This window comes from Salmo salar, unplaced genomic scaffold, assembly GCF_965601325.2.
Source record: "Salmo salar unplaced genomic scaffold, fSalSal1 ptg000245l, whole genome shotgun sequence".
Taxonomy (NCBI): Eukaryota; Metazoa; Chordata; class Actinopteri; order Salmoniformes; family Salmonidae; genus Salmo; species Salmo salar.
The window spans coordinates 156,931-228,802 of record NW_027675337.1 but is presented as its reverse complement, the minus strand read 5'-3'; the positions used below and the strand labels follow the sequence as shown (position 1 = coordinate 228,802).

Below are 71,872 nucleotides of genomic sequence, written 5' to 3'. Positions count from 1 at the left end.
GGCAGGCCGGGGGCCTGGAGCTTGACCTCGGTGTTTCCTCCGACACATAACTTCCGGGTTAAAGTGGGCGGGTGTTAAGAAGCGGGTGACTCGACCTTTGCCTCTCGAGCCCGTTGGCGAGAAAAAGGGGATTAAAAAAAAAAAGTTTTACTGTCAAGTATGTCTAGGATTACAATACACTCGTTATTGTCAAGTATGTCTAGGATTACAACACACTTGTTATTGTCAAGTATGTCTAGGATTACAACACACTCGTTATTGTCAAGTATGTCTAGGATTACAACACACTCGTTATTGTCAAGTATGTCTAGGATTACAACACACTTGTTATTGTCAAGTATGTCTAGGATTACAATACACTCGTTATTGTCAAGTATGTCTAGGATTACAACACAGTTGTTATTGTCAAGTATGTCTAGGATTACAACACACTCGTTATTGTCAAGTATGTCTAGGATTACAACACACTTGTTATTGTCAAGTATGTCTAGGATTACAATACACTTGTTATTGTCAAGTATGTCTAGAATTACAACACAGTTGTTATTGTCAAGTATGTCTAGGATTACAACACACTCGTTATTGTCAAGTATGTCTAGGATTACAACACACTTGTTATTGTCAAGTATGTCTAGAATTACAACACAGTTGTCATGGACATTGCCTTAGTTTTCCGTATCTAAAGTCATAAACAATCTATTATCCAACTATGGATAGTGTTGTCAACAGTTAAACAACAATCCTTTATCAGTTCTGCCCGTCACTCAACTGTTCCTTAGCAACTAGCTGATGAAAACAGAGAGGGAGATATGAGACAAAGAGATGGCAACTAGCTGATGAAAACAGAGAGGGAGATATGAGACAAAGAGATGGAAATAGAGGCGGACTTTGGGTGCTTTATTGTTTATCTACTGTATTTGTGTAATTCAGACGTGCTGTCGGACAGGGACCGGGAAATGAGACGACCTGCAGACGGCGCGGCGAGTCCTGTGTTATTCTGACGTTGGTAGTGTGTTTTCAGAGGTCCCTGGTTAGAATCCTAATCCCTACGTGAGATCTTGTTCTCGTCCAGGATACATCTGAAGGTGTTTACCGGCTTCTGATGATGTTGTGGGCTTCATTTTTTGACGAGAGGATATTTTCATCTTATCTTACAGTTTGACAATGTGACTACGCAGCATCACAGCATCACAGGGTCACAGCGTCACAGCGTCACAGCATCACAGCCTCACAGCACTCACAGCATCACAGCGTCACAGCCTCACAGCATCACAGGGTCACAGCGTCACAGCGTCACAGCATCACAGCCTCACAGCGTCACAGCCTCACAGCATCACAGCATTACAGCATCACAGCGTCACAGCGTCACAGCGTCACAGCATCACAGCGTCACAGCCTCACAGCATCACAGGGTCACAGCATCACAGCCTCACAGCATCACAGGGTCACAGCATCACAGCATCACAGCATCACAGCATCACAGGGTCACAGCATCACAGCATCACAGCCTCACAGCATCACAGCATCACAGCATCACAGCATCACAGGGTCACAGCATCACAGCATCACAGGGTCACAGCATCACAGGGTCACAGCATCACAGCATCACAGCATCACAGCATCACAGCATCACAGCATCACAGCATCACAGGGTCACAGCATCACAGGGTCACAGCATCACAGCCTCACAGCCTCACAGCCTCACAGCATCACAGGGTCACAGCATCACAGCATCACAGCCTCACAGCATCACAGCCTCACAGCATCACAGGGTCACAGCATCACAGCATCACAGCCTCACAGCCTCACAGCGTCACAGCATCACAGCATCACAGCATCACAGCCTCACAGCATCACAGCATCACAGCGTCACAGCCTCACAGGGTCACAGCATCACAGCCTCACAGCATCACAGCCTCACAGCATCACAGCATCACAGCCTCACAGCATCACAGCCTCACAGCATCACAGCATCACAGCATCACAGCCTCACAGCATTACAGCATCACAGCATCACAGGGTCACAGCCTCACAGCATCACAGCATCACAGCATCACAGCATCACAGGGTCACAGCATCACAGCATCACAGCATTACAGCATCACAGCCTCACAGCATCACAGCATCACAGCCTCACAGCATCACAGCCTCACAGCCTCACAGCATCACAGCCTCACAGGGTCACAGCATCACAGCATTACAGCATCACAGCCTCACAGACTCACAGCATCACAGCCTCACAGCATCACAGGGTCACAGCATCACAGCCTCACAGCATCACAGCCTCACAGCATCACAGCCTCACAGCATGTATCAATGGTACATTAGGTAGTAGTCTCAGTAGGAGCATAGGCCTACCTACATGTAGCAGAGGCCTACTGAGATGTGATCAGTCCTCATATTGATGTAGCATAGGCCTACTGAGATGTGATCAGTCATATTGATGTAACATAGGCCTACTGAGATGTGATCAGTCCTCATATTGATGTAACATAGGCCTACTGAGATGTGATCAGTCCTCATATTGATGTAGCATAGGCCTACTGAGATGTGATCAGTCATATTGATGTAACATAGGCCTACTGAGATGTGATCAGTCATATTGATGTAGCATAGGCCTACTGAGATGTGATCAGTCATATTGATGTAACATAGGCCTACTGAGATGTGATCAGTCCTCATATTGATGTAACATAGTTCTACTGAGATGTGATCAGTCATATTGATGTAACATAGGCCTACTGAGATGTGATCAGTCCTCATATTGATGTAACATAGGCCTACTGAGATGTGATCAGTCCTCATATTGATGTAGCATAGGCCTACTGAGATGTGATCAGTCCTCATATTGATGTAGCATAGGCCTACTGAGATGTGATCAGTCCTCATATTGATGTAACATAGGCCTACTGAGATGTGATCAGTCCTCATATTGATGTAACATAGGCCTACTGAGATGTGATCAGTCCTCATATTGATGTAACATAGGCCTACTGAGATGTGATCAGTCCTCATATTGATGTAGCATAGGCCTACTGAGATGTGATCAGTCCTCATATTGATGTAACATAGGCCTACTGAGATGTGATCAGTCCTCATATTGATGTAGCATAGGCCTACTGAGATGTGATCAGTCCTCATATTGATGTAGCATAGGCCTACTGAGATGTGATCAGTCCTCATATTGATGTAACATAGGCCTACTGAGATGTGATCAGTCCTCATATTGATGTAACATAGGCCTACTGAGATGTGATCAGTCCTCATATTGATGTAACATAGGCCTACTGAGATGTGATCAGTCCTCATATTGATGTAACATAGGCCTACTGAGATGTGATCAGTCCTCATATTGATGTAGCATAGGCCTACTGAGATGTGATCAGTCCTCATATTGATGTAGCATAGGCCTACTGAGATGTGATCAGTCCTCATATTGATGTAGCATAGGCCTACTGAGATGCGCTGTCTGTCCCCAACCTGAGGATTGATGGTTGATCGTGAAGATAGCAGAGGCCATAGAGAAGCCAGATTCAGACATCACATATAATTTCATAAAGTCCCGTTTCACATCATGCTGTTGATATAAATAATTTATAAAACATTTATAGGTTTCTTGCAGTTATTTATCCCAGTGAAAAGGGACTGGGTTTAGGCAGGAAATCTCAGTTCCCATCTCTCCACTGGGATTCTCTGCCTCTAAACCTACTACTGAGTCACTGGCTTACTGGTGCTCTTCCATGCCGTCCCTAGGAGGGGTGCGTCACTTGAGTGGGTTGAGTCACTGTTCGTGGTCTTCCTGTCTGGGTTGGTGCCCCGCCCCCCCTGGGTTGTGGTCAAAACAGGATGGTCACCTTAACACACATGGTTCAACTTACTAGACTAGGATACAATGTGTATTAGCATCAACTTCAAATAGGGTTACCGGTAGCCAGTGGTAGAGTGGTAAAAACAAATAGGGTTACCGGTAGCCAGTGGTAGAGTGGTAAAAACAAATAGGGTTACCGGTAGCCAGTGGTAGAGTGGTAAAAACAAATAGGGTTACCGGTAGCCAGTGGTAGAGTGGTAAAAACAAATAGGGTTACCGGTAGCCGTGGTACAGTGGTAAAAACAAATAGGGTTACCGGTAGCCGGGGTGAACACACATAGGGTAACCGGTAGCCAGTGGAGAGTGGTAAAAACAAGTAGGGCTACCCTCGCACAGCCGAGGCAGTACTACACACATGGTAACGGTAGCCATGGTATAGAAAAACAATAGGGTAGCCTACCCTCGCACAGCCGAGGCAGTACTACACACATGAACACCAGTAGAACAGGTAGCCTACCCTCGCACAGGGTCGAGTGAAAACAAGTAGGGCTACACACATGAACACCAGTAGAACAGGTAGCCTACCCTCGCACAGCCGAGGCAGTACTACACACATGAACACCAGTAGAACAGGTAGCCTACCCTCGCACAGCCGAGGCAGTACTACACACATGAACACCAGTAGAACAGGTAGCCTACCCTCGCACAGCCGAGGCAGTACTACACACATGAACACCAGTAGAACAGGTAGCCTACCCTCGCACAGCCGAGGCAGTACTACACACATGAACACCAGTAGAACAGGTAGCCTACCCTCGCACAGCCGAGGCAGTACTACACACATGAACACCAGTAGAACAGGTAGCCTACCCTCGCACAGCCGAGGCAGTACTACACACATGAACACCAGTAGAACAGGTAGCCTACCCTCGCACAGCCGAGGCAGTACTACACACATGAACACCAGTAGAACAGGTAGCCTACCCGAGTTCATGAGCCATCCATAATTCACCAGCTTGGAGTCGTCGCAGATCATAACATTAAAAAAAAAAAAACTTTGCTGACATTAACGACATATATATATAACAGTGTTTTGTCATTATTAAGCATTTAACAGTTGAACTAAAAAAAAAAAAAAAAAAGCCTGTATGAATCCTGGATCTCAGAGATGTCAGGAAATGCCCTGTCAGTGTTACTATGGCTACGTAACATGTCATGATGTTTCTCCATTGAAAACAGTTCTCATGGGCACACAAACCCTCAATAACGTAGGCCAATGTCACCGCAAAATCTAATTCTGCTAAACAAGAGAGTCGACTTTTACGGCCCACTGTCATTGCATACGGCCCGCTGTCATTGCATACGGCCCGCTGTCATTGCATACGGCCCGCTGTCATTGCATACGGCCCGCTGTCATTGCATACGGCCCGCTGTCATTGCATACGGCCCGCTGTCATTGCATACGGCCCGCTGTCATTGCATACGGCCCGCTGTCATTACATACGGCCCGCTGTCATTGCATACGGCCCGCTGTCATTACATACGGCCCGCTGTCATTGCATACGGCCCGCTGTCATTGCATACGGCCCACTGTCATTCAGAGGACTGGAGCGGAGGGCGACAGGTCGACCAGTCATTCAGAGGACTGGAGCGGAGGGCGACAGGTCGACCAGTCATTCAGAGGACTGGAGCGGAGGGCGACAGGTCGACCAGTCATTCAGAGGACTGGAGCGGAGGGTGACAGGTCGACCAGTCATTCAGAGGACTGGAGCGGAGGGTGACAGGTCGACCAGTCATTCAGAGGACTGGAGCGGAGGGCGACAGGTCGACCAGTCATTCAGAGGACTGGAGCGGAGGGTGACAGGTCGACCAGTCATTCAGAGGACTGGAGGGAGGGTGACAGGTCGACCAGTCATTCAGAGGACTGGAGCGGAGGGTGACAGGTCGACCAGTCATTCAGAGGACTGGAGGGTGACAGGTCGACCAGTCATTCAGAGGACTGGAGGGTGACAGGTCGACCAGTCATTCAGAGGACTGGAGTGGAGGGTGACAGGTCGACCAGTCATTCAGAGGACTGGAGTGGAGGGTGACAGGTCGACCAGTCATTCAGAGGACTGGAGGGAGGGTGACAGGTCGACCAGTCATTCAGAGGACTGGAGGGTGACAGGTCGACCAGTCATTCAGAGGACTGGAGGGTGACAGGTCGACCAGTCATTCAGAGGACTGGAGCGGAGGGTGACAGGTCGACCAGTCATTCAGAGCCCTGGAGTGGAGGGTGACAGGTCGACCAGTCATTCAGAGGACTGGAGCGGAGGGTGACAGGTCGACCAGTCATTCAGAGGACTGGAGCGGAGGGTGACAGGTCGACCAGTCATTCAGAGGACTGGAGGGTGACAGGTCGACCAGTCATTCAGAGGACTGGAGCGGAGGGTGACAGGTCGACCAGTCATTCAGAGCCCTGGAGTGGAGGGTGACAGGTCGACCAGTCATTCAGAGGACTGGAGGGTGACAGGTCGACCAGTCATTCAGAGGACTGGAGCGGAGGGTGACAGGTCGACCAGTCATTCAGAGCCCTGGAGTGGAGGGTGACAGGTCGACCAGTCATTCAGAGGACTGGAGCGGAGGGTGACAGGTCGACCAGTCATTCAGAGGACTGGAGTGGAGGGTGACAGATGTAAGCTCACTGGCTGACCAGTCACACATCTGCCTTTAATATTGCTGGTCACCTCAGAAGAAAAAACTAATTCGTTTACAAAGAGAGATCATATTTGGGAAGTTTTAAGGCAACTGGTGATCAGCTGGAGCTGTAAAATCACACATTCACGAGTCCACTTCCATTATTTCTATAAACTACAGCGCCACCTAGTGGCAGACCACAGCTCCTGCCTCTCCATGCTAGTGCTCTGCAATACCTATCATCTCAAAAAGTACAGGTCAGTGTTTCCACTAGCGACTTACAGTGCACTAAAGTAGAAAAACAACTATTGCTCATTAGCCTTAATAAAATTCTGCCTTTTAGAATGACTATAATGTGAATGACATCTACAAAAGAGGTTAGATAAACCTCCGTGCACCAGGTCAAGGAAAAAAAGGCAGCCATTTTAAGTGTTTGATATCTTTATTAAGCAGTTTTCGATCCAAATGACTTTTCAAAGTACTCGGCTATCTCATCTCTGAACACAGGGTTCATATTCTGAGTACTGATACTGGAAGAGGAAATAAAACAATGGAATGTTTAAATTTTTTTTTTTTTTATGGTCACATTTGTCAAACATTTTTTTCAATAATTAGATAGTTTTGCTGTTTTTTTTTTTGTCCACTTTTGTACTTTTAATAACAAGGACTAGCTTAATCTTCTCTAGACCTGGCAGATTGTGTATTCATTTTTTGTAAAGAAATACTTTATTAATTTTGCGATGTTTTCAGAGTTTTCCGTTTTTCCCCCCCCCTTACGTTTACATTTTTTCCAACATTTTCTTCGGTGAAGCAAGTTAAAGATGACCGTCTCTGAAACAAAAACACACACGTTAACATTAGTAAGCATACTTAACATTGATGTAACACTTTAAAAAACAGCTTAAATAATACAACATTTACATTCTGGAAAAAAAAAAAATGGAGTTGTTACCGGGTTTTTAGCTGGGGACTCCAGCAGGGTTGGTGGGCTTCTGGGCGGACTCCTTGGCCTGGTGAGCCTGCAGCACGGCAACAGCTTCATCCACCTTGGAGCGGAGAGACTCGGGAGACTCCAGCATGTGGAGCAGCTCAGAGTTATCTATCTCCAACAGCATGCCAGTGATCTTTCCAGCCAGGCTGGGGTGCATGTTCTGGATGAGGGGGAATAGACGCTCACCTGGAGAATGAGGAGGAGGAGAGGAGAGGAGGGGAAAGGTCATCAGTTTGGCCAATAAATGCTCCTTCAGTGTTCATGATGGAAAAGTTGGGCTCTTGTCTCAGTAAAAAAATAAAAAAATAAGAATCACTGAAATTCATATGTTCAGACATTTGACTTAAAACATCATTGACAAAGAGCACATAAAAACGTTTGATCGTCTTTTAAAAAGCTGCAAACGATAACCAGACCAAATTCACATAGAAATGGGTGTTATAGATCTGTCATTCTCATCGAAAGCCAGTCTAAGAAGAGGTAGATATGTTCTATGTCGTTATTTCTATACTTCCTGTTCTTACGTTTTTTTTGTATTTTTTATTGTTGCTTATTTTACTTTCGGTTTTGTGCACAAGCTTCAAATAACTGAAAACGCAATATTTTGGGTTATTGAAAAGATATTTCACAGCGGTTTAAACGATACAATGATCCTCTACACGATGACTGCTTATTTAAAAATCACATAAATCGAAGTTTGTCAAACTATTTGAATTTTAACAACCAAGGAAATGGCAGGAGAACTCAACAGACGAATATCAGCCAAATCCACAACACTGCCTGGATAAGTAACATTGTAGAACACCATCATTCCACTATTACTACAGATATATTACGGACATTTTCCTGACATTACAATACAGAAAAAGCAACCTTTAACTGAAGGAGAACGGAGAACGGAAGGCCAGTAAAGAGAGAGAGAAGCGACCAGGAGAACGGAAGGCCAGTAAAGAGAGAGAGAAGCGACCAGGAGATGGAGAACGGAAGGCCAGTAAAGAGAGAGAGAAACGACCAGGAGAACGGAAGGCCAGTAAAGAGAGAGAGAGAAGCGACCAGGAGAACGGAGAACGGAAGGCCAGTAAAGAGAGAGAGAGAAGCGACCAGGAGAACGGAGAACGGAAGGCCAGTAAAGAGAGAGAGAGCGACCAGGAGAACGGAGAACGGAAGGCCAGTAAAGAGAGAGAGAAACGACCAGGAGAACGGAGAACGGAAGGCCAGTAAAGAGAGAGAGAAGCGACCAGGAGAACGGAAGGCCAGTAAAGAGAGAGAGAAACGACCAGGAGAACGGAAGGCCAGTAAAGAGAGAGAGAAGCGACCAGGAGAACGGAAGGCCAGTAAAGAGAGAGAGAAACGACCAGGAGACGGAGAACGGAAGGCCAGTAAAGAGAGAGAGAAACGACCAGGAGAACGGAAGGCCAGTAAAGAGAGAGAGAAGCGACCAGGAGAACGGAGAACGGAAGGCCAGTAAAGAGAGAGAGAAGCGACCAGGAGACGGAGAACGGAAGGCCAGTAAAGAGAGAGAGAAGCGACCAGGAGACGGAGAACGGAAGGCCAGTAAAGAGAGAGAGAAGCGACCAGGAGACAGAGAACGGAAGGCCAGTAAAGAGAGAGAGAAGCGACCAGGAGAACGGAAGGCCAGTAAAGAGAGAGAGAAGCGACCAGGAGAACGGAAGGCCAGTAAAGAGAGAGAGAAACGACCAGGAGACGGAGAACGGAAGGCCAGTAAAGAGAGAGAGAAGCGACCAGGAGAACGGAAGGCCAGTAAAGAGAGAGAGAAGCGACCAGGAGAACGGAAGGCCAGTAAAGAGAGAGAGAAGCGACCAGGAGACGGAGAACGGAAGGCCAGTAAAGAGAGAGAGAAGCGACCAGGAGACGGAGAACGGAAGGCCAGTAAAGAGAGAGAGAAACGACCAGGAGAACGGAAGGCCAGTAAAGAGAGAGAGAAACGACCAGGAGAACGGAAGGCCAGTAAAGAGAGAGAGAAGCGACCAGGAGAACGGAAGGCCAGTAAAGAGAGAGAGAAGCGACCAGGAGAACGGAAGGCCAGTAAAGAGAGAGAGAAGCGACCAGGAGAACGGAGAACGGAAGGCCAGTAAAGAGAGAGAGAAACGACCAGGAGACGGAGAACGGAAGGCCAGTAAAGAGAGAGAGAAGCGACCAGGAGAACGGAAGGCCAGTAAAGAGAGAGAGAAGCGACCAGGAGAACGGAAGGCCAGTAAAGAGAGAGAGAAGCGACCAGGAGAACGGAAGGCCAGTAAAGAGAGAGAGAAGCGACCAGGAGAACGGAAGGCCAGTAAAGAGAGAGAGAAGCGACCAGGAGAACGGAAGGCCAGTAAAGAGAGAGAGAAGCGACCAGGAGAACGGAAGGCCAGTAAAGAGAGAGAGAAGCGACCAGGAGAACGGAAGGCCAGTAAAGAGAGAGAGAAGCGACCAGGAGAACGGAAGGCCAGTAAAGAGAGAGAGAAGCGACCAGGAGAACGGAAGGCCAGTAAAGAGAGAGAGAAGCGACCAGGAGAACGGAAGGCCAGTAAAGAGAGAGAGAAGCGACCAGGAGAACGGAAGGCCAGTAAAGAGAGAGAGAAGCGACCAGGAGAACGGAAGGCCAGTAAAGAGAGAGAGAAGCGACCAGGAGAACGGAAGGCCAGTAAAGAGAGAGAGAAGCGACCAGGAGAACGGAGAACGGAAGGCCAGTAAAGAGAGAGAGAAGCGACCAGGAGAACGGAAGGCCAGTAAAGAGAGAGAGAAGCGACCAGGAGAACGGAAGGCCAGTAAAGAGAGAGAGAAGCGACCAGGAGACTCACCCAACATTTGCTTCTGTTCCTGAGGAGGAGCAGCCGCCAGCATGGAGGCCGTCAGAGGCTCCTGTCCCTGGACATGGACAGCAGGCTGCTGCATGGGCACCTGGGGCTGGCTAGCCATGTGCTGCTGGGGGTTCCTCACACCCGCTGCGTACTTGTACTGGGGCATCCTCACTGGGGCTGCAGCAGCCGCCGCTCCGGTAGGACGCTGGCCCAGGGCCTGGGTGGCTGGAGAGAGAGAGAGAGAGAAGAGAGAGAGAGAAGAGAGGAGAGAAAGAGAGCGAGAAAGAGAGGAGGAAGTCAGTCAACATCCAAGAGACAGATTCATTTATTTCGAGACATAGTGAGCGTACAAAACATTAAGAACACCTTCCTAATATTGAGTTGCCCCCCCCCCCCCCTCAATCCGTCAGGACGTGGACTTTATAAGGTGTAGAAAGCGTTCCACAGGACTCCAATGCTTCCCCACAGTTGTGTCAAGTCGGCTGGATGTCCTTTGGGTGGTGGAACATTCTTGATACACACAGGAAACGGTTGAGCGTGGAAAAACCCCAGCAGCGTTGCAGTTCTTGACACAAACCAGTGCCGCCTGGCACCTACTACCAAACCCCGTTTAAAGGCTCTTAAATCTTTAGTCTTGCTCCATTCACCCTCTGAATGGCAGACAAACACAATCCATGTCTCAAGGCTTAAATCCTTTTAACAGAACAGTATAAAAATCGGGTTAAATGGTAGCAAAATGAAAGGTGGTTGTGAAAATTAAATTAAATTAAAAAAAAAAAAAAAAAAAGGTATACGCAGGGCAGGGTGACCAGTTAAACTCACCCATTCTCTGGCCGGCCATCATCCGGGGCACCTGGGAGGACGAGGGCCTCATGGCACCAAAGGTCTGCGGCCTGGGGGCGGACGGACGCATGGCATTGGGCATGTTCTGGAAGTCTGAAAACAGAAGGGAACGATTAAAAACGTCAAACAACTTCCTGGATGGAGAATCGAGTGTTCTTCTCTAATCCGGAATGAAAATTGTTGACTAAATAAATTAAAAAAAAATTTTAAAAATGGTAGTTTATGTTATTATTTACGTTGTGGTCGGACACCCTGGGTGGCCCAGCGTGGGCCTGGTCTCAGCTGAGCCAGCTGATTGGTGGAGTAGTAGGCAGCGCGGTTCTGAGTCTGTGGGATGGCGGCCATGAAGTAACCAGAGGGAGGGGCAGGCTGGTAAGGGTTGAGGACTGGGTTGGGTACGGGCCGGACGGTGGCCATCCTCTGCATGTACTGGTTGGTGAGGTGAGCCTGCCGCTCCTCTTTCCTCTGAGCCAGCGCCACGTACAGCGGCTTGGTGGCCACGATACGGCCGTTCATCTCCGTCACGGCCTTGGTGGCCTCCTCCGGCGAGGAGAAGCACACGAAGCCGAACCCCTTGCTGCGACCGCCCTCCATCATCACCTAGAGAGAGAAGATTATGAACCACAAAAAAAAATGACATGGGGCTGTAGACACACTGAGACGGGGGCAACAAGCGAACCACCACCACGACTGTAATGGTTTCAATCAGAGGGTGGATGTCGACTTAGGAAGGTTCTAGAAGAAAAATGAAAAAAAAAAACTCACACCTATAAAAAAAAAAGGCGAGGTGCTGGCTAGCGGAGTAGAAAACGTGAAAATAAGGAAGAACCGCAAACCATCTCGGAGCTCAGATGCAAAAATGTAAATATCCAACGTTTCAACAGCCAAACTGTCTTCATCAGGATACCCTGTCGAAACATTGAATATTACATTTTTTGTTTGGCATCTGAGCTCCTAGATAGTGTGCGGTCCTTCCTTATTTTCGACTTCGGAAAGGTTACCTTGGCGCTGGTGATGGTACCGAAGGGAGAGAACTCCTTCCTCAGACGCTCATCGTCGAGGCCATCGTCCAGATTCTTGACGTACAGGTTGACCCCTTGGTACCGGGTCATACGATCCTGTTTCATCTGTTCGAATTTGCGTTTTAACTCCGTCTGGCGCTCTCCTTTCTTCTGGGCGCGGCCAACGTAGACCTGACGGCCGTTAAAATCCTTCCCGTTCATCTCATCTACAGCCTGGTGAAGATAGAGGTGGTCCCGTTGAGGTCATAATAAATAAATAAAAACGCTGTCTTCCAGGACACTTAGCTCTTATTTAACACCCAAATAGTGAGAATAAGGAAATGTACGGCCCAAACTCACCCTCTGAGCATCCTCGTGCCTCTCAAAGCTGACGAAGCCGAACCCTCTGGACTTCCCGCCGTCGTCCGTCATCACCCTGATGCTCAGGGCCGGTCCTGGAACAATAGAGTCCAACACAAAAAAACGACATCAAATTCTAATTCTACGGAAACCGACGTTTTACTACGAGACGAGAAACTAAATCGACAATCCTGGGCTAGATTCATTATAGTGCAGTGACAAAACATTTGTTATTAGGACATAAAAAAAATCAGGTAGGTTCCTCCCTGCTTGGTGCTGTTTGCTTCCTAATGAACACATCCCTGGAGGGGGGGGGGGGGGTGTGTAATACACAACAAAACGTGGTCGACACTTACCATATTTCCCAAACAGCTCCCTCAGCTTCTCATCATCCATATCCTCGCCAAAGTTCTTGATGTACACATTGGTGAACTCTCTGGCTCTGGCTCCAAGCTCAGCCTCACGTTCTTTGCGGGATTTGAAGCGTCCGACGAACCTATTTTTATGTTAATAAAAATAATATTGTTAGTTGAATAATGTGTTGAAAGGGATACCAGTTCTGTAAGGAGGGGGGGGGGGGGGACAGAAACATGAGCTTGGTAATGTTTGTTACCACCATTTTGACTAAAACCCCAGGGAAGAGTTTGATAAAACGGTGAGTAGAGAAGCACAAGGCTACAGAGCAACAGCTCTACATTAGTTCACACTTGAAGAAAAATAAAAACGGAGTTAGTAAGATTAAAGTTAGAACTCACACGAAAACAAATCCTGCTTTTTAAATTTAACCTTAAAACCAGTTGAAATTAAAAAAATAAAAACGTGTTCACATTTACAACTCAAGTTACATTTCCTGTACGGTTGAGTTAATGTTGCAATTTTAACGGTAATGGACAGCTGACTAGGTATCTCTCCCCCCTTCATCTATTATTGACTAGGACCGATCACACTTACACTTTTCTGTCATTGAGCAGCATGCCGTTCATTTTCTCAATGGCTCTTTCAGCAGCTTCCTGGGTCTCAAAGTGCACAAAGCCATACCCCTTTGAGCCATTCTCATCACAAACCACCTTGGAGAAAGGACATTGGAGAGCACAGGCAGTGGGTTTTTAAAATAAAAAACCCAACATCATGCATACCAAACAACAAACTCAAAATTCAACACACATTTCAATCAACACTGCTGCCATTTATTTTTTTTGGAAGGGGGGGGGGGGGGGGACATGCTGAACAACAGAGCATATGGCAGCAACACACAGCCAGAAGCGTCTCTCTCAGCGCTACCTTGCACGATAGGATGTTTCCGAAAGCTGAGAAGGTGTCGTAGAGGGCCTTGTTGTCAATAGACTTGTCCAAGTTCTTGATGAAAATGTTGCCCACTCCGCTCTTCCTCAGCGAAGGGTCACGCTGAGACCACATGATACGCAGAGGTCTCCCTTTGATGACGTCGAAGTTCATGGTGTCCAGGGCACGTTCAGCTAGAAACATATCAGATTAAAATGTTGTTTTAGGAAACTGCTACATTGTATGTGTGGTGTGGGAGAGAATAAGATATATTTTAGCGGTGATGCGGCCGATACTCCCCAAATTAAATTATTGAACCCAACACTACAGCAAATTAGGCCACTGAAAAGAGACTCGTTGGCCTACGTAGCTTTGCTAAACTGAAACCAGGTCTATGAAATGGAAACGCATGAATAAGTACTAGACTAGATGTTATTCATCACCCCGGCTTGACATTTTTAATTATTTTTTTGGTGCAACGTGAACGTGCGAGCCACGATATATATATATATATATATATATGTTTTACTATTGCATCCATATCATTACGATTAAAAACGACTTCTTATATATCAAAATAAATCGATCAATAGTTACCATCGGCTGGTTGTTGGAAATTAACGTAGGCATATCCTAGAGATCGACGTGTGATCATGTCCCTGCAGACCCGAATGGAGAGGATAGGCCCGGCGGGGCTGAACTTCTCGTACAGCATGGCCTCGGTGATGTCCTGGTGCAGGTCGCCGACGTACAGGGAAGCCATCGGGTAACTCGGTGCGCTTGGATTCATATCTACTACTTTTGGACCGTGTTGTTTTTTTTAAATGTTTTTAAAAAAATACGGGAGGGTTAATTAAAATACGTTACGTTGTCAGGTTAACGTCTACGATATGGTGTCTTATGACACCGAAGATTTGTTATTTGTTAAACAACAACAAAAAAAAATGTTTTTTTGGAGGGACGTTAACTACTTCGCACTTAGGCCCCGAAAAAAGCAATGCGGGCCGGCTAGCTAATTCTGCTACCTAGTTACTAGCAAGCTAACGTTAGCTTCTGAGGAAATTATTTTCGAACAAAGTTGCTATTAGCTACAATATTCTTAAAACGACCGACTAGTTAACGTTACAATAACAACAGATTGCGATATCGACCCAGAAAAAAAGAACCCTGCTTTTTAAAAAAATACAAATAATAATAATTCTCAAGTTAGCTAGCTAGCTAATCAGTATGAAATCACCCACGCCTTCAACAATGTTATCAAAGGGGAGCAACAAAAAAAAGGCCTTCTCTTCGAAATCTCGTCCTAATTTTCGACGGGTTACTTTGTTAGTCCTGCTTCACCGAGATGTATTTTTTTTATTTTCTTACAAAAATATTCTTCCCTGTGTGTGGTTTTTAATTTTTTTATATTTTTTTTGTTTTTTGATAATAAAATGTGTGCCGAGGCAAGCTCCGGTACACACTCTAGCGTAGCTACGCAGAAGGGAATGAAAAGGTGGTCATGTGGTGCGGAAACCCCCCTTAAAAACACAAAATCTCGCCTGTCCTCTCGTTGGTTGCGTCATCTGATCCAATCAACACGAGATCTTGTGAAATCAATACCTCTTATGATCAATACACTGTTTTTTTTTTTTTTTTTTTACATTTAAATATTATTTTTTTAATTCAATTCTACCAAAATACTATTCCTTGATTTTATTGCTCTTAATTGCTGCTCTCAAATTTCTGCTATCAGCAAATGCAACACAGCTATTGGGTCTTTTGAGGTTATACAAGCTCACCCTACGGTTTTTTATATCTATAACAAAGGGGGAAATAACAGGGGGAAAAGCAGCATTCACAGGTTCCTGTCTTCAGGTTCAAGATAGATACGTGGTTATCACAGATAGTAGTAACTCATGAGCAAGGTGGCTGGGCTGGGTGAATACCCACATTTTCTTCCCGATAATAATGAAGATAATACATAGAAAACGCATACACATGTAATGTAAAAACACACAAAATACATTGTTTTGCATGTAGGCTTTGGATTGAACTGAGTGACAAACCCGCCAATTTGGCTGGTAATAACAGACATTATATCAGCCAAACTCTACCAGCATTCGGCTGGTGTTAATTTCCCTCCCTGCTGATGAGGGCGTCAGTCTGGTTAAACGTGCAGATGCTGTAGGTTTGAGTCATAAAGACATTTGCAGTATGCATGCAGTAGCTGTTTTAGATCATATGTTTTATATAACTAACCCAGGACAGATCAAATCTTGTCCAAATGGGAGCAAATTAATCATAGAGGGGCAGAGAGGAGGTGGGCAGAGAGGAGGTGGGCAGAGAGGAGGTGGGCAGAGAGGAGGGCAGAGAGGAGGTGGGCAGAGAGGTGGGCAGAGAGGAGGGCAGAGAGGAGGTGGGCAGAGAGGAGGGCAGAGAGGAGGTGGGCAGAGAGGAGGGCAGAGAGGAGGTGGGCAGAGAGGAGGGCAGAGAGGAGGTGGGCAGAGAGGAGGTGGGCAAAGCCAAGCAAGAGCTATTGAGATTCTATTGGTGCGTTCAAGCATTTATTTGCATATTTCCGTTAGGGAACGCCTACTCTGTGAAGTGCCCATGTGTAAGAAAAAAACAAATTTCTCGTTTGCGCTTCTAAACAACACCATTCAACAACAACAACAACAACAACCTTTGGCTAAAGGTTAAAGTCTACAAAACGCAGTGCACTTTGTTATTGATTCTAGTTTTGGAAACAGAAAACTATATGGAGTTCAAATGTTTCATAGATGAGAAAATGAGCAGAATGTCGGCATAAATTCATTTCGTTCCATGTTCTCCCACTGCCGGCCACTGGACTTCCTCTCATTACCATATTTGGTAGTGAGTGGAAACGCCAACCAGATGCTTCACATTTATACTTCCGGCAAAATATATGGCTCATTGTTCCGTGGTTTTAGTTGTTTTAGTGTTGTAATGTTGTTTTAATGTTGTTTTAATGTTGTAATGTTTTTTAAATGTTGTTTTAATGTTGTTTTAATGTTGTAATGTTTTTTTAATGTTTTAATGTTGTTTTAGTGTTGTAATGTTGTTTTAATGTTGTTGTAATGTTGTTGTAATGTTGTTTTAGTGTTGTTTTAATGTTGTAATGTTGTTTTAATGTTGTTTTAATGTTTTAATGTTGTTTTAATGTTGTAATGTTGTTTTAGTGCTTTAATGTTGTTTTAATGTTGTTTTAGTGTTGTAATGTTGTTTTAATGTTGTTTTAATGTTGTAATGTTTTTTCTTCCCCACAGTAGAGTTGGATCTGTTCAAGGACACCGTCAGCCTGCTCCTTCCTCTCACAACCACCAGGGGGAGCAGTCAGTAGGAGAAAATAATAGAATCAATTACTAGCCATAGCTGTCTGAGCCCAAACCTGGACCTGCTTCAGTGTATTTCTGTGGTGGTTGAAAACTGTGATTTGGACCTCAAATGAGTACGTAGCCTGGTGTATTTGGGACAAAACTCTGTCTAAGAATACCTGTTTTTCACCCTAAATCCTCGTTCTGAATATACCAGACCACAAATCCAAGTGTGTTTGCTAACCACATGTACGACTCCTGCTGTGGTCCATTGGGGTCCCAATTGTTTTCAGTCTGTCAGGAGAGTTTTGGTTCCCGGGTGTGGAAAATGACTATTGTTTTACCCCAGTGGGAGGTGTGTTTGGGTTTAGGATCTATACATAAGGTTAATAAAACCCCAGGGGTTTTTCACACGTCTCCCCAGTGATCCAGTCTCACTGATGAGGGGTAGTTATGGCAACAATAGTCTGTTTCACTCTCAGAGACACTGAGGAGCCCATGGGGAGGGTTCTAATGAGATACTGAGGAACCCATGGGAGGGGGTTCTAATGAGACACTGAGGAACCCATGGGAGGGTTCTAATGAGATACTGAGGAACCCATGGGAGGGGGTTCTAATGAGACACTGAGGAACCCATGGGAGGGTTCTATTGAGACACTGAGGAACCCACGGGAGGGTTCTAATGAGATACTGAGGAACCCATGGGAGGGTTCTAATGAGACACTGAGGAATCTATGGGAGGGTTCTAATGAGACACTGAGGAACCCATGGGAGGGTTCTAATGAGACACTGAGGAACCCATGGGAGGGTTCTAATGAGATACTGAGGAACCCATGGGAGGGTTCTAATGAGATACTGAGGAACCCATGGGAGGGTTCTAATGAGACACTGAGGAACCCATGGGAGGGTTCTAATGAGACACTGAGGAACCCATGGGAGGGTTCTAATGAGACACTGAGGAGTCCATGGGAGGGTTCTAATGAGACACTGAGGAACCCATGGGAGGGGGTTCTAATGAGATACTGAGGAACCCATAGGAGGTTTCTAATGAGACACTGAGGAACCCACGGGAGGGTTCTAATGAGACACTGAGGAACCCATGGGAGGGTTCTAATGAGACACTGAGGAGCCCATGGGAAGGTTCTAATGAGACATTGAGGAACCCATGGGGGAGGGTTCTAATGAGACACTGAGGAACCCATGGGAGGGTTCTAATGAGACACTGAGGAGCCCATGGGAGGGTTCTAATGAGACACTGAGGAGCCCATGGGGGGGGGGGGGGGTTCTAATGAGACACTGAGGAGCCCATGGGAGGGTTCTAATGAGATACTGAGGAGCCCATGGGAGGGTTCTAATGAGACACTGAGGAGCCCATGGGAGGGTTCTAATGAGATACTGAGGAGTCCATGGGAGGGTTCTAATGAGACACTGAGGAGTCCATGGGAGGGTTCTAATGAGACACTGAGGAGCCCATGGGAGGGTTCTAATGAGACACTGAGGAACCCATGGGGGACGGTTCTAATGAGATACTGAGGAGCCCATGGGAGGGTTCTAATGAGATACTGAGGAGCCCATGGGAGGGTTCTAATGAGACACTGAGGAGTCCATGGGAGGGTTCTAATGAGATACTGAGGAACCCATGGGAGGGGGTTCTAATGAGATACTGAGGAACCCATGGGAGGGTTCTAATGAGATACTGAGGAACCCACGGGAGGGTTCTAATGAGACACTGAGGAGTCCATGGGAGGGTTCTAATGAGACACTGAGGAGTCCATGGGAGGGTTCTAATGAGATACTGAGGAACCCATGGGAGGGTTCTAATGAGATACTGAGGAGCCCATGGGAGGGGGGTTCTAATGAGACACTGAGGAACCCATGGGAGGGTTCTAATGAGACACTGAGGAACCCATGGGAGGGGACTAATGAGACACAGGAGTCCATGGGAGGGTTCTAATGAGACACTGAGGAACCCATGGGAGGGTTCTAATGAGACACTGAGGAACCCATGAGAGGGTTCTAATGAGACACTGAGGAGCCCATGGGAGGGTTCTAATGAGACACTGAGGAACCCACGGGAGGGTTCTAATGAGACACTGAGGAGCCCATGGGAGGGTTCTAATGAGACACTGAGGAGCCCATGGGAGGGTTCTAATGAGATACTGAGGAGCCCATGGGAGGGTTCTAATGAGATACTGAGGAACCCATGGGAGGGTTCTAATGAGACACTGAGGAGTCCATGGGAGGGTTCTAATGAGACACTGAGGAGTACATGGGAGGGTTCTAATGAGATACTGAGGAACCCATGGGAGTAATGGCCCTCAAGCTGTGGGTTTAATGACCAACACTGAGTAACGGCCCTCAAGCTGTGGGTTTAATGACCAACACTGAGTAATGGCCCTCAAGCTGTGGATTTAATGACCAACACTGAGTAATGGCCCTCAAGCTGTGGGTTTAATGACCAACACTGAGTAATGGCCCTCAAGCTGTGGGTTTAATGACCAACACTGAGTAATGGCCCTCAAGCTGTGGGTTTAATGACCAACACTGAGTAATGGCCCTCAAGTTGTGGATTTAATGACCAACACTGAGTAATGGCCCTCAAGCTGTGGGTTTAATGACCAACACTGAGTAATGGCCCTCAAGCTGTGGATTTAATGACCAACACTGAGTAATGGCCCTCAAGCTGTGGGTTTAATGACCAACACTGAGTAATGGCCCTCAAGCTGTGGGTTTAATGACCAACACTGAGTAATGGCCCTCAAGCTGTTGGTTTAATGACCAACACTGGTAGGCCCTCAAGCTGGGGCCCACTGGTGGCCCCAAGCTGTGGGTTTAATGACCAACACTGAGTAATGGCCCTCAAGCTGTGGAGCAGCTGGGGTTAATGACCAACACTGAGTAATGGCCCTCAAGCTGTGGGTTTAATGACCAACACTGAGTAATGGCCCTCAAGCTGTGGTTTAATGACCAACACTGAGTAATGGCCCTCAAGCTGTGGATGCCCCTGAGATGGCCCTCAAGCTGTGGGTTTAATGACCAACACTGAGTAATGGCCCTCAAGCTGTGGGTTTAATGACCAACACTGAGTAATGGCCCTCAAGCTGTTGGTTTAATGACCAACACTGGTAATGGCCCTCAAGCTGTGGGTTTAATGACCAACACTGAGTAATGGCCCTCAAGCTGTGGGTTTAATGACCAACACTGAGTAATGGCCCTCAAGCTGTGGGTTTAATGACCAACACTGAGTAATGGCCCTCAAGCTGTGGGTTTAATGACCAACACTGAGTAATGGCCCTCAAGCTGTTGGTTTAATGACCAACACTGAGTAATGGCCCTCAAGCTGTGGGTTTAATGACCAACACTGAGTAATGGCCCTCAAGCTGTTGGTTTAATGACCAACACTGAGTAATGGCCCTCAAGCTGTGGGTTTAATGACCAACACTGAGTAATGGCCCTCAAGCTGTGGGTTTAATGACCAACACTGAGTAATGGCCCTCAAGCTGTGGGTTTAATGACCAACACTGAGTAATGGCCCTCAAGCTGTGGTTTAATGACCAACACTGAGTAATGGCCCTCAAGCTGTGGATTTAATGACCAACACTGAGTAATGGCTCTCAAGCTGTGGATTTAATGACCAACACTGAGTAATGGCCCTCAAGCTGTTGGTTTAATGACCAACACTGAGTAATGGCCCTCAACCTGTGGGTTTAATGACCAACACTGAGTAATGGCCCTCAAGCTGTGGATTTAATGACCAACACTGAGTAATGGCCCTCAAGCTGTTGGTTTAATGACCAACACTGAGTAATGGCTCTCAAGCTGTGGATTTAATGACCAACACTGAGTAATGGCCCTCAAGCTGTGGGTTTAATGACCAACACTGAGTAATGGCCCTCAAGCTGTTGGTTTAATGACCAACACTGAGTAATGGCCCTCAAGCTGTGGGTTTAATGACCAACACTGAGTAATGGCCCTCAAGCTGTGGATTTAATGACCAACACTGAGTAATGGCCCTCAAGCTGTGGGTTTAATGACCAACACTGAGTAATGGCCCTCAAGCTGTGGGTTTAATGACCAACACTGAGTAATGGCCCTCAAGCTGTGGATTTAATGACCAACACTGAGTAATGTCCCTCAAGCTGTTGGTTTAATGACCAACACTGAGTAATGGCCCTCAACCTGTGGGTTTAATGACCAACACTGAGTAATGGCCCTCAAGCTGTGGGTTTAATGACCAACACTGAGTAATGGCCCTCAAGCTGTGGATTTAATGACCAACACTGAGTAATGTCCCTCAAGCTGCTCCTTTTATCCCCGGCCCTCGGGTCCCCAAGGGGTGAACGTTTTGTTGCCCTAAGACTACATAACTGATTCAAATGATAAAAGCTTGATGATTAGTTGATTATTTGAATCCGCTGTGTAGCGCTCGAGCAAAAACCAAAACGTGCCCCCCTCGTGGTCCCGAGGACCGAGTTTCGGAAACCCTGGATTATAGGCACATTTTGAGTGAATTCAAGGCCTTTGGATCTCAAGCCTTCACCTCCTGCTCTCTACTCTCTGCTCTCTCCTCTGCTCTCTACTCTCTGCTCTCTGCTCTCTACTCTCTACTCTCTGCTCTCTGCTCTCTGCTCTCTACTCTGCTCTCTGCTCCCTGCTCTCTGCTCTCTGCTCTCTACTCTCTGCTCTCTGCTCTGCACTCTCTACTCTCTGCTCTCTGCTCTACTCTCTGCTCTCTGCTCTCTACTCTCTACTCTCTGCTCTGCTCTCTGCTCTGCTCTCTGCTCTCTACTCTCTGCTCTCTGCTCTCTACTCTCTGCTCTCTGCTCTCTGCTCGAGGTAAGATGGCGTGAGCAGCCGCTCTAGTCTTCACTCTAGGTTCTTCTCTCCCACTCAGCTGTCGTTGCAGGAGTCCTATGGTTGTCTGCTGTGCCGTGATCAACTGTTGTAGTAGGGCGTTGTCCATCGTTCTTGAATGGTTCCTCTGTGTCTACTGGAAGAATCTTGATTTACTCACTTATCCTTGTGTCACTCGTCCACCTAGTGCCCGCATTCTCCACCAATGTGAACGGACCAAGTCATTTGGTGTCACTCTGAAGCAGAAAGGTGGAATAAACGAGTCAAGAGTCCCCCCCCCCCCTTCTTTGCTGGTTCCATCCTCTCTCTTGTAGGGGAAAGAGAATATCTCATTAGTACCGTCAGCTGTGCTTAATTACCTCTGGTTACCTTATCTCAGATGCCTTGTTGGGCTACTATCCGTGAGCCCAGCCTGCCCTCTGGTGGTACTTCCACACATACTTACTGTTCTAGAGTCAGATTGTATCAGTACGGTAGGGGTACAGCACTTAGAGAGATATTCAGACTTACTGTTCTAGAGTCAGATTGTATCGGTACGGTAGGGGTACAGCACTTAGAGAGATATTCAGACTTACTGTTCTAGAGTCAGATTGTATCGGTACGGTAGGGGTACAGCACTTAGAGAGATATTCATACTGTTCTAGAGTCAGATTGTATCAGTACGGTAGGGGTACAGCACTTAGAGAGATATTCATACTGTTCTAGAGTCAGATTGTATCGGTACGGTAGGGTTACAGCACTTAGAGAGATATTCAGACTTACTGTTCTAGAGTCAGATTGTATCAGTACGGTAGGGGTACAGCACTTAGAGAGATATTCAGACTTACCGTTCTAGAGTCAGATTGTATCAGTACGGTAGGGGTACAGCACTTAGAGAGATATTCAGACTTACTGTTCTAGAGTCAGATTGTATCAGTACGGTAGGGGTACAGCACTTAGAGAGATATTCAGACTTACTGTTCTAGAGTCAGATTGTATCAGTACGGTAGGGGTACAGCACTTAGAGAGATATTCATACTGTTCTAGAGTCAGATTGTATCAGTACGGTAGGGGGTACAGCACTTAGAGAGATATTCATACTGTTCTAGAGTCAGATTGTATCGGTACGGTAGGGGGTACAGCACTTAGAGAGATATTCAGACTTACTGTTCTAGAGTCAGATTGTATCAGTACGGTAGGGGTACAGCACTTAGAGAGATATTCAGACTTACTGTTCTAGAGTCAGATTGTATCGGTACGGTAGGGGTACAGCACTTAGAGAGATATTCAGACTTACTGTTCTAGAGTCAGATTGTATCAGTACGGTAGGGGTACAGCACTTAGAGAGATATTCAGACTTACTGTTCTAGAGTCAGATTGTATCAGTACGGTAGGGGTACAGCACTTAGAGAGATATTCAGACTTACTGTTCTAGAGTCAGATTGTATCAGTACGGTAGGGGTACAGCACTTAGAGAGATATTCATACTGTTCTAGAGTCAGATTGTATCAGTACGGTAGGGGTACAGCACTTAGAGAGATATTCAGACTTACTGTTCTAGAGTCAGATTGTATCAGTACGGTAGGGGTACAGCACTTAGAGAGATATTCAGACTTACTGTTCTAGAGTCAGATTGTATCAGTACGGTAGGGGTACAGCACTTAGAGAGATATTCAGACTTACTGTTCTAGAGTCAGATTGTATCAGTACGGTAGGGGTACAGCACTTAGAGAGATATTCAGACTTACTGTTCTAGAGTCAGATTGTATCAGTACGGTAGGGGTACAGCACTTAAGAGAGATATTCAGACTTACTGTCATGGGGGCTTTGTGCTTCTCATCAGGGTGCTGTAGGAGGAAAGAGTGTAGGACCTTGGGAGCTTCTGGATAGGGCTGAGTGACTGGACTGGATAGGGCTGAGTGAATGGACTGGATAGGGCTGAGTGACTGGACTGGATAGGGCTGAGTGACTGGACTGGATAGGGCTGAGTGACTGGACTGAGTGACTGGACTGGATAGGGCTGAGTGACTGGACTGGATAGGGCTGAGTGACTGGACTGAGTGACTGGACTGGATAGGGCTGAGTGACTGGACTGGATAGGGCTGAGTGACTGGACTGAGTGACTGGACTGGATAGGGCTGAGTGACTGGACTGGATAGGGCTGAGTGACTGGACTGGATAGGGCTGAGTGACTGGACTGGATAAGACTGAGTTACTGGACTGGATAGGGCTGAGTGACTGGACTAGATAGGGCTGAGTTACTGGACTGGATAGGGCTGAGTGACTGGACTGGATAGGGCTGAGTGACTGGACTGGGCGAATGGTCCTGTGAATTAGAGAGAGGGAGAGAGAGTGTGGGGGGAAATCAGTAATCAAGTCATGTTAGACATTCTCCGTATCATTGATCATCAGCCCCCGTGAAAGGTGGAAGGTACACATTCAAAAAAGTAGGCTAATGCCCATAACAATTCATGTAGTATCCTCACCATAATGCCCATAACAATTCATGTAGTATCCTCACCATAATGCCCATAACAATTCATGTAGTATCCTCACCATAATGCCCGTAGCAATTAATGTAGTATCCTCACCATAATGCCCATAACAATTAATGTAGTATCCTCACCATAATGCCCGTAGCAATTAATGTAGTATCCTCACCATAATGCCCATAACAATTCATGTAGTATCCTCACCATAATGCCTTTTCTAAATCTGCCTTTCAGGAAGCAGGAGAGGAGGTTTATGAATTATACCCACACTAATAAAAAAGGCTGATTTTAACTTACTGTATTGGCTGATATAACTCGCTGAAGTTCACGATTCACGCATACACACACACACACACACACACACACACACACACACACACAACATCAGCATTGACTGTATCTGAACTGTATATATTGTTGTATTGAATGTGTGAGAAATAGCTATGAAGAGGGACAGATAGGTAACCATTTACAATAACTGCAGTTCATTATCACCTTTCTGCAGGTACCTCCGGCCGGGCCCCTTCGTCTTGTAGCAGGTTGAGGGACTAACTTACTTCCACTAGCTAACTACTACTGCTAGCTGGTATGAGGGACTAACTTACTTCCACTAGCTGGTATGAGGGACTAACTTACTTCCACTAGCTAACTACTACTGCTAGCTGGTATGAGGGACTAACTTACTTCCACTAGCTAACTACTACTGCTAGCTGGTATGAGGGACTAACTTACTTCCACTAGCTAACTACTACTGCTAGCTGGTATGAGGGACTAACTTACTTCCACTAGCTAACTACTACTGCTAGCTGGTATGAGGGACTAACTTACTTCCACTAGCTAACTACTACTGCTAGCTGGTATGAGGGACTAACTTACTTCCACTAGCTAACTACTACTGCTAGCTGGTATGAGGGACTAACTTACTTCCACTAGCTAACTACTACTGCTAGCTGGTATGAGGGACTAACTTACTTCCACTAGCTAACTACTACTGCTAGCTGGTATGAGGGACTAACTTACTTCCACTAGCTGGTATGAGGGACTAACTTACTTCCACTAGCTAACTACTACTGCTAGCTGGTATGAGGGACTAACTTACTTCCACTAGCTGGTATGAGGGACTAACTTACTTCCACTAGCTAGCTAGCTACTACTGCTAGCTGGTATGAGGGACTAACTTAGTTCCACTAGCTAGCTAGCTACTACTGCTAGCTGGTATGAGGGACTAACTTACTTCCACTAGCTAGTATGAGGGACTAACTTACTTCCACTAGCTAACTACTACTGCTAGCTGGTATGAGGGACTAACTTACTTCCACTAGCTAGCTACTACTGCTAGCTGGTATGAGGGACTAACTTACTTCCACTAGCTGGTATGAGGGACTAACTTACTTCCACTAGCTAGCTACTACTGCTAGCTAGTATGAGGGACTAACTTACTTCCACTAGCTAACTACTACTGCTAGCTAGTATGAGGGACTAACTTACTTCCACTAGCTAGCATGACTATAGCCAGAAGCCAGGTAGGTCTAGCTAGCTAGCCAGCCTGCTAGCTAGTTAGCAGTAACGTTAGTTGACGAATGCTAGCTAGCCAGGAAGTACAAGCCAACTTTTTGTTGTTGAGTTCGCTCTATGGCATGCTAACTTCTTGACTCTGTGCTGCAGGTCAACCCCAGTGTGGAAACACACCCACAATGCACCATGCTAACTCCATGATAAGTTCAGCATCTTGACTCTGTGCTGCAGGTCAACCCCAGTGTGGAAACACACCCACAATGCACCATGCTAACTCCATGATAAGTTCAGCATCTTGACTCTGTGCTGCAGGTCAACCCCAGTGTGGAAACACACCTACAATGCACCATGCTAACTCCATGATAAGGTAAGCATCTTGACTCTGTGCTGCAGGTCAACCCCAGTGTGGAAACACACCCACAATGCACCATGCTAACTCCATGATAAGGTAAGCATCTTGACTCTGTACTGCAGGTCAACCCCAGTGTGGAAACACACCCACAATGCACCATGCTAACTCCATGATAAGGTAAGCATCTTGACTCTGTGCTGCAGGTCAACCCCAGTGTGGAAACACACCCACAATGCACCATGCTAACTCCATGATAAGGTAAGCATCTTGACTCTGTGCTGCAGGTCAACCCCAGTGTGGAAACACACCCACAATGCACCATGCTAACTCCATGATAAGGTAAGCATCTTGACTCGCGCGGCCCCGGGGCCCCCGCCCGCCCCAGGGGCCGCCGGCGCAGGCAACCCCGTGGGCACCCCACTGCCCTGCAACTCCATGATAAGGTCAGCATCTTGACTCTGTGCTGCAGGTCAACCCCAGTGTGGAAACACACCCACAATGCACCATGCTAACTCCATGATAAGGTAAGCATCTTGACTCTGTGCTGCAGGTCAACCCCAGTGTGGAAACACACCCACAATGCACCATGCTAACTCCATGATAAGGTAAGCATCTTGACTCTGTGCTGCAGGTCAACCCCAGTGTGGAAACACACCCACAATGCACCATGCTAACTCCATGATAAGGTAAGCATCTTGACTCTGTGCTGCAGGTCAACCCCAGTGTGGAAACACACCCACAATGCACCATGCTAACTCCATGATAAGGTAAGCATCTTGACTCTGTGCTGCAGGTCAACCCCAGTGTGGAAACACACCCACAATGCACCATGCTAACTCCATGATAAGGTAAGCATCTTGACTTCAGCCTGTGGATATAAACAGCCCCAGATCATTTCCTAGCCACACCTCATAGCCTGGTTCCTCTATAGGTTTCTTCCTAGGTTCTGGCCTTTCTAGGGAGTTTTTCCTAGCCACCCCTCATAGCCTGGTTCCTCTCTAGGTTTCTTCCTAGGTTCTGGCCTTTCTAGGGAGTTTTTCCTAGCCACCCCTCATAGCCTGGTTCCTCTCTAGGTTTCTTCCTAAGGTTCCTGGCCTTTCTAGGGAGTTTTTCCTAGCCAGATCAGTTGATTTGACCATACATGAGCTGTGTTCAGCCTTAATAATCTCCACCCGGCACAGCCAGAAGAGGACTGGCCACCCCTCGTAGCCTGGTTCCTCTCTAGGTTTCTTCCTAGGTTCTGGCCTTTCTAGGGAGTTTTTCCTAGCCACCCCTCATAGCCTGGTTCCTCTCTAGGTTTCTTCCTAGGTTCTGGCCTTTCTAGGGAGTTTTTCCTAGCCACCCCTCATAGCCTGGTTCCTCTCTAGGTTTCTTCCTAGGTTTTGGCCTTTCTAGGGAGTTTTTCCTAGCCACCCCTCATAGCCTGGTTCCTCTCTAGGTTTCTTCCTAGGTTTTGGCCTTTCTAGGAGTTTTTCCTAGCCACTGTGCTTCTACACCTGCATTACTTGCTGTTTGGGGGTTTTAGGCTGGGTTTCTGTACAGCAGTTTGAGATATCAGCTGATTGATTGATTGATTGATTGATTGGATATACAGCCCCAGGTCATGATCAGTTCTGCTAGAGAATATTTAAGCATCTACTTGATGAGGTCAGGAAACCCCAATCAATATCCTAACTGTTAAATGTGCCTGGCTTTATAAATAATCTATATATCTCCAGAAATAAGACAGATTGAGTGTTTTGTTTAATAGCCTACTGATTCCGTGAGCACCAAGCCTCACGCAACGGCTTGTTAAGGAAACAAGTCATAGCGAGTTTTATGCCGCCTTCAAAATAACTGGGAACTCGAAAATCTCCAACTTCAATGCATTCAAGATAACTGGGAACTCAGGGAGAAAAAAAAAATGGCCATTTTCAATGGTCATCCAACTTGGAATTCCCAAGTTGGAAACACTGGTATCTTTCCAGAGCTTTGACTTTTCCACCTGAAGATCACTGACATTGATTCGTTTTTGTTTGTTTGTTCCCAGTTGTCTTAAAAGCAGCATCCTTCCCTTTGATGATGCACGTTTTGACTTGTGAATGTGAATTTGCGCCGCCTCACTCATCCTCAGCCAATCAGAAAACCGGGCCGGCCCACCTTCGTAGGTCAGTCAAATGCTCAATACAGATTATTATGACAACTGAAAAATGGTGCAAAAGTCACTAATAAAACAGGCCAATGACACGATTATTATTATTATATATATATATATATATATATATATATATATATATTATTTATATATATATACACTGCTCAAAAAAATAAAGGGAACACTTGAACAACACAATGTAACTCCAAGTCAATCACACTTCTGTGAAATCAAACTGTCCACTTAGGAAGCAACACTGATTGACAATAAATTTCACATGCTGTTGTGCAACTGGAATAGACAACAGGTGGAAATTATAGGCAATTAGCAAGACACCCCCAATAAAGGAGTGGTTCTGCAGGTGGGGACCACAGACCACTTCTCAGTTCCTATGCTTCCTGGCTGATGTTTTGGTCACTTTTGAATGTTGGCGGTGCTTTCACTCTAGTGGTAGCATGAGACGGAGTCTACAACCAACACAAGTGGCTCAGGTAGTGCAGCTCATCCAGGATGGCACATCAATGCGAGCTGTGGCAAGAAGGTTTGCTGTGTCTGTCAGCGTAGTGTCCAGAGCATGGAGGCGCTACCAGGAGACAAGCCAGTACATCAGGAGACGTGGAGGAGGCCGTAGGAGGGCAACAACCCAGCAGCAGGACCGCTACCTCCGCCTTTGTGCAAGGAGGAGCAGGAGAAGCACTGCCAGAGCCCTGCAAAATGACCTCCAGCAGGCCACAAATGTGCATGTGTCTGCTCAAACGGTCAGAAACAGACTCCATGAGGGTGGTATGAGGGCCCGACGTCCACAGGTGGGGGTTGTGCTTACAGCCCAACACCGTGCAGGACGTTTGGCATTTGCTAGAGAACACCAAGATTGGCAAATTCGCCACTGGCGCCCTGTGCTCTTCACAGATGAAAGCAGGTTCACACTGAGCACGTGACAGACATGACAGAGTCTGGAGACGCCGTGGAGAACGTTCTGCTGCCTGCAACATCCTCCAGCATGACCGGTTTGGCGGTGGGTCAGTCATGGTGTGGGGTGGCATTTCTTTGGGTGGCCGCACAGCCCTCCATGTGCTCGCCAGAGGTAGCCTGACTGCCATTAGGTACCGAGATGAGATCCTCAGACCCCTTGTGTGACCATATGCTGGTGCGGTTGGCCCTGGGTTCCTCCTAATGCAAGACAATGCTAGACCTCATTTGGCTGGAGTGTGTCAGCAGTTCCTGCAAGAGGAAGGCATTGATGCTATGGACTGGCCCGCCCGTTCCCCAGACCTGAATCCAATTGAGCACATCTGGGACATCATGTCTCGCTCCATCCACCAACGCCACGTTGCACCACAGACTGTCCAGGAGTTGGCGGATGCTTTAGTCCAGGTCTGGGGAGACCATCCGCCACCTCATCAGGAGCATGCCCAGGCGTTGTAGGGAGGTCATACAGGCATGTGGAGGCCACACACACTACTGAGCCTCATTTTGACTTGTTTTAAGGACATTACATCAAAGTTGGATCAGCCTGTAGTGTGGTTTTCCACTTTCATTTTGAGTGTGACTCCAAATCCAGACCTCCATGGGTTGATAAATTGGATTTCCATTGATTATTTTTGTGTGATTTTGTTGTCAGCACATTCAACTATGTAAAGAAAAAAGTATTTAATAAGATTATTTCTTTCATTCAGATCTAGGATGTGTTGTTTAAGTGTTCCCTTTATTTTTTGAGCAGTATATATATATACACACACACACATACAATAAGCCACTCATGGTGGCCAATTTATTAGGTACTTGAAAATGGTTCGCTCCTTCAGACAGCGAGTCATGTGGCCATGGCTTGCTAAATAAAGCAGGCAGACAGGCATCGAGGCATTCAGTTACTGTTCTATTGAACGTTAGAATGGGCAACAACTCGTAGGTTCCTCGCCACGGATTGGCTATGGCAGCAGACGACCACACCGGGTTCCACTCCTATCAGAGAAAAACAGGAAGAGGCTCCAGTGGGCACGCGATCATCAACACTGGACAACTGAGGAGTGGAAAAACATTGCCTGCTCCAACGAATCCCGGGTTCCTGTTGTTGTCATGCTGATGACAGTCAGGATTTGGCGTAAGCAGCGTGAGGCCGTGGGCCCCATCCTACCTGGTGTCAACGGTAGAGGCTGGTGGTGGTGGAGTAATGGTGTGGGGAATGTTTTCCTGACACACATTAGGTCCCTTGATATCAATTCAGCAACATTTTCAAGACACAAAGAATTCAGGCTGTTCTGGAGTCAAAGGCAGGTCCGATTGGGTGCACCTAGTACACGGAGTATACAAAACAAAGAATACCTGTTCTCTTTCCATGACATAGACTGACCAGGTGAATCCAGGAGAAAGCTGTGATCCCTTAAATCCACTTCAATCAGTGTAGATCAGAGCTGACCAACCCTCTTCCTGGAGATCTACTGTTCTGTAGGGTTCATTCCAACCCTCTTCCTGGAGATCTACTGTTCTGTCGGGTTCATTCCAACCCTCTTCCTGGAGATCTACTGTTCTGTCGGGTTCATTCCAACCCTCATCCTGGAGATCTACTGTTCTGTCGGGTTCATTCCAACCCTCTTCCTGGAGATCTACTGTTCTGTAGGGTTCATTCCAACCCTCATCCTGGAGATCTACTGTTCTGACGGGTTCATTCCAACCCTCTTCCTGGAGATCTACTGTTCTGTCGGGTTCATTCCAACCCTCTTCCTGGAGATCTACTGTTCTGTAGGGTTCATTCCAACCCTCTTCCTGGAGATCTACTGTTCTGTCGGGTTCATTCCAACCCTCTTCCTGGAGATCTACTGTTCTGTAGGGTTCATTCCAACCCTCTACCTGGAGATCTACTGTTCTGTACGGGTTCATTCCAACCCTCTTCCTGGAGATCTACTGTTCTGTAGGGTTCATTCCAACCCTCTACCTGGAGATCTACTGTTCTGTAGGGTTCATTCCAACCCTCTTCCTGGAGATCTACTGTTCTGTCGGGTTCATTCCAACCCTCTTCCTGGAGATCTACTGTTCTGTCGGGTTCATTCCAACCCTCATCCTGGAGATCTACTGTTCTGTCGGGTTCATTCCAACCCTCTTCCTGGAGATCTACTGTTCTGTCGGGTTCATTCCAACCCTAATTTAGCGTATCTGATTCGGCTAGATAAGGTCTTGTTGAGCAGCTAATAAGTAGAATCAAGTGTGTTAAATTAGGGTCGGACTGAAAACCCACAGGACGGTAGATCTCCAGGAAGAAGGTAGATGAAGGGGTGGAGACCGGTTCAAGAATAATTTTTAAGCCTTGAGATAATTCAGACATGGATTGTGTGTGTGTGTGTGTGTGCCATTCAGAGGATTAATGGGCACGACAATTACTAAGTGCCTTTGAACAGGGTATTGTAGTAGGTGCCAGGCGCACCGGTTTGTGTCAAGAACTGCAACGCTGCTGGGGGTTTTCACACTTCAGTTTCCTGTGTGTATCAAGATTGGTCCACCACCCGAAGGACATCCGGCTAACTTGACACAATTGTGGGGAAGCATTTAAGTCAACATGTGGAATGCTGTCGACACCTTGTGTGAGTGTGTGTGTGTGAGGGGGAGGTTGTTGTTAATGTTTGGTATATTCAGTCTATAACAGGACGACTCCAGACGCGAGTGATTCAGAGAGAACAGTAGTTCCAACCAATAGCCTTGTTTCCTAAAGGAAATACAGTGTTTTGTTTGTGTGAACCAGCCAACCTGGACTGTTTGCAGTATGAAGACCCCCTTCATTACACACTCTGGATTAGTCACGGGACCGATAGATTGGGTCACGGAGTTGCCAGATTTGTGATTTCTTACCAAAAGGTGTGAGGAGGGAAAAAAAAAAAAAAAAAAAATGGAGAGCTAAAATAATTCAGATCGGACAACATAAAAAAAAAAATATACTTTTAAATTATCTTTTTAATTCCACATACATGAAATAACATTTCCCTCCAGATAAACAGTTATGCTTGGGTGTTTTGTATGAAAATTCCAAAAAGGACATGGACAAAGACAGACAGACAGCCAGCCAGACAGCCAGACAGACAGCCAGCCAGCCAGACAGACAGCCAGCCCAAAACCAACCACCTCCCCTTTCTCCCCGTTAACTAGTTCTTAACCACAAGTATCAAAATAAAACATTAAATGAAAATAAAAAAACCTTTTAACTGGAAGAGAGAAAAAGCCAAAAAACTAGATAAGTACATGGGGAAATTCTTCCTGCTCTGCTGGTTTAAAACAGTCCAAGTATTAGGAGTGTCCTTTGTTCTAGACTTCCCCCCCCCCCCATACCTCCTAATTGACACAGAAATACAAATGACGTTAGCAGGTCAGTCAAACTGAAGAATAAGAAGCTGGTGCAGTCTAGTGACAGTTTATGGAATGTAACATTTCTATCCAAGGTTTCCTCTCAAACAGAACCCTATCCCCCCCCCCCCTATATATAGTGCACAGGTGTTAGGCCACGGCCCATAGGGTCCTGGTCTAAAAGTAGTGTACTATATAGGGAATTAGGGTGCTATTTAGGGAGCAAACACAACAACCCCACCAAAAATCGATAAGACGCCTCAGGACGATCACCTAATGCTCCTGCCGCCAGTCGCCTGGCTACAGACTAAAACCGCTCGCTGCTGCCTCCTCCAATCAGGAGAGACTGATGTCGAACCACAAAATGAATCAAGCAATGTTGTCAAGCACAAGATCATTACCCTGAACACAGGTGGTGAGTCGACCAGGCCAATTCACTACCCTGAACACAGGTGGTGAGTCGACCAGGCCAATTCACTACCTGAACACAGGTGGTGAGTCGACCAGGCCAATTCACTACCTGAACACAGGTGGTGAGTCGACCAGGCCAATTCACTACCTGAACGACAGGTGGTGAGTCGACCAGGCCAATTCACTACCTGAACACAGGTGGTGAGTCGACCAGGCCAATTCACTACCTGAACACAGGTGGTGAGTCGACCAGGCCAATTCACTACCTGAACACAGGTGGTGAGTCGACCAGGCCAATTCACTACCTGAACACAGGTGGTGAGTCGACCAGGCCAATTCACTACCTGAACGACAGGTGGTGAGTCGACCAGGCCAATTCACTACCTGAACACAGGTGGTGAGTCGACCAGGCCAATTCACTACCTGAAGACAGGTGGTGAGTCGACCAGGCCAATTCACTACCTGAACACAGGTGGTGAGTCGACCAGGTTAATATTCCCAACCTGAACACAGGTGGTGAGTCGACCAGGTTAATTCACTACCTGAACACAGGTGGTGAGTCGACCAGGCCAATTCACTACCTGAACACAGGTGGTGAGTCGACCAGGTTAATTCACTACCTGAACACAGGTGGTGAGTCGACCAGGTTAATTCACTACCTGAACACAGGTGGTGAGTCGACCAGGTTAATATTCCCAACCTGAACACAGGTGGTGAGTCGACCAGGTTAATTCACTACCTGAACACAGGTGGTGAGTCGACCAGGTTAATATTCCCAACCTGAACACAGGTGGTGAGTCGACCAGGTTAATTCACTACCTGAACACAGGTGGTGAGTCGACCAGGTTAATTCACAACCTGAACTTGCCACATTGCCTGAGTTAAGAGCTTCCCCCCCCCCACCCTTCAACATGCATGTAAGACCCTATTCATCGCCCACAAATAATTATACACTCAGTAGACAAGTCCCTCACCTCAACCTACCATACTGTACGTCCCCACCAAACCCCTCCCACAACCCTCACCTCAACCTACCATACTGTACGTCCCCACCAAACCCCTCCCACAACCCTCACCTCAACCTACCATACTGTACGTCCCCACCAAACCCCTCCCACAACCCTCACCTCAACCTACCATACTGTACGTCCCCACCAAACCCCTCCCACAACCAAGTCCTGGAAAGCAGACCCCCACCCCAACAATGATTCCCGAGAGAAGAGTAAAGGTATGGAGGTGTGAGACGACGTGACAGACAGAACTAAAGAGAGGCGTTGGGCGGGATGAGGCGGTCAGTCCGTCTGTCTCAGCGTTGATAGGTAGAGGATGATGACAGTCAGTCAGACAGACAGACAGACCAGGGAACAGGGACCAGGTCAGTCTCGACCCTCCTCAGCATCCTCTCCATCTCCCTGGTTGTCTGAGGTCCACAGCTACAGGGACACAGAGATGAGCGAGTGGGGAGACAGAGATGAGCGAGTGGGGAGACAGAGATGAGCGAGTGGGGAGACAGAGATGAGCGAGTGGGGAGACAGAGATGAGCGAGTGGGGAGACAGAGATGAGCGAGTGGGGAGACAGAGATGAGAGAGGGGAGACAGAGATGAGAGAGGGGAGACAGAGATGAGAGAGGGGAGACAGAGATGAGAGAGGGGAGACAGAGATGAGAGAGGGGAGACAGAGATGAGAGAGGGGAGACAGAGATGAGAGAGGGGAGACAGAGATGAGAGAGGGGAGACAGAGATGAGAGAGGGGAGACAGGGATGAGAGAGGGGAGACAGGGATGAGAGAGGGGACAGGGATGAGAGAGGGGACAGGGATGAGAGAGGGGACAGGGATGAGAGAGAGGACAGAGGGGACAGGGATGAGAGAGAGGACAGAGGGGACAGGGATGAGCGAGGGGACAGGGGATGAGCGAGGGGACAGGGATGAGCGAGGGGACAGGGATGAGAGAGGGGACAGGGATGAGAGAGGGGACAGGGATGAGAGAGAGGACAGGGATGAGAGAGGGGACAGGGATGAGAGAGGGGACAGGGATGAGCGAGGGGACAGGGATGAGCGAGGGGACAGGGATGAGAGAGGGGACAGGGATGAGAGAGGGACAGAGGGGACAGGGATGAGAGAGGGGACAGGGATGAGCGAGAGGACAGGGATGAGAGAGAGGACAGGGATGAGAGAGAGGACAGGGATGAGAGAGAGGACAGGGATGAGAGAGGGGACAGGGATGAGAGAGAGGACAGGGATGAGAGAGGGGACAGGGATGAGAGAGGGGACAGGGATGAGAGAGGGGACAGGGATGAGAGAGGGGACAGGGATGAGAGAGGGGACAGGGATGAGAGAGGGGACAGGGATGACAGAGAGGACAGGGATGACAGAGAGGACAGGGATGACAGAGAGGACAGAGAGGACAGGGATGAGAGAGAGGACAGAGATGACAGGGATTAACAACATGTTCAAAAAGACACTGTAGGTCAACATTCACATTTAGCAGACTCTCTGATCCAGAGCCACTACAGTAGTGAGTCATTTAGTAGACTCTCTGATCCAGAGCCACTACAGTAGTGAGTCATTTAGCAGACTCTCTGATCCAGAACCACTACAGTAGTGAGTCATTTAGCAGACTCTCTGATCCAGAACCACTACAGTAGTGAGTCATTTAGCAGACTCTCTGATCCAGAGCCACTACAGTAGTGAGTCATTTAGCAGACTCTCTGATCCAGAACCACTACAGTAGTGAGTCATTTAGCAGACTCTCTGATCCAGAGCCACTACAGTAGTGAGTCATTTAGCAGAGCCACTTACAGTCAGTGAGTCATTTAGCAGAGCCACTTACTAGTCAGTGAGTCATTTAGCAGACTCTCTGATCCAGAGCCACTACAGTAGTGAGTCATTTAGCAGAGCCACTTACAGCAGTGAGTCATTTAGCAGAGCCACTACTGTAGTGAGTCATTTAGCAGAGCCACTTACAGCAGTGAGTCATTTAGCAGAGCCACTTACAGCAGTGAGTCATTTAGCAGACTCACTACTGTAGTGAGCAGAGTGCATACATTTTCATATTTGTTCCTACCGGGAACACAGGTTACATCGCTTCTCTACCTTTGTCTCAGGAATATGTGACCAAAAAGGGAGACACCAGTAACTCTCCTACATCATGAAGTCAACCCAGCGACAGCAGGGAAGTAGGATTTTAATAGATGACACTTACTGTCAAGTTATCTCTCAGTAGCTGCATGATCAAGGTGCTGTCTTTGTAAGAGTCTTCACTCAGAGAATCCAGCTCTGCAATAGCGTCATCGAAAGCCTGCAGGAGAACAGAAGTTAACATTAAAAAATATTTTTTTTAAATCACAGTGTTGTTGTTCATTTCATATTGATGACTGTACATTGTTGTTTGGGTTTGGAGTTGGCGAGGAAGGAATCTCTCGCTGTTACTTGGTCACGTGACGTTAAAACTTGGTAGGACAGAGGGAACACGCTAGCTAGAACCTTCTCCCCTCGCCTCTGATAGGCCAAAAAAAGCATTTCCCGATGTCCTTCATCAGGTTCGCCCGTAGGTAACGTGTGGACAAAAACCGGGTGCTTCACAAAGCACGATCAAATTAATTAGCCAGCTACAGTAATTTTGAGAAACATTAAGAAAGTTTGGTTAATTTGACCAACAAAAATTAATTAAAACAGACCAGTTATCTACCTTTGATAAGCAGCTAGTTAGCTCTCATACCAATGTCAAGTCTTTCTGAACTAATATCTGACTAACTCAGAAATATGAAGTTATTTCAGAATGAAAGTTAACTGGCTGATGCATCATGCTCTGACGTTACGCTAGCTAGCTATCCCCAGTTAGATAATGCTCTGTGACGTTACGCTAGCTAGCTATCCCCAGTTAGATAATGCTCTGTGACGTTACGCTAGCTAGCTATCCCCAGTTAGATAATGCTCTGTGACGTTACGCTAGCTAGCTATCCCCAGTTAGATAATGCTCTGTGACGTTACGCTAGCTAGCTATCCCCAGTTAGATAATGCTCTGTGACGTTACGCTAGCTAGCTATCCCCAGTTAGATAATGCTCTGTGACGTTACGCTAGCTAGCTATCCCCAGTTAGATAATGCTCTGTGACGTTACGCTAGCTAGCTATCCCCAGTTAGATAATGCTCTGACGTTACGCTAGCTAGCTATCCCCAGTTAGATAATGCTCTGTGACGTTACGCTAGCTAGCTATCCCCAGTTAGATAATGCTCTGTGACGTTACGCTAGCTAGCTATCCCCAGTTAGATAATGCTCTGTGACGTTACGCTAGCTAGCTATCCCCAGTTAGATAATGCTCTGTGACGTTACGCTAGCTAGCTATCCCCAGTTAGATAATGCTCTGTGACGTTACGCTAGCTAGCTATCCCCAGTTAGATAATGCTCTGTGACGTTACGCTAGCTAGCTATCCCCAGTTAGATAATGCTCTGTGACGTTACGCTAGCTAGCTATCCCCAGTTAGATAATGCTCTGTGACGTTACGCTAGCTAGCTATCCCCAGTTAGATAATGCTCTGTGACGTTACGCTAGCTAGCTATCCCCAGTTAGATAATGCTCTGTGACGTTACGCTAGCTAGCTATCCCCAGTTAGATAATGCTCTGTGACGTTACGCTAGCTAGCTATCCCCAGTTAGATAATGCTCTGTGACGTTACGCTAGCTAGCTATCCCCAGTTAGATAATGCTCTGTGACGTTACGCTAGCTAGCTATCCCCAGTTAGATAATGATCTGACGTTACGCTAGCTAGCTATCCCCAGTTAGATAATGATCTGACGTTACGCTAGCTAGCTATCCCCAGTTAGATAATGATCTGACGTTACGCTAGCTAGCTATCCCCAGTTAGATAATGATCTGACGTTACGCTAGCTAGCTATCCCCAGTTAGATAATGATCTGACGTTACGCTAGCTAGCTATCCCCAGTTAGATAATGATCTGACGTTACGCTAGCTAGCTATCCCCAGTTAGATAATGATCTGACGTTACGCTAGCTAGCTATCCCCAGTTAGATAATGATCTGACGTTATGCTAGCTAGCTATCCCCAGTTAGATAATGATCTGACGTTATGCTAGCTAGCTATCCCCAGTTAGATAATGATCTGACGTTATGCTAGCTAGCTATCCCCAGTTAGATAATGATCTGACGTTATGCTAGCTAGCTATCCCCAGTTAGATAATGATCTGACGTTATGCTAGCTAGCTATCCCCAGTTAGATAATGATCTGACGTTATGCTAGCTAGCTATCCCCAGTTAGATAATGATCTGACGTTATGCTAGCTAGCTATCCCCAGTTAGATAATGATCTGACGTTATGCTAGCTAGCTATCCCCAGTTAGATAATGATCTGACGTTATGCTAGCTAGCTATCCCCAGTTAGATAATGATCTGACGTTATGCTAGCTAGCTATCCCCAGTTAGATAATGATCTGACGTTATGCTAGCTAGCTATCCCCAGTTAGATAATGATCTGACATAATGCTAGCTAGCTATCCCCAGTTAGATAATGATCTGACGTTATGCTAGCTAGCTATCCCCAGTTAGATAATGCTCTGTTATGGTATGCTAGCTGTCCCCAGTTAGATAATGCTCTGTGACGTTACGTTAGCTAGCTAGCTAGCCCCAGTTAGATAATGCTCTGTGACGTTACGCTAGCTAGCTATCCCCAGTTAGATAATGCTCTGTGACGTTGTTAGCTAGCTATCCCCAGTTAGATAATGCTCTGTGACGTTGTTAGCTAGCTATCCCCAGTTAGATAACGCTCTTATGCTAGCTATCCCCAGTTAGATAATGCTCTGTTATGTTAGTTAGCTAGCTATCCCCAGTTAGATAATGCTCTGTGACGTTATGTTAGCTAGCTATCCCCAGTTAGATAATGCTCTGTGATGTTATGCTAGCTAGCTATCCCCAGTTAGATAATGCTCTGTTATGTTAGTTAGCTAGCTATCCCCAGTTAGATAATGCTCTGTGACGTTACGTTAGCTAGCTATCCCCAGAGCCACAATGTCAATATGGTGTAGACCGTAAAAAGCTATGAAAACAAAAAATGTGTCTTTTTAGTCTTAAGGTTAAGCATAAGGTTAACAGTGTAGTTAATGGTAAGTTTAAAAATCACATTTTAAGAAGAGAAACTTTAAAAAAACGACTTTGTAGCGGTGGTAACTAGGGACGACCGTTGTCCCCGGTTGCGTTCGTCCGTGAGCTCGTTCTAAACAGGATCGTCTAAGTTGTTCAAAATGGCGGCAGTATGCGCTGCACTGGTCTTTCGCCTTTTTGACACGTGACATGTGAAATAGGTGTATTTATGCAGTTGTTCAAAATGCACAGATCGCTTTATATACATCCATCTCTCTTCTCAAAAGAAACTATCGGTAGTTTGAAAACTTGGCCTCATATATTTCTGTCATGCTGCTTTGCTGACAATTCTAACTACTAGTGCTGAGCGATTAGTGCATTTGGGAGGTCGGTTCGGTTTGCATTGTAATTTAAAACAAAAAAACATTTAAATCACGTTTTCTATTTCGGTTTTGATTATTTGGATTGAATGCTGTAACACAGAATAAAACAATTTTATAAAAATCCCATGGATGGTGGTGACGGCCCATTTGTTATTTCTTATCACTTATCAACATTACTTAAGAATATTTCAGTTGTGTATATTACATTTTTTTTTCTTTGAAGACTTTATTATTCCATGTCATCATCTCGTCTCTATAGAGCTGCTGCCAATGCCGTCCATTTTGTAGTTTTCCCCCCAAAGTAAATAAGGCAGACTTTTAAACGGCCGATTATCAACAATCGATCACGTAGATCATGTATTTTCAGGTAGAGATACCTTGAAGCCACAGCTACGTCCCCTCATGATCATGTATTTTCAGGTAGAGATACCTTGAAGCCACAGCTACGTCCCCTCATGATCATGTATTTTCAGGTAGAGATACCTTGAAGCCACAGCTACCCTCTACGTCCCCTCATGATCATGTATTTTCAGGTAGAGATACCTTGAAGCCACAGCTACCCTCTACGTCCCCTCATGATCATGTATTTTCAGGTAGAGATACCTTGAAGCCACAGCTACCCTCTACGTCCCCTCATGATCATGTATTTTCAGGTAGAGATACCTTGAAGCCACAGCTACGTCCCCTCATGATCGTGCATGACCGTCTATTCTGCAGCAGGTTTTAAAAAGACAAGGACACTGAACAAAAATATATAAAAAAAAACAACAATTTCAACGATGTTACAGTTCGTAAAGTTCGTTTAAAAGGAAATCACTCAATTGAAATCAATTCACTAGGCCCTAATCTATGGATTTCACATGACTGGGAATACAGATATGAATCTGTTGGTCACAGATACCAACAACAACAACAAAAAGGTAGGGGGCGTGGATCAGAAAACCAGTCAGTATCTGGTGTGACCACCATTTGCCTCATGCAGCGCGACACATCTCCTTCGCATAGAGTTGATCAGGCTGTTGATTGTGGCCTGAGGAATGTTGGCTGACATGTCTGGTGAGCTATGCAGGTCATGGAAGAACTGGGACATTTTCAGCTTCCAGGAATTGCGTACAGATCCTTGTGACATGGGGGGGCCGTGGATTATCACGCTGAAACATGAGGTGATGGAGGAGGACGAATGGCACGACAACGGGGCATCAGGATCTCGTCAAATTGCCATCAATGAAATGCAATTGTGTTCGTTGTCCGTAGCTTACGCCTGGTCCATACCATAACTCCACCATGGGGCACTCTGTTCACAATGTTGACATCAGTAAACCTCTCGCCCCACACAACGCCGTACTGCCCGGTACAGTTAAAACCAGAATGAATCCGTGAAGAGCACACTTCTCCAGCGTGCCAGTGGCCATCAAAAGGTGAGCATTTCCCCACTGGAGTCGGTTACGACGCCGAACTGCAGTCAGGTCAAGACCCTGGTGAGGACGACGAGCAACGCAGATGAGCTTCCCTGAGACGGTTTCTGACCGTTTGAGCAGAGATTCTTCGTTTGTGTAAACACAGAGTTTCATCAGCTGTCCGGGTGGCTGGTCTCAGATGATCCCCGAGGTGAAGAAGCAGGATGTGGAGGTCCTGGGCTGGCGTGGTTACACGTGGTCTGAGAGGCCGATTGGACGTAATGCAAACATTTTCTAAAACGACATTGGTAGAAACATTTCTACGTGGCAGAAAAATTAACATAAATTGTGTTTTATGACAAAACTGCACATTTTAGAGTGGCCTTTTATTGTCCCCCAGCACAAGGTGCACCTGTGTAATGATCATGCCGTTTAACCTGTCTGGGCTAGGGGGCAGTATTTTCACGGCCGGATGAAAAACGTACCCAATTTAAAACAGGTTACTACTCTGGCCCAGAAACTAGAATATACATATTATTAGTAGATTTGGATAGAAAACACTCTGAAGTTTCTAAAACTGTTTGAATGGTGTCTGAGTATAACAGAACTCATATGGCAGGCAAAAACCTGAGAAAAAGTCAACCAGGAAGTGGAGGATCTGAGAATTGTAGTTCTTTCTAGTCCCTTTCGGTTACGTTGCACTTCCTAAGGCTTCCATTGGCTGTCAACAGCCTTCAGAAAGTTGTTTCAGCATTCTCCTGTCACTGGGCAGATAATAGGAGCTCAGTTACTGAGTGGACTGCCTGGCAACAAAGGGATTGGATATGCGCGGTCACGCTGTTCCTTCTTTTTCTCCTTGAATTAATACGCTATTGTCCGGTTGGAATATTATCGCAACTTTACGTTAAAAATACCATAAAGATTTATTTTAAAAAGCGTTTGACATGCTTCTACGTACGGTAATGGAACATTTAGACCGTCTCTGGTACCGCGCTCGCGCGTTATGCCTTTGTATAGTGCTCTGAACGCACGAACAAAATGGAGGTATTTGGACATAAATATGGATTATTTTCAAACAAAAACAACATTTCTTGTGGAAGTAGCAGTCCTGGGAGTGCATTCCGACAAAGATCAGCAAAGGTAAGAGAATATTTCTAATAGTAATTCTGAGTTTAGGTTGCCCCGAACTTGGCGGGTGTCTGTATAGCTCGCTGTGATGGCTGAGCTATGTACTCAGAATATTGAATAATGTGCTTTCTCCGTAAAGCTATTTTAAAATCTGACACAGCGGTTGCATCCAGGAGTAGTCCATCTATAATTCTTTAAATAATTGTTATATATTTTGTCAACGTTTACGATGAGTATTTTTGTAAATTGATGTGCTCATTCACCGGAAGTTTTGGTGGGAATACATTTTCTTAACATCACGCGCCAATGTAAAATGCCGTTTTTGGATATAAATATGAACTTGGATTGAACAAAACATACATGTATTGTGTAACATGATGTCCTAGGAGTGTCATCTGATGAAGATCATCAAAAGGTTAGTGCTACATTTAGCTGTGGTTTTGGGTTTTATTGACACATGTCCTTGCTTGGAAAATGGCTGTGTGATTATTTTTGTCTATGTACTCTCCTAACATAATCTAATGTTTTGCTTTCGCTGTAAAGCCTTTTTGAAAATCGGACAATGTGGTTACATCAAGGAGAAGTGTATCTTTAAAATGGTGTAAAATAGTTGTATGTTTGAGAAAGTTTAATTATGACATTTTGTCGTTTTTTTTTAATTTGCCGCCCTGATATTTCACTGGCTGTGTCCCGCAGGTGGGACGCTAGTCCACGTAGCCCTGAGAAGTTAATCAGCTTCTTGATATACCACACCTGTCAGGTGGATGGATTATCTTGGCAAAGGAGAAATACTAACAGGGATGTAAACAAATTTGTGCACAAAATTAGAGAGAAATCAGCTTTTTTGTGCGTATGGGACATTTCTGGGATCTTTTATTTCAGCTCATGAAACATGAGACCAGACACTTTACATGTTGTGTTTCTATTGTTGTTCAGTATAGGATGCGCAATGGATTATTATCATTGTAGTTAATTACCACATTTTAATGTGCTAAACTATGTATAATACTGGCCTGTTGGAAACTACAACTCCCTACTACATCGCACAGTTCAGGCTGGATCTGATTTATCTCTAGAGAAACTACAACTCCCTACTACATCACACAGTTCAGGCTGGATCTGATTTATCTCTAGAGAAACTACAACTCCCTACTACATCGCACAGTTCAGGCTGGATCTGATTTATCTCTAGAGAAACTACAACTCCCTACTACATCACACAGTTCAGGCTGGATCTGATTTATCTCTAGAGAAACTACAACTCCCTACTACATCACACAGTTCAGGCTGGATCTGATTTATCTCTAGAGAAACTACAACTCCCTACTACAATGTGGCATTGAGCTCATATAATTAAAAAAATATATTGAATATTGAAATGTAACGAAATATTGGTTAATCGCTCAGCACCACCAACCAAATCACGCCCTGGGTATTCAGCCAATCAGTGTCCGCAGCAGTCACATGCGCCGAATACAACAGGTGTAGACTTTACCGTGAGCTGCTTACTTACAATAATGAGACTATAAACAAGGAGTACCAGTACAAAGGCCCCCTACGGCGGCGACCCCGCGCCCCCACGGCGGCGACCCCGCGCCCCCACGGCGGCGACCCCGCGCCCCCACGGCGGCGACCCCGCGTCCCCACGGCGGCGACCCCGCGTCCCTACGGCAGCGACCCCACATTTCACAGGGTCACTCCAATCCCAACCCAGGCACCCACGGCCCGTTTGAAAACAACCCTCGCGACCCACCAGCTGAGACTCGCCGCCCTATCAGGACTGTCCGCCCATCATCGAGCGGCCATCTTGGACGGGGCTGATAATCACATACCGTCTTGGCCAGTTTGCAGGCCTGCTCGGGGGAGTTGAGGATCTCGTAATAGAAGACGGAGAAGTTGAGAGCCAGACCCAGACGAATCGGATGGGTGGGCTGCATGTCCTTCTTGCTGATCTCAAACGCATCCTTGTAGGCCTCCTGGGAGTTACCGATGATGGCTGGAGAGACGAGAGAGAGAGAGAGAGAGAAAAAGATTAGAAATATACTATTTTAAATAAAATTCATCACATCAACAGTCATTTTTTGCTGAATAAATATTTCAGACAGTTTTCCCGTCTTTAAGATCAGAAATTATAACTCCACCCTTCAAAAAAACTATAAAACTTTAAAAAAACTAAAGAGAAAGAAAAATGGATGCCTGTTGTGGTCCGGAAGTAACGTCTGTAGCCAGTGAGTCAAAGCGATAACGTTATGGTGGTGGTAAAGGTGGACGGGACCGTAGGCCTACGAGGAGCATTAAGTTCAGGTCTATTTCCTGTTCCAGTTACACAGAGGTGGAGACGAGACGATGTCTTTCCACTGTGCAGCTCAACGCAACAGACTGACAACTAAGAGGAACTGAGCCCTGCTGCAACTTCCTGTTCACACGTTCTCTCTCTCTGACGAGCGTCTACTGGTCCTCCCCCTCACAGCTTCCTTCAGTCACTAGAACCAGCCTCCCCTCACAGCTTCCTTCAGTCACTAGAACCAGCCTCTACTGGTCCCCCCCTCACAGCTTCCTTCAGTCACTAGAACCAGCCTCCCCTCACAGCTTCCTTCAGTCACTAGAACCAGCCTCCCCTCACAGCTTCCTTCAGTCACTAGAACCAGCCTCCCCTCACAGCTTCCTTCAGTCACTAGAACCAGCCTCCCCTCACAGCTTCCTTCAGTCACTAGAACCAGCCTCCCCTCACAGCTTCCTTCAGTCACTAGAACCAGCCTCTACTGGCCTCCCAGCCGTCCTGAACCACTCCACCGCTAGCCGTTCACCACTCCACCGCTAGCCGTTACCACTCCACCGCTAGCCGTTCACCACTCCACCGCTAGCCGTTACCACTCCACCGCTAGCCGTTACCAGCCTCCACCGCTAGCCGTCTGAACCACTCCACCGCTAGCCGTTACCACTCCACAACTCCACCGCTAGCCGTTACCACTCCACCGCTAGCCGTTACCACTCCACAACTACACCGCTAGCCGTTACCACTCCACAACTACACCGCTAGCCGTTACCACTCCACAACTACACCGCTAGCCGTTACCACTCCACAACTACACCGCTAGCCGTTACCACTCCACAACTACACCGCTAGCCGTTACCACTCCACAACTACACCGCTAGCCGTTACCACTCCACAACTACACCGCTAGCCGTTACCACTCCACAACTACACCGCTAGCCGTTACCACTCCACAACTACACCGCTAGCCGTTACCACTCCACAACTACACCGCTAGCCGTTACCACTCCACAACTACACCGCTAGCCGTCACCACTCCACAACTACACCGCTAGCCGTTACCACTCCACAACTACACCGCTAGCCGTTACCACTCCACAACTACACCGCTAGCCGTTACCACTCCACAACTACACCGCTAGCCGTTACCACTCCACAACTACACTGCTAGCCGTTACCACTCCACAACTACACTGCTAGCTGTTACCCAGCCATCTGAAACAATCATTTCATGAATGGTGGAGAAGCGGCTAGCTGTGGAATTATGTTAACCTGTTATGGCTAGGGGGCAGTATTTTCACGGCCGGATAAAAAAAACGTACCCGATTTAATCTGGTTACTACTCCTGCCCAGAAACTAGAATATGCATATAATTATTCGCTTTGGATAGAAAACACTCCAAAGTTTCTAAAACTGTTTGAATGGTGTCTGTGAGTATAACAGAACTCATTTGGCAGGCCAAAACCTGAGAAGATTCTATACAGGAAGTAGCCCTGTCTGACCATTTCTTGGCCTTCTTGATTATCTCTATCCAATACAGGGGATCTCTGCTGTTACGTGACACTTCCTACGGCTCCCATGGGCTCTCAGAAGGCGGCAAAAAGCTGAATCGTGGCTTTGCAGGCCCTGGCTGAAAAACATTAGCGCGTTTGGATAGTGGCTGGTCACAGTACTGTGAGAGACTCAGGCTCGTGCACGAGGGGATCCCATGCTTTTATTTTCTCTCTCTTTGTACGTATACACGCTTTCCCGGTCGGAATATTTTCGCTTTTTTACGAGAAAAATTGCATAAAAATTGATTTTAAACAGCGGTTGACATGCTTCGAAGTACGGTAATGGAATATTTAGAATTTTTTGGTCACGAAATGCGTCGTGCTCGTCACCCTTATTTACACTTCGGATAGTGTCTTGAAGGCACGAACAAAACGCCGCTTTTTGGATATAACAATGGATTATTTTGAACCAAACCAACATTTGTTATTGAAGTAGCAGTCCTGGGAGTGCATTCTGACGAAGAACAGGAAAGGTAATCAAACTTTTCTAATAGTAAATCGGAGTTTGGTCAGGGCTAAACTTGGTCGGTGTCAAAATAGCTAGCCGTGATGGCTGGGCTATCTACTCAGAATATTGCAAAATGTGCTTTCACCGAAAAGCTATTTTAAAATCGGACACCTCGAGTGCATAGAGGAGTTCTGTATCTATAATTCTTAAAATAATTGTTATGAACGTTTATCGTGAGTAATTTAGTAAATTCACCGGAGGTTTGCGGGGGGTATGCTAGTTCTGAACGTCACATGCTAATGTAAAAAGCTGGTTTTTGATATAAATATGAACTTGATTGAACAAAACATGCATGTATTGTATAACATAATGTCCTAGGTGTGTCATCTGATGAAGATCATCAAAGGTTAGTGCTGCATTTAGCTGTGGTTTTGTTTTTTGGTGACATTATATGCTAGCTTGAAAAATGGGTGTCTGATTATTTCTGGCTGGGTACTCTGCTGACATAATCTAAATGTTTTGCTTTCGCTGTAAAGCCTTTTTGAAATCGGACAGTGTGGTTAGATTAACGAGAGTCTTATCTTTAAAATCCTGTGAAATAGTCATATGTTTGAAAAATTGACGTTTCTTGTATTTTTTGAGGAATTTGTAATTCGCGCCACGCCCTATCATTGGATATTGGAGCAGGTGTTCGTCTAGATGTAAGAGGTTAAACGTTATTAAAATGTTGTTTTTTTTACCCCCCCCCCCCCCCCCATTTCGTGGTACCCAACCCCTGTGCCCCTCAGCAGGCCCTGAATTCAACTATTTAATTCACTTTACCAATGAGAAGGAGGCACGACAACTCTACCATTGTGTGATCAGCTGTCCACAAAAAGACACTTAATAAATAAAATGCATTGACATTCATTTGCAGTGTGTTTAAGCTGGTTTGTGTGTTTTCCCCCCCCCCCAGATATTGAAGGATCCTGTTTCGACGGCGTGACAACGACTACAACGATTGTTATTTTCCTAAGACAGAAGATCATACCAAAAAAAAAAAAAAATGTGTTTCACCTCACTTCAATTCATTTCCATCAATTCAACCCCCCCCCCCCCCCATACATCCTTCAGGACTGAAACACTGTCTAAAGTACTGTCCCACTGATTCCTAACAGACTGTCACATAGCGCCCCCCCCCCCCCCCAAAATAAAATTAAATTTAAAAAAAGTAGACATCGGTTATCCATTACGTCAGAAAAGGTTGATGTCAAAACGTCTACCTCCAGAGGTGTGGATGACACACCTGACGACCTGCTCCTCAACACACACACCTGGTTGGCTAAACACAAAAGGGACTCATCCCAAGGGCTTACCGGCTTTCTCCTCTCCCATCGCCACCTCCGCTAAGTAACGGTAGTAATCTCCTTTCATTTTCAAATAGAACACTTTGCTCTCGGCCGGAGTAGCATTGGGGATGAGGAACTGGTTCAGAAGACCCTGTAGAGAGAGAGACAGAGAGAGAGACAGAGACACACAGAGAGACAGACACAGGGAAGACAAGTTTGTTAGAAATATGCAAATAAACACAGTTATTTCCATGTGAATGGTTCTCTAGTCTACAGCATCCTCATAATGTAGCTCTGCTATAGGCAGGTCTAGACCCTCAGCACCAGTTCCTCTACAAATAAATCACGTCTAGTCGTGTGATGATGTAGGGAGTTGTAGTTTCCAGCCGTGTGATGTAGTAGTAGGGAGTTGTAGTTTCCAGCCGTGTGATGTAGTAGTAGTAGGGAGTTGTAGTTTCCAGCCGTGTGATGTAGTAGTAGGGAGTTGTAGTTTATATTCTACATACAGTGCTTTCATAAAGTATTCAGACCCCTTGACGTTTTTCCACGTTGTTACGTTAGAGCCTCATTCTAAAATGTTTATTTTTAATTTTTAAATGCATCAATCTATACACAATACTCCATTAGGACAAAGCAAAAACGGGTTTAGACATTTGTGAAAATTAAAAATATAAAAAAACCAGAAATGTTCCAATGACATCAGTATTCAGACCCTTTACTCAGTACTTTGTTGAAGCACCTTTGGCAGTAACCCGGGTAATGCCCCGAACCACCCGGGTAATGCCCCGAACCACCCGGGTAATGCCCCGAACCACCCAGCTCCTCCAGAACATGGTTCTGGGTAATGCCCTGAACCACCCGGGTAATGCCCCCAACCACCCGGGTCCTCCAGAACATGGTTCCAGGGTAATGCCCTGAACCACCCGTGGTAATGCCCCGAACCACCCGGGTCTCCTCCAGAACATGGTTCCAGGGTAATGCCCTGAACCACCCGGGTAATGCCCCGAACCACCCCGGGTCCTCCAGAACATGGTTCTGGGTAATGCCCTGAACCACCCGGGGTAATGCCCCGAACCACCCGGGTCCTCCAGAACATGGTTCCAGGGGTAATGCCCTGAACCACCCGGGTAATGCCCCAAACCACCCCGGATCCTCCAGAACATGGTTCTGGGTAATGCCCTGAACCACCCGACTGACTGAACCGCGGTCCCTTGGACCCCCCCCTGGGTGAGAGAGAGAGAGAGACATATCCCCTGGGTGAGAGAGAGAGAGCGACATCCCCTGGGTGAGAGAGAGAGAGAGAGACATCCCCTGGGTGAGAGAGAGAGAGAGACATCCCCTAGGTTTTTGCCCTGGCACTACACAGCTGATTAAAATCACCAAAGCTTGATGAGTTGGTTATTTGCCAGGTGATGTCTCTCTCTCTCTCACCCAGGTGATATATATATATGTCTCTCTCCCAGGTGATATATCTCTCTCGCTCTCTCTCTCACCCAGGTGATATATTCTCTCTCTCTCACCCAGGTGATATAGCTCTCTCTCTCTCTCTCCCAGGTGATATATATGTCTCTCTCTCTCACCCAGGGGATATGTCTCTCTCTCTCTCTCTCTCTCTCACCCAGGGGATATGTCTCTCTCTCTCTCTCTCTCACCCAGGGGATATGTCTCTCTCTCTCTCTCACCCAGGGGATATGTCTCTCTCTCTCTCTCACCCAGGGGATATGTCTCTCTCTCTCTCTCACCCAGGGGATATGTCTCTCTCTCTCTCTCACCCAGGGGATATGTCTCTCTCTCTCTCTCACCCAGGTGATATGTCTCTCTCTCTCTCTCACCCAGGTGATATGTCTCTCTCTCTCTCTCACCCAGGTGATATGTCTCTCTCTCTCTCTCACCCAGGGGATATGTCTCTCTCTCTCTCTCACCCAGGGGATGTCTCTCTCTCTCTCTCACCCAGGGGATGTCTCTCTCTCTCCTCACCCAGGGGATGTCTCTCTCTCTCTCTCACCCAGGGGATGTCTCTCTCTCTCTCACCCAGGGGATGTCTCTCTCTCTCTCTCACCCAGGGGATGTCTCTCTCTCTCTCTCTCACCAGGGGATGTCTCTCTCTCTCTCTCTCACCCAGGGGATGTCTCTCTCTCTCTCACCCAGGGATGTCTCTCTCTCTCTCACCCAGGGGATGTCTCTCTCTCTCTCTCCCAGGGGATGTCTCTCTCTCTCTCTCCCAGGGGATGTCTCTCTCTCTCTCTCACCCAGGGGATGTCTCTCTCTCTCTCTCTCACCCAGGGGATGTCTCTCTCTCTCTCTCACCCAGGGGATGTCCTCTCTCTCTCTCACCCAGGGGATGTCTCTCTCTCTCTCTCACCCAGGGGATGTCTCTCTCTCTCTCTCACCCGGGGATGTCTCTCTCTCTCTCTCACCCAGGGGATATGTCTCTCTCTCTCTCTCACCCAGGGGATATGTCTCTCTCTCTCTCTCACCCAGGGGATATGTCTCTCTCTCTCTCTCACCCAGGGGATATGTCTCTCTCTCTCTCTCACCCAGGGGATATGTCTCTCTCTCTCTCTCACCCAGGGGATATGTCTCTCTCTCTCTCTCACCCAGGGGATATGTCTCTCTCTCTCTCTCACCCAGGGGATATGTCTCTCTCTCTCTCTCACCCAGGGGATATGTCTCTCTCTCTCTCTCACCCAGGGGATATGTCTCTCTCTCTCCCAGGGGATATGTCTCTCTCTCTACCCAGGGGATATGTCTCTCTCTCTCTCTCACCCAGGGGATATGTCTCTCTCTCTCTCTCTCTCACCCAGGGGATATGTCTCTCTCTCTCTCTCTACCCAGGGGATATGTCTCTCTCTCTCTCTCTCACCCAGGGGATATGTCTCTCTCTCTCTCTCACCCAGGGGATATGTCTCTTTCTCTCTCACCCAGGGGATATGTCAATCTCTCTCTCTCTCTCACCTGAGACACCTGTCCCTCTCAGAGTGTCTCTACAACGGGACAGACAGGTGAGGAATGGCCTAACGAGCTGAATGAGGCCCTGGGTACTGGCTAACAGCTAATTACACTGAGCTGATTACTATCAGACCAGGGCTAAGACCAGGCAGGCAGGAACACCTCAATCCTTTCAGAGAGGGGAGGGAGGGAGGGAAGAGAGGGGAGGGAGGGAGAGAGAGGCAGGCAGGAACACCTCAGTCCTTTCAGGGGGGAGGGAGGGAGGAGAGAGGGGGAGAGAGGGGAGGGAGAGAGGCAGGCAGGAACACCTCAATCCTTTCAGGGGGGGGAGGGAGAGAGAGGGACAGAGAGAGAGAGAGGGGGACAGCGAGAGAGAGAGAGAGAGGGGGACAGCGAGAGAGAGAGAGGGACAGAGAGAGAGAGAGGGACAGAGAGAGAGAGAGAGGGCACAGAGAGAGAGAGAGAGGGACACAGAGAGAGAGAGAGAGGGACACAGAGAGAGAGAGAGGGGGACAGAGAGAGAGAGAGAGGGGGACAGAGAGAGAGCGGGGGACAGAGAGAGAGCGGGGGACAGAGAGAGAGCGGGGGACAGAGAGAGAGGGGGACAGAGAGCGAGGGGGACAGAGAGAGAGGGGGACAGAGAGAGCGAGGGGGACAGAGAGAGAGAGGGGGACAGAGAGCGAGAGGGGGACAGAGAGAGAGAGAGAGAGCGAGGGGGACAGAGAGAGAGAGAGAGAGCGAGGGGGACAGAGAGAGAGAGAGCGAGCGAGGGGGACAGAGAGAGACAGAGAGAGCGAGCGAGGGACAGAGAGAGACAGAGAGAGCGAGGGGGACAGAGAGAGACAGAGAGAGAGAGGGGGACAGAGAGAGAGCGGGAGAGAGAGAGGGAGAGAGAGAGACAGAGAGAGAGGGACAGAGAGAGAGAGAGCGAGGGACAGAGAGAGAGAGAGAGCGAGAGGGACAGAGAGAGAGAGAGCGAGGGACAGAGAGAGAGAGAGCGAGGGACAGAGAGAGAGAGAGAGAGGGACAGAGAGAGAGAGAGAGAGCGAGGGACAGAGAGAGAGAGAGAGAGGGACAGAGGGAGAGAGAGAGAGGGACAGAGAGAGCGAGGGACAGAGAGAGAGAGAGAGAGCGAGGGACAGAGAGAGAGAGAGAGAGCGAGGGACAGAGAGAGAGAGAGAGCGAGGGACAGAGAGAGAGAGAGAGCGAGGGACAGAGAGAGAGAGAGAGCGAGGGACAGAGAGAGAGAGAGAGCGAGGGACAGAGAGAGAGAGAGAGCGCGGGACAGAGAGAGAGAGAGAGCGCGGGACAGAGAGAGAGAGAGAGCGCGGGACAGAGAGAGAGAGAGAGAGCGCGGGACAGAGAGAGAGAGAGAGAGCGCGGGACAGAGAGAGAGAGAGAGAGCGCGGGACAGAGAGAGAGAGAGGGAGAGAGAGAGCGAGAGGGAGAGAGAGAGAGAGAGAGAGAGCGAGGGACAGAGAGAGAGACAGAGAGAGAGAGAGGGCGAGGGACAGAGAGAGAGAGAGAGCGAGGGACAGAGAGAGAGAGAGAGCGAGGGACAGAGAGAGAGAGAGAGCGAGGGACAGAGAGAGAGAGAGAGGGACAGAGAGAGAGCGAGAGGGCAGAGAGAGAGAGAGAGAGCGAGGGACAGAGAGAGAGAGAGAGAGCGAGGGACAGAGAGAGAGAGAGAGAGCGAGGGACAGAGAGAGAGAGAGAGAGCGAGGGACAGAGGAGAGAGAGAGAGCGAGGGACAGGAGAGAGAGCGAGGGACAGAGAGAGAGAGAGCGAGAGAGGGACAGAGAGAGAGAGCGAGGGACAGAGAGAGCGAGGGACAGAGAGAGCGAGGGACAGAGAGAGCGAGGGAGAGAGAGAGCGAGGGACAGAGAGAGCGAGGGACAGAGAGAGCGAGGGACAGAGAGAGCGAGGGAGAGAGGGAGAGAGGGAGAGAGAGAGAGAGGGACAGAGAGAGAGAGAGAGAGAGGGACAGCGAGAGAGGGAGAGAGAGAGAGAGAGAGGGAGAGCGAGAGAGGGACAGAGCGAGAGAGAGAGAGGGACAGAGAGCGAGAGAGAGAGGGACAGAGAGAGAGAGAGAGAGAGGGACAGAGAGAGAGAGAGAGAGAGGGACAGAGAGAGAGAGAGAGAGAGGGACAGAGAGAGAGAGAGAGAGAGGGACAGAGAGAGAGAGAGAGGGAGGGAGAGAGAGAGAGAGGGACAGAGAGAGAGAGAGAGGGACAGAGAGAGAGAGAGAGGGACAGAGAGAGAGAGGGACAGAGAGAGCAGAGAGAGAGGGACAGAGAGAGAGAGCACCTCCCCTTCCCCAGTAGTCTTACCAGCACATCATTACAGATCTCCTTCAGCTCCTTCTCTATCTTCTCCCTGTACTCCTTGGCCATGGCCTGCTTCTTCTCGCTGCCCTCGGTCTTCTGCTCGATGCTGGACACCACCCTCCAGGAGGAGCGCCGAGCGCCCACCACGTTCTTATAGGCCACAGAGAGGAGGTTCCGCTCCTCGTTGGACAACTGGGTGCCTTCCTCCGTTACGGCCTTCATGGAGGCAGCCATGTCATCGTAGCGCTCGGCCTGCTCTGCCAGCTTGGCCTTCTGGACCAGCTCCTTCTGAACCACCTCGCTCTTGTCAACCATGGTTACTAGGGACTGAGGAGAGAGAGAAGAAGAAGAACCATGGTTACTAGGGACTGAGGACAGAGAGAAGAAGAAGAAGAACCACGGTTACTAGGGACTGAGGAGCGAGAGAAGAAGAACCACGGTTACTAGGGACTGAGGAGAGAGAAGAACCATGGTTACTAGGGACTGAGGAGAGAGAAGAACCACGGTTACTAGGGACTGAGGAGCGAGAGAAGAAGAACCACGGTTACTAGGGACTGAGGAGAGAGAAGAAGAAGAACCACGGTTACTAGGGACTGAGGAGCGAGAGAAGAAGAACCACGGTTACTAGGGACTGAGGAGCGAGAGAAGAAGAACCACGGTTACTAGGGACTGAGGAGCGAGAGAAGAAGAACCACGGTTACTAGGGACTGAGGAGAGAGAAGAACCACGGTTACTAGGGACTGAGGAGAGAGAAGAACCACGGTTACTAGGGACTGAGGAGAGAGAAGAACCACGGTTACTAGGGACTGAGGAGAGAGAAGAACCACGGTTACTAGGGACTGAGGACAGAGAAGAAGAACCACGGTTACTAGGGACTGAGGAGCGAGAGAAGAAGAACCACGGTTACTAGGGACTGAGGAGCGAGAGAAGAAGAACCACGGTTACTAGGGACTGAGGAGAGAGAGAAGAAGAACCACGGTTACTAGGGACTGAGGAGAGAGAAGAAGAAGAACCACGGGGACTGGGGACTGAGGAGAGAGAAGAAGAAGAACCATGGTTACTAGGGACTGAGGAGAGAGAAGAAGACGAACCATGGTTACTAGGGACTGAGGAGAGAGAAGAAGAAGAACCATGGTTACTAGGGACTGAGGAGAGAGAAGAAGAAGAACCACGGTTACTAGGGACTGAGGAGAGAGAAGAAGAAGAACCATGGTTACTAGGGACTGAGGAAGAGAAGAAGAACAGAACCACGGTTACTAGGGACTGAGAAGATGAACCACGGTTACTAGGGACAGAGAAGAAGAACCACGGTTACTAGGGACTGAGGAGAGAGAGAAGAAGAAGAACCACGGTTACTAGGGACTGAGGACAGAGAAGAAGAACCACGGTTACTAGGGACTGAGGACAGAGAAGAAGAACCATGGTTACTAGGGACAGAGAAGAAGAACCATGGTTACTAGGGACTGAGGAGAGAGAAGAAGAACCATGGTTACTAGGGACTGAGGAGAGAGAAGAAGAACCATGGTTACTAGGGACTGAGGAGAGAGAAGAAGAAGAACCATGGTTACTAGGGACTGAGGAGAGAGAAGAAGAAGAACCATGGTTACTAGGGACTGAGGACAGAGAAGAAGAACCATGGTTACTAGGGACTGAGGACAGAGAAGAAGAACCATGGTTACTAGGGACTGAGGAGAAGAAGAACCATGGTTACTAGGGACTGAGGAGAGAGGAAGAAGAACCATGGTTACTAGGGACTGAGGAGAGAGAAGAAGAACCATGGTTACTAGGGACTGAGGAGAGAGAAGAACCACGGTTACTAGGGACTGAGGAGAGAGAAGAAGAAGAACCACGGTTACTAGGGACTGAGGAGAGAGAAGAAGAAGAACCACGGTTACTAGGGACTGAGGACAGAGAAGAAGAACCACGGTTACTAGGGACTGAGGAGAGAGAGAAGAAGAACCACGGTTACTAGGGACTGAGGAGAGAAGAAGAAGAACCACGGTTACTAGGGACTGAGGAGAGAGAAGAAGAACCATGGTTACTAGGGACTGAGGAGAGAGAAGAAGAACCACGGTTACTAGGGACTGAGGACAGAGAAGAAGAACCATGGTTACTAGGGACTGAGGAGAGAGAGAAGAAGAACCACGGTTACTAGGGACTGAGGAGAGAGAGAAGAAGAACCACGGTTACTAGGGACTGAGGAGAGAAGAAGAAGAACCATGGTTACTAGGGACTGAGGAGAGAGAAGAAGAACCATGGTTACTAGGGACTGAGGAGAGAAGAAGAAGAACCACGGTTACTAGGGACTGAGGAGAGAAGAAGAACCACGGTTACTAGGGACTGAGGACAGAGAAGAAGAACCATGGTTACTAGGGACTGAGGAGAGAGAGAAGAAGAAGAACCATGGTTACTAGGGACTGAGGAGAAGAACAACCATGGTTACTAGGGACTGAGGAGAAGAAGAACCACTAGGGACTGAGGAGAGAGAAGAAGAACCATGGTTACTAGGGACTGAGGAGCAGAGAAGAAGAACCATGGTTACTAGGGACTGAGGAGAGAGAAGAAGAACCATGGTTACTAGGGACTGAGGAGAGAGAGAGAAGAAGAACCATGGTTACTAGGGACTGAGGAGAGAGAGAGAAGAAGAACCATGGTTACTAGGGACTGAGGAGAGAGAGAAGAAGAACCATGGTTACTAGGGACTGAGAGAAGAAGAACCATGGTTACTAGGGACTGAGGAGAGAAGAACCATGGTTACTAGGGACTGAGGAGAGAGAACCATGGTACTGGGACTGAGGAGAGAAGAACCATGGTTACTAGGGACTGAGGAGAGAGAAGAAGAAGAACCATGGTTACTAGGGACTGAGGAGAGAGAAGAAGAACCATGGTTACTAGGGACTGAGGAGAGAGAAGAAGAACCATGGTTACTAGGGACTGAGAGAGAGAGAAGAAGAACCATGGTTACTAGGGACTGAGGAGCGAGAGAAGAAGAACCATGGTTACTAGGGACTGAGGAGAGAGAAGAACCATGGTTACTAGGGACTGAGGAGAGAGAAGAAGAACCACGGTTACTAGGGACTGAGGAGAGAGAGAAGAAGAACCACGGTTACTAGGGACTGAGGAGAGAGAAGAAGAAGAACCATGGTTACTAGGGACTGAGGAGCGAGAAGAAGAAGAACCACGGTTACTAGGGACTGAGGAGAGAGAAGAAGAACCATGGTTACTAGGGACTGAGGAGAGAGAAGAAGAACCACGGTTACTAGGGACTGAGGAGAGAGAAGAAGAAGAACCATGGTTACTAGGGACTGAGGAGAGAGAAGAAGAAGAACCATGGTTACTAGGGACTGAGGAGAGAGAAGAAGAAGAACCATGGTTACTAGGGACTGAGAAGAAGAACCATGGTTACTAGGGACTGAGGAGAAGAAGAACCATGGTTACTAGGGACTGAGGAGAGAAATGTTGGCATGGCAGATACACTTGATACAATACAGGGGAGCACAGGGTCAAGCCGCAGCGGAGCGCCCCTGGATGGAGAGCAAGTTGTGTGTTCAGTGTCCTACTCAACTGCACACCGGTAAGGGATTGTTGTTATCAATCTGAACCCAGAAGCCCTGCAGTTCCCAGATCCATTCCCAGCGCCAGGACCCGGGATTCAAATCGGCAACTGCCCACATCAACACGGAACAAAGTCCAGGAAATCTAACCTATAGCTAGCACCAAAGCAAAGTAACAACTCATAAACTCAGGGTAATTTCTGATTTAATAAAATAAAAAAAAAAAACACCAGATAAAGTTAAAATATCACTCTGGTAAAAGGAGCAGTTTCCTCCTCGTGTAATCTAGAAACGGAAGTGAGGTGCGTAGTGATCCACAATGTAACAAATGCATAGTATAAACCAGGGCCTAGCAAAAACAGACAGCAGTGAGAATAGTACTAAACTGAATCAATACCCTACATCTGCTGTTAACCATGCAGAATAGCCCAGGGGTCTACAGACAACACTGATTTACCGTGCTCAATCAATCCCATATTTTCCATTCCACAATATACATGTAGACAAGCCTGGTACTTGTGGCTTTGGGTCATGAGACATGCCCTGTGGATTTCCTCTAACACGTAAGTCGCCTTTGCACTGGAAACATTATCCAGGTTAAGACATGATATAGATGGTATGTACTACACAGCAGTGAAATCGCACTAGCCTGGATCCTACCGTGTGAAGAACAAAAAGGCGGATGTGTATTCACTCCCTTGCCATGCCACACCCATGTTGTACCTGTTATAATTATTAGCATTGAACAGACGGAGCTGGCTAACATTTACACACACACACGGCGCTGGACATACTGTACCATTTATCTAGTATGTTAGTTAGATACATTTAATGTTTCAATGGGATGTAAAGTTAGATTGATTAAATCTCTGCGTTAACTACAATCGCCAATGGGAGTATAACGGGCGTAATGCCATCGTCCCCGCCTTAAAAATAAAAAATGACAACGGTGTTACTACGGTTGTTCACTACTCATCTGGAAATGACTAGCTAACGTTAGCTACTAGCGAAACCCGGCATTACGCACAATCAAACCGTGTCTGGGGACATATAGGTTGTTAACGTTAGCTACGATCGATCAAAATGAGAGGGTTTCAAAATAGTAAGATTAGTTTGCTACTTTATTTATACGTGTTAGCTAGCTAACAAGGCCGCTAACTGGAGTTATCCATGCGAGTAAAGTGTTGGCTGTGACTGACTTGTTAGTTAGGTCGTGAACCTGCCTTCAACAACAAAAAACCAAACGGGGGATTTTTTCGTATTTTTCCCCCCAACGACACATGTTTTAAACATCAAATATTGTTTTTGTGTATCAGCAAATGGTGAAATATGGGTCCAAAAACCAAAAAACGGTTTAACTTTAGCTATCTCGCCAGCTAGCTACGGAACTGTAGTATTGTACCGACCAAGCCCATTTTGAATTAACTCAGTTGGTCTAGCCTAGCTACATGTCTGCTATTGCTAACCAAATTCAACAGATTAGCTAACATGAATTATCGACCACAATAGATAAGGTAACTTACTTGAAGCCAACTCTAAACCTGACAGGATGAACAAAAAGCTAACCTAGAGCGAACAAATCTCCCCAGAAACAAAAACATGTAGCTATTGTTCTTCAGTCAGCTAGCTAGCTAGCTACATTCCTAGCTAACGTTAGCAACCTGACAAAACTAACTGAAACTCTACCGTTAAAAACACATACTACCCGCTATTTTCCTCTAGTAAAATCCATTGTCAACACATACAACATAAAAAAACTACAATAAAAAACCATGTCTTAAACGTGAATCTAACATGACTTTTAAAAGGAAGAACGGCCTCTTACCTGAGTGCAAAGGGAATAGTGGTGTGTGTGTGTGTGGCTAGCTAAGCTACGTTACACAGCTGATTCTCTCACAAGCTGTCTGACTGTGGTACACGGGGTTTCCCTCCAATCACACCCCAGCAGCAGGGACGCACTTACCACAGCCACAAAATCAGCACAATTATTCACTAATCCCCCTTGCCCTATTTCTTATTAATCAAAAAAAATAATGTAATCTTATTATTTAAAAAAATATATTTTAATTGTTTTATTTTTTACATTTTAAACCCCTAACTTTAACCACACTGCTCATATTATTCCTTAACCTTAATTGAAGCCCCCCCCCCCCCCAAAAAATGAACTTATTTGGTTTTGTTTTCAATGAATTATGATATAAGTGAAATCTTGATTTTACTGGATGTGGTAACTAGTGACAACAAGCAGGGCGGGGTGACGTCAAAAGGGATACCATGGCAACCCGTGATTGACGTGATGGTTTAATCAGATGAAAAACACCTTTATCAGAAAATGTTGGTTTTTGCAACCTATTTAATAAAATATAATTAAAAAAATATATATACTTCTATACCCTACCTATAATAAAGGCCTGTGAGACTGTGATTGATTATCTCACCACTGCCACCCAACATAGTTATTTTGGGGGAATAGTCAGAATGGGGTGTAAACCACTTACAGGTAAAAATAAATAAATAAGCCAGAATCTTCTATGGTGAACAAACATGTGGTATTGACAGTCTAATACATGTAGGTAATTTGTGAGTGATGTTTGAGGACGTCACAAAACGACCGAACTGGAACACAGAGTTTTTGCCTGATAGAAAGTCTATTTAGTCTATTTCTATTTCTGATAAAAAGTCTATTTCTGTTCTCCAGTCAGTTTCCATGGGGAAAGTTGCTCTATTTATACCAAGTCACATGTTCTCCCCTAAGACTGGGATATTAAGCCGGTAACCTATTTAAGGGAAGATCTCTGACTGATAGTTCAGTTTTCAGACAGACAGACAGACAGACAGACAGACAGACAGACAGACAGACAGACAGACAGACAGACAGACAGACAGACAGACAGACAGACAGACAGACAGACAGACAGACAGACAGACAGACAGACAGACAGACAGACAGACAGACAGACAGACAGACAGACAGACAGACAGACAGACAGACAGACAGACAGACAGACAGACAGACAGACAGACAGACAGACAGACAGACAGACAGACAGACAGACAGACAGACAGACAGACAGACAGACAGACAGACAGACAGAGATTACTTTGAGTGTCAATATCAATTAAACCTAACATTGTACTGGAAAGGGGCGTAGCTAGGAGTGCTTTTGAGATAGAGGGAGAGTGAATGAGTCAGTGTGTGTTTCTGTTGAATGACTGGTAGAGTAGGTTCTCTCTCTCTCTCTCCACACACACACCCTGGAACACACAATCAATCAAATGTATTTATAAAGCCCTTTTTACATCAGCCGATGTCACAAAATGCTGTACAGAAACCCAGCCTAAAACCCCAAACAGCAAGCAATGCAGATGTAGAAGCACAGTGGCTAGGAAAAACTCCCTAGAAAGGCCGGAACCTAGGAAGAAACCTAGAGAGGAACCAGGCTATGAGGGGTGGCCAGGTCAGTACACACACACACACACACACACACACACACACACACACACACACACACACACACACACACACACACACACACACACACACACACACACACACACACACACACACACACACACTTGTATAACTAACCTTGTGGGGACACACAATTCAGTCCCATTCAAAATCCTATTTTCCCTAACCCCTAACCCCTAACCTTAACCCCGAAACCTAAACCTTAGCTCCTAATCCTAAAACTAACCCTAGCCCCTAATCCTAAACCTAATTCTAACCCTAGCATTAATTCCAACCTTAATCCTAAACCCCCTAGAATTAGCATTTGACCCTGTGGGGACTAACAAAAGGTCCCCACTTGGTCAAATGTTTGAGAGTAGTGAGTGATGTAGTGAGTGATGTAGTGAGTGATGTAGTGACTCGTGGTGTAGTGATGTAGTGAGTGATGTAGTGACTCATGTGTAGTGATGTAGTGAGTGATGTAGTGACTCATGGTGTAGTGATGTAGTGAGTGATGTAGTGACTCATGGTGTAGTGATGTAGTGAGTGATGTAGTGACTCATGGTGTAGTGATGTAGTGAGTGATGTAGTGACTCGTGGTGTAGTGATGTAGTGAGTGATGTAGTGACTCATGGTGTAGTGATGTAGTGAGTGATGCACTGACAAAAATAACAACTCCCTGAGATTCCCATGGTGTTTGTGAAAGAGTGAGAGAGAGAGAGAGAGAGAGAAAGAGACAGAGAGAGCAAGAAAAAGAGAGAGAAAAGTGTATGTGTGAGAAAGAGAGAGAGAGAGAGAGAGAGAGCGGGAGAGATAAAGAGAGAAAGAGACAGAGAGAGAGAAAGAGACAGAGAGACAGAGAGAGAGAGAAAGAGAGAGAGAGAGAAAGAGAGAGGGAAAGAGGGAGAAAGAGAGAGAGAGAGAGAGAGAGAGAGAGAGAGAGAGACAGAGAGAAAGAGAGAGAGAGAGAGAGGGAAAGAGGGAGAGAGACAGACAGAGAGAGAGAGAGAGAGACAGAGAGAGAGAGAGAGAGAGAGAGCGAGAGAGAAAGAGAAAGAGAGAGGGAAAGAGGGAGAAAGAGAGAGAGAGAGAGAGAGAGAGAGAGAGAGAGAGAGAGAGACAGAGAGAAAGAGAGAGAGAGAGAGAGGGAAAGAGGGAGAGAGACAGACAGAGAGAGAGAGAGAGAGACAGAGAGACAGAGAGAGAGAGAGAGAGAGAGAGAGAGCGAGAGAGAGAGAGAGAGAGAGAGAGAGAGAGAGAGAGAGAGAGAGAGAGAGAGAGAGAGAGAGAGACAGAGAGAGAGAGAGAGAGAGAGAGAGAGAGAGAGAGAGAGAGAGAGAGAGTGAACCATTGCACGGCGTGTTTCTCTAAACCTGTCTGTCCAGTTCCTCTGTAGGTCTATAGAACAGTACAGACAAGGCACGTTGTGTCACCACCCTATTTACCATATAGAGTCCTGAGGCTTCACCACTAGAAGAAACAGATTAAAGATTTCCATTTAACCAGTCAGGATTTCTTTATATTATTCTAGAAAAATATATTTGATGATAAACTCTAAAGAGATGATGAGATAAGCGGGGACAAATGAAATGACGAATGAGGATAAACTCATTATCAGCTGTAGTTAGCCAGTGTTATTCTAAACAGTAGATATTCTTATTCTAGCCTGGAACGCTCAGATTGATACAGTGATGAAACACAGCATACAGGTTAGGATTCCAGGCTATTCCTGTTGTAACCATGATGGCTGACGAACTAGAGGACTCATTAGCTGGGATGAGCTCTGGGAGACTCACTGTTGTGTGAAGTGATAAGGACTCGGATTCAGAGTAGAGAAGGCCGAGTCCTAAATGGCACCCAAATGGTCTTTATAGTGCACTACGGGGGAATAGGGTGCCAGGGCCCATAGGGAATAGGGTACCAGGGCCCATAGGGTAGTGTACTACATTTAACCAGGGCCCATAGGGAATAGGGTACCAGGGCCCATAGGGAATAGGGTACCAGGGCCCATAGGGAATAGGGAATAGGGTACCAGGGCCTATAGGGAATAGGGTACCAGGGTCCATAGAGAATAGGGTACCAGGGTCCATAGAGAATAGGGTACCAGGGCCCATAGAGAATAGGGTACCAGGGTCTATAGGGAATAGGGTGCCAGGGCCCATAGGGAATAGGGTACCAGGGTCTATAGGGAATAGGGTACCAGGGCCCATAGGGAATAGGGTACCAGGGTCTATAGGGAATAGGGTACCAGGGTCCATAGGGAATAGGGTACCAGGGTCTATAGGGAATAGGGTACCAGGGCCCATAGGGAATAGGGTACCAGGGCCCATAGAGAATAGGGTACCAGGGCCCATAGGGAATAGGGTACCAGGGCCCATAGGGAATAGGGTACCAGGGTCTATAGGGAATAGGGTACCAGGGTCCATAGAGAATAGGGTACCAGGGCCCATAGGGAATAGGGAATAGGGTACCAGGGCCCATAGAGAATAGGGTACCAGGGTCTATAGGGAATAGGGTACCAGGGTCCATAGAGAATAGGGTACCAGGGCCCATAGGGAATAGGGTACCAGGGTCCATAGGGAATAGGGTACCAGGGCCCATAGGGAATAGGGTACCAGGGTCTATAGGGAATAGGGTACCAGGGTCCATAGAGAATAGGGTACCAGGGCCCATAGGGAATAGGGTACCAGGGTCCATAGGGAATAGGGTACCAGGGCCCATAGGGAATAGGGAATAGGGTACCAGGGCCCATAGGGAATAGGGTACCAGGGTCTATAGGGAATAGGGAATAGGGTACCAGGGCCCATAGGGAATAGGGTGCCAGGGCCCATAGGGAATAGGGTACCAGGGCCCATAGGGAATAGGGTACCAGGGCCCATAGGGAATAGGGTGCCAGGGCCCATAGGGAATAGGGTACCAGGGCCCATAGAGAATAGGGTACCAGGGCCCATAGGGAATAGGGTACCAGGGCCCATAGGGAATAGGGTACCAGGGCCCATAGGGAATAGGGTACCAGGGTCCATAGGGAATAGGGTACCAGGGCCCATAGGGAATAGGGTACCAGGGTCCATAGGGAATAGGGTACCAGGGCCCATAGGGAATAGGGTACCAGGGTCTATAGGGAATAGGGAATAGGGTACCAGGGCCCATAGAGAATAGGGTACCAGGGCCCATAGGGAATAGGGTACCAGGGCCCATAGGGAATAGAGTACCAGGGCCCATAGGGAATAGGGAATAGGGTACCAGGGTTCATAGGGAATAGGGTACCAGGGCCCATAGGGAATAGGGTACCAGGGCCCATAGGGAATAGGGTTCCAGGGCCCATAGGGAATAGGGTACCAGGGTCTATAGGGAATAGGGAATAGGGTACCAGGGCCCATAGAGAATAGGGTACCAGGGCCCATAGGGAATAGGGTTCCAGGGCCCATAGGGAATAGGGTACCAGGGTCTATAGGGAATAGGGAATAGGGTACCAGGGCCCATAGAGAATAGGGTACCAGGGCCCATAGGGAATAGGGTACCAGGGCCCATAGGGAATAGAGTACCAGGGCCCATAGGGAATAGGGAATAGGGTACCAGGGTTCATAGGGAATAGGGTACCAGGGCCCATAGGGAATAGGGTACCAGGGCCCATAGGGAATAGGGTACCAGGGCCCATAGGGAATAGGGTACCAGGGCCCATAGGGAATAGGGTACCAGGGCCCATAGGGAATAGGGTACCAGGGTCCATAGGGAATAGGGTACCAGGGCCCATAGGGAATAGGGTACCAGGGCCCATAGAGAATAGGGTACCAGGGCCCATAGGGAATAGGGTACCAGGGCCCATAGGGAATAGGGAATAGGGTGCCAGGGCCCATAGGGAATAGGGTACCAGGGTCCATAGGGAATAGGGTACCAGGGCCCATAGGGAATAGGGTACCAGGGCCCATAGGGAATAGGGTACCAGGGTCTATAGGGAATAGGGTACCAGGGCCCATAGGGAATAGGGTACCAGGGCCCATAGGGAATAGGGTACCAGGGTCCATAGGGAATAGGGTACCAGGGCCCATAGGGAATAGGGTACCAGGGCCCATAGGGAATAGGGTACAAGGGCCCAAATTTAACTAGGCAAGTCAGTTAAGAACAAATTCCTATTTATAATGACAGCCTACCAGGGAACAGTGGGTTAACTGCCTTGTTCAGGGGGCAGAACGACAGATTTGTACCTTGTCAGCTCGGGGGATTCAATCCAGCAACCTTTCAGTTACTAAGATCACCCAAGGTGTCGGGCCTTAAGATACAGCACCCCCCCTCCCCCCCCATCAGTACAGACAGCAGTAGATCACCCAAGGTGATGGGCCTTAAGATACAGCACCCCCCCCCCCCCCCATCAGTACAGACAGCAGTAGATCACCCAAGGTGATGGGCCTTAAGATACAGCACCCCCCCCCCCATCAGTACAGACAGCAGTAGATCACCCAAGGTGTTGGGCCTTAAGATACAGCACCCCCCCCCCCCCCCCCCCCCATCAGTACAGACAGCAGTAGATCACCCAAGGTGATGGGCCTTAATTAAGATACAGCACCCCCCCCCATCAGTACAGACAGCAGTAGATCACCCAAGGTGTTGGGCCTTAAGATACAGCACCCCCCCCCCCATCAGTACAGACAGCAGTAGATCACCCAAGGTGTTGGGCCTTAAGATACAGCACCCCCCCATCAGTACAGACAGATTTTCGCCTAAAATGACATACCTAAATCTAACTGCTTGTAGCTCAGGACTTGAAGCAAGGATATGCAAATTCTTGACACCATTTGAAAGGAAACACGTTGAAGTTTGTAGAAATGTGAAATGAATGTAGGATAATATAACACATTAGATCTGGTAAAAGATAACACAAAGAAAAAAACATGTATTTTTTTGTAATTTGTTTTGTACCTTCATCTTTGAAATGCAAGAGAAAGGTCATAATTAATTATTCTAGCCCAGGCGCAATTTAGACTTTGGCCACTAGATGGCAGCAGTGTATGTGCAAAGTTTTAGACTGATCCAATGAACTATTGCATATCTATTTAAAATGTTGTATCAAGACTTCCCAAATGTGCCTAATTGGTTTATTCATACATTTTCAAGTTTATAATTGTGCACTCTCCTCAAACAATAGCATGGTATTATTTCACTGTAATAGCTACTGTAAATTGGACAGTGCAGTTAGATTAACAAGAATTTAAGCTTTCTGCCCATATCAGATATGTCTATCGCCTGGGATTTTTTGTTTGTTTATTACAACCTCATGCTAATCACATTAGCCTACGTTAGCTCAACCATCCCGAGGAACGGGACACCGATCCTGTAGAGATTTTAAGGTACAGGTACAGCACCGAACCCCCCCCCCCCCCCCCCCCAATCAGTACAGACTGCAGTAGATCCAAATCCACTGAGAAAATACAACATTCTCATGAGCAGATTTGTAGCTCCCCCTCTGGTCAAACAGAGTTACAGTACTAGGATAGATTCATCTTTCAGTCGTAAAGGTTATTAAATGAAGTTAAACAACACTGATTTAGGTCACTCGGGGAAAAAAGGCTATTAACTGTGAGAAGGATGGTCCCCTGAAGGACAACAGAGAGACAGAGACAGGAACTTAGAGGTTGGGAGGTACATCTGGGTCACTTGACAGAGACAGTGGTATGCCCTGTATTCAGCGACCACTGGCTGGCCACTGGTAAAAAAACATTCATTAGAAATCTGTGACTGAACAATGTATTTTCACATGTTTTTAGATCAAGTTTGAGAAGAGTCACAATATTGTTGCAGTGTTTGAAAAGTGAAGCACCACAACATCCTGAAACGGGGCGTAGTGTTATGTAGTGTTATGTAGTGTGTTATGTAGTGTTCTGTAGTGTTATGTAGTGTTCTGTAGTGTTATGTAATGTTCTGTAGTGTTATGTAGTGTTATGTAGTGTGTTATGTAGTGTTCTGTAGTGTTATGTAGTGTTATGTAATGTTATGTAGTGTTATGTAGTGTGTTATGTAGTGTTCTGTAGTGTGTTATGTAGTGTTCTGTAGTGTTATGTAGTGTTATGTAATGTTATGTAGTGTTATGTAATCGTCGGTCCTCCCCTCCTGCTCCGTGGCTCGACGACTCACTACGAGCTCACAGAACAGGGCTCCGGGCAGCCGAGCGGAAATGGAGGAAAACTCGCCTCCCTGCGGACCTGGCATCCTTTCACTCACTCCTCTCTACATTCTCCTCTTCTGTCTCTGCTGCTAAAGCCACTTTCTACCACTCTAAATTCCAAGCATCTGCCTCTAACCCTAGGAAGCTCTTTGCTACCTTCTCCTCCCTCCTGAATCCTCCTCCCCCTCCCCCCCCCTCCTCCCTCTCTGCGGATGACTTCGTCAACCATTTTGAAAAGAAGGTTGACGATATCCGATCCTCGTTTGCTAAGTCAAACGACACCGCTGGTCCTGCTCACACTGCCCTACCCTGTGCTTTGACCTCTTTCTCCCCTCTCTCTCCAGATGAAATCTCGCGTCTTTTGACGGCCGGCCGCCCAACAACCTGCCCACTTGACCCTATCCCCTCCTCTCTTCTCCAGACCATTTCCGGAGACCTTCTCCCCTTCCTCACCTCGCTCATCAACTCATCCTTGACCGCTGGCTACGTCCCTTCCGTCTTCAAGAGAGCGAGAGTTGCACCCCTTCTGAAAAAACCTACACTCGATCCCTCCGATGTCAACAACTACAGACCAGTATCCCTTCTTTCTTTTCTCTCCAAAACTCTTGAACGTGCCGTCCTTGGCCAGCTCTCCTGCTATCTCTCTCAGAATGACCTTCTTGATCCTAATCAGTCAGGTTTCAAGACTGGGCATTCAACTGAGACTGCTCTTCTCTGTGTCACGGAGGCTCTCCGCACTGCTAAAGCTAACTCTCTCTCCTCTGCTCTCATCCTTCTAGACCTATCTGCTGCCTTTGATACTGTGAACCATCAGATCCTCCTCTCCACCCTCTCCGAGCTGGGCATCTCCGGCGCGGCCCACGCTTGGATTGCGTCCTACCTGACAGGTCGCTCCTACCAGGTGGCGTGGCGAGAATCTGTCTCCGCACCATGCGCTCTCACCACTGGTGTCCCCCAGGGCTCTGTTCTAGGCCCTCTCCTATTCTCGCTATACACCAAGTCACTTGGCTCTGTCATATCCTCACATGGTCTCTCCTATCATTGCTATGCAGACGACACACAATTAATCTTCTCCTTTCCCCCTTCTGATAACCAGGCGGCGAATCGCATCTCTGCATGTCTGTCAGACATATCAGTGTGGATGACGGATCACCAGCTCAAGCTGAACCTCGGGAAGACGGAGCTGCTCTTCCTCCCGGGGAAGGACTGCCCGTTCCATGATCTCGCCATCACGGTTGACAACTCCCTTGTGTCCTCCTCCCAGAGTGCTAAGAACCTTGGCGTGATCCTGGACAACACCCTGTCGTTCTCCACTAACATCAAGGCGGTGACCCGATCCTGTAGGTCCATGCTCTACAACATTCGCAGAGTACGACCCTGCCTCACACAGGAAGCGGCGCAGGTCCTAATCCAGGCACTTGTCATCTCCCGTCTGGATTACTGCAACTCGCTGTTGTCTGGGCTCCCTGCCTGTGCCATTAAACCCCTACAACTCATCCAGAACGCCGCAGCCCGTCTGGTGTTCAACCTTCCCAAGTTCTCTCACGTCACCCCGCTCCTCCGCTCTCTCCACTGGCTTCCAGTTGAAGCTCGCATCCGCTACAAGACCATGGTGATTGCCTACGGAGCTGTGAAGGGAACGGCACCTCCATACCTTCAGGCTCTGATCAGGCCCTACACCCAAACAAGGGCACTGCGTTCATCCACCACTGGCCTGCTGGCCCCCCTACCTCTGAGGAAGCACTGTTCCCGCTCAGCCCAGTCAAAACTGTTCGCTGCTCTGGCACCCCAATGGTGGAACAAGCTCCCTCACGACGCCAGGACAGCGGAGTCAATCACCACCTTCCGGAGACACCTGAAACCCCACCTCTTTAAGGAATACCTAGGATAGGATAAAGTAATCCTTCTAACCCCCCCCCCCCCCCCTTAAAAGATTTAGATGCACTATTGTAAAGTGGTTGTTCCACTGGATATCATAAGGTGAATGCACCATTTTGTAAGTCGCTCTGGATAAGAGCGTCTGCTAAATGACTTAAATGTAAATGTAAATGTAAATGTAATGTTCTGTAGTGTTATGTAGTGTTATGTAGTGTGTTATGTAGTGTTCTGTAGTGTTATGTAGTGTTATGTAGTGTTATGTAATGTTCTGTAGTGTTATGTAGTGTTATGTAGTGTGTTATGTAGTGTTCTGTAGTGTTCTGTAGTGTGTTATGTAGTGTTATGTAGTGTTATGTAGTGTGTTATGTAGTGTTATGTAGTGTTCTGTAATGTTCTGTAGTGTTATGTAGTGTGTTATGTAGTGTTATGTAATGTTCTGTAGTGTTATGTAGTGTTATGTAGGGTGTTATGTAGTGTTCTGTAGTGTTCTGTAGTGTTATGTAGTGTTCTGTAGTGTAACGTAGTGTGTTATGTAGTGTTATGTAGTGTTATGTAGTGTGTTATGTAGTGTTATGTAGTGTTATGTAGTGTTCTGTAGTGTTCTGTAGTGTTATGTAGTGTTCTGTAGTGTAACGTAGTGTGTTATGTAGTGTTATGTAGTGTTATGTAGTGTTATGTAGTGTGTTATGTAGTGTTATGTAGTGTGTTATGTAGTGTTATGTAGTGTTATGTAGTGTTCTGTATTTTATGTGTTGTGTTTTGTTTCCTGTTTGTTTACATAATAAAAGACTGGCAGTAAATGTGTCAGTGTCTCTCTCTGTTTTCTCCCCAAGTCCACCACACTGTCTGTGCTGCTAAGCCTAGTATTACTGATACCAGGGGACCAGGGGACCAGGGGACCACCACACTGTCTGTGCTGCTAAGCCTAGTATTACTGATACCAGGGGACCAGGGGACCAGGGGACCAGGGGACCACCACACTGTCTGTGCTGCTAAGCCTAGTATTACTGATACCAGGGGACCAGGGGACCAGGGGACCAACACACAGACAGACACAGACACAGACACAGACAGACACAGACAGACACAGACACAGACACAGACACAGACAGACACAGACAGACAGACAGACAGACAGACAGACAGACAGACAGACAGACAGACACAGCACTGTACCAGCAGAAACAAACCAATCGGTTAATTTCACACATTTATCAGCGTTGGCCTCAAGACCCCTTTTGTTCGTCTCTCAACTTTTTGATGATGTGCTTTTGACTCCGAATGTGAATTTGCGCCACGTCAGCTTGGCCACCATTGGTCAGCCACCTCAGCGCCACCAATGGTTAGCCACCTCAGCGCCACCTCAGCTCGGCCACCATTGGTCAGCCACCATTAGTCAGCCACCTCAGCTCGGCCACCATTGGTCAGCCACCATTGGTCAGCCACCTCAGCTCGGCCACCATTGGTCAGTACCATCTCAGCTCGGGCCACCATTGGTCAGCCACCATTGGTCAGTACCATCTCAGCTCGGGCCACCATTGGTCAGTACCACCTCAGTACCATCTCAGCTCGGGCCACCATTGGTCAGTACCACCTCAGCCACCATTGGTCAGCCAAATGCTCAATATAAATTATTATTACAACATAGACATTGCACAAAAGTAATTAATATTTTTTTTAAATTAACCAAATATATTCAAGATGGTCCAGCAGAATTGCCAAACGTCCAATCCGTCCAAGTCCTGAAATCAGTTCTCCTTCCCCTAATCAATTCTCAGAAAAGTAGTACAAATATATTCCACAAGGTGGCATAATATCCCTGAAAACAACTTGTCACCCCACTTACCGTAGTGTCGAAACTCTCTCTGGCCTCAGACGTCAAATGCATTTACACACTGTGATTCGCTCATGTTAGGAGGTCTCACCTTGTGTTAGGATCTAACTGATCTACCATCAGCAGCATCCTGGCTCAGAGCATCCCTAAAGACGCAGGCTATTGGGTCAATAATATAATTAATTACACAGCATCGCCTCCTGCTTTCCTCCACGACACAGGGCCAACTAGCCATCACACTAAATTATTATATTTATATTGTGTAATTGTGATGGCTAAGCAACCTGGTCTCATAGACTAGACGTAACATAGTAAATGTAAATCCGGGACATTATAATGAGTACGATAGGAACAGAAATGAAGTAGGGTGGTTGGTCGGGGTGGAGAGATGGGCGTACAACGCGAAAGTCTAGCGACCCAAAAGTTGTGCGTTCGAATTTCATCACGGACAACTTTATTGTTTTAGTTAATTAGCAACTGTGCAACTACTTACTGCTACTACTTAGCCTGTTAGCTAACCCTTCCCTTAACCCTAAATCTAACCTTAACCCTTTAACCTAACTAATAACTAATAACACTAACCGAAACCCTAACCTTAACCCTAACCTTAACCCTAACCTTAACCCTAACCTTAAACCCTAACCTTAACCCTAACCCTAACCTTAAACCCTAACCTTAACCCTAACCTTAACCCTAACCTTAACCCTAACCTTAACCCCTAACCTTAACCCTAACCTTAACCCCTAACCTTAACCCTAACCTTAACCCTAACCTTAAACCCTAACCTTAACCCTTTAACCTAATTACTAACAATAACCCTAACCCTAACCCTAACCCTAACCTTACCCCTAACAATAACCCTAACCCTAACCTTAACCACTAACAATAACCCTAATCCCTAACCTTAACCTTTAACCTAACCTTAACCACTAACAATAACCCTAATCCCTAACCTTAACCACTAACAATAACCCTAACCCCTAACCTTAACCCTAACCTTTTAACCTAATTACTAACACTAACCTAAACCTAAACCTGAACCCTAACCTTAACCTTTAACCTCTCATCAATGAATGCAGCTGTAATGGATAGAAGATGTTTTTCCCCCTCTGGGCCTCCTGATCAATTTCTTTACACTGATCTTAACTTTTCTTTGTACATAATGTTTTTTTGCCGTCACGGTTGTCGGAAAGGAGAAGCGGACCAAAGTGCAGCGTGTGTTTCGTTCCACATTATATTTACACTGTGAAACTAAGCAATACATATAAATAAACTGAATGCACAAAAACAACAAACCGTGACGCTGAGGTGAAACATACACTAACTCAAAGATACCTCTAATATTAAGGAAGTCTCGAGGTTCTGCTCGCCTGAGGTAGAGTATCTCATGATAAGCTGTAGACTTTCGTAGCTGTCTACTTACCACCACAAAGTGATGCTGGCACTAAGATCACATTCGACGAGCTGTATAAGGCCATAAGCGAACGAGAAAAGGCTCATCCAGAAGTAAGCTCCTAGTGGCTGGTGTTTTTGACGCAAGAAAACAGAAATAACAATATTTTTTGTAGGTATTTACCTAATTTCTACCAGCATGTGACCTGTGCAACTAGAGGCGAAAAAAAATTGAAAACACCTTTACTCCACACACAGAAATGCGTACAAAGCTCTCCCTCGCCCTCAATTTGGCCAATCTGACCATAACTTTATCCTCCTGATTCCTGCTTACAAGCAAAAACTCAAACAGGAAGTGGTCTGATGAAGGGGATGCTAAGCTACAGGACCGTTCCGCTAGCACTGACTGGAATATGTTCCGGGATAAATCCGATAACATCGACGACGTCGACCCCACAGTGACCGTACGTACATATCCCAACCAGAAGCCATGGATTGCAGGCAACATCCGCACCGAGCTAAAGGCTAGAGCTGCTGCTTTCAAGGAGCGGGTCACTAATCCGGATGCTTATAAGAA

General features: G+C 47.1%; 2 protein-coding genes, 1 long non-coding RNA gene and 1 other non-coding gene across 4 annotated transcripts; 1 reads left to right on the top strand and 3 right to left on the bottom strand.

Annotated features, from left to right (window-relative positions):
* Positions 1–6,907: 6,907 nt before the first annotated feature.
* LOC106593394 (polyadenylate-binding protein 1A) lies at positions 6,908–15,241 on the bottom strand. The gene is made up of 11 exons (XM_045712143.2): positions 14,359–15,241; positions 13,762–13,955; positions 13,432–13,547; positions 12,837–12,976; positions 12,481–12,575; positions 12,121–12,354; positions 11,356–11,719; positions 11,099–11,212; positions 10,277–10,501; positions 7,437–7,661; positions 6,908–7,315 (listed from the first exon to the last, which is right to left on the bottom strand). Exons 1-10 carry the CDS (start codon positions 14,549–14,551, stop codon positions 7,444–7,446), a joined length of 1,893 nt encoding a protein of 630 aa, XP_045568099.1. The 5' UTR covers positions 14,552–15,241; the 3' UTR covers positions 6,908–7,315; positions 7,437–7,443.
* LOC123732827 (small nucleolar RNA SNORD72) lies at positions 7,754–7,840 on the bottom strand. Its single transcript, XR_006763428.2, has one exon. It is a non-coding gene; the product is annotated as a small nucleolar RNA SNORD72 (small nucleolar RNA).
* An 18,496-nt stretch (positions 15,242–33,737) lies between the features above and the next one.
* LOC145867216 (uncharacterized) lies at positions 33,738–33,951 on the top strand. Its single transcript, XR_014383265.1, has 2 exons — positions 33,738–33,870; positions 33,910–33,951. It is a non-coding gene; the product is annotated as an uncharacterized LOC145867216 (long non-coding RNA).
* A 251-nt stretch (positions 33,952–34,202) lies between these two features.
* LOC106591438 (14-3-3 protein beta/alpha-A) lies at positions 34,203–58,511 on the bottom strand. The gene is made up of 6 exons (XM_082971284.1): positions 58,406–58,511; positions 53,030–53,353; positions 47,778–47,901; positions 43,979–44,142; positions 36,348–36,443; positions 34,203–34,577 (listed from the first exon to the last, which is right to left on the bottom strand). Exons 2-6 carry the CDS (start codon positions 53,339–53,341, stop codon positions 34,521–34,523), a joined length of 753 nt encoding a protein of 250 aa, XP_082827410.1. The 5' UTR covers positions 53,342–53,353; positions 58,406–58,511; the 3' UTR covers positions 34,203–34,520.
* Positions 58,512–71,872: the final 13,361 nt, after the last annotated feature.

Bases quoted from the DNA above. Each gene is read 5' to 3' on its own strand.
- LOC106593394 (XM_045712143.2), bottom strand. From the start codon at position 14,551: ATGAATCCAAGCGCACCGAGTTACCCGATGGCTTCCCTGTACGTCGGC. The intron at 13,548-13,761 runs GTAGCGCTGAGA...CCTTTCTCCAAG, and splicing joins GAAACATCCTATCGTGCAAG to GTGGTTTGTGATGAGAATGG. The intron at 7,662-10,276 runs GTGAGTCTCCTG...CTCATTCTCCAG, and splicing joins GGAACAGAAGCAAATGTTGG to GTGAGCGTCTATTCCCCCTC.
- LOC106591438 (XM_082971284.1), bottom strand. From the start codon at position 53,341: ATGGTTGACAAGAGCGAGGTGGTTCAGAAGGAGCTGGTCCAGAAGGCC. The intron at 44,143-47,777 runs GTAAGCCCTTGG...TCGTCTCTCCAG, and splicing joins GATGGGAGAGGAGAAAGCCG to CCATCATCGGTAACTCCCAG. The intron at 34,578-36,347 runs GTAAGTGTCATC...GTGTCCCTGTAG, and splicing joins TACTGAGAGATAACTTGACA to CTGTGGACCTCAGACAACCA.